The 60,948-nt window shown below is 31.4% G+C and overlaps 3 protein-coding genes across 3 annotated transcripts; 2 read left to right on the forward strand and 1 right to left on the reverse strand.

The window, feature by feature from the left end:
* Window positions 1-32,225: 32,225 nt before the first annotated feature.
* LOC132301136 (uncharacterized) lies at window positions 32,226-39,782 on the reverse strand. The gene is made up of 4 exons (XM_059798415.1): window positions 39,722-39,782; window positions 39,540-39,605; window positions 32,631-33,098; window positions 32,226-32,494 (listed from the first exon to the last, which is right to left on the reverse strand). The coding sequence occupies exons 1-4, from the start codon at window positions 39,780-39,782 to the stop codon at window positions 32,226-32,228; spliced, it is 864 nt and encodes a 287-aa protein (XP_059654398.1).
* A 4,753-nt stretch (window positions 39,783-44,535) lies between these two features.
* LOC132301137 (importin subunit alpha-1a-like) lies at window positions 44,536-47,444 on the forward strand. The gene is made up of 9 exons (XM_059798416.1): window positions 44,536-44,627; window positions 44,991-45,082; window positions 45,175-45,306; window positions 45,470-45,661; window positions 45,999-46,162; window positions 46,284-46,362; window positions 46,630-46,758; window positions 46,877-47,004; window positions 47,096-47,444. The coding sequence occupies exons 1-9, from the start codon at window positions 44,549-44,551 to the stop codon at window positions 47,442-47,444; spliced, it is 1,344 nt and encodes a 447-aa protein (XP_059654399.1). The 5' UTR covers window positions 44,536-44,548.
* A 4,389-nt stretch (window positions 47,445-51,833) lies between these two features.
* Window positions 51,834-58,269, forward strand: LOC132301139 (importin subunit alpha-1a-like). The gene is made up of 10 exons (XM_059798417.1): window positions 51,834-52,031; window positions 53,198-53,294; window positions 53,381-53,472; window positions 53,563-53,694; window positions 53,933-54,118; window positions 54,516-54,679; window positions 54,800-54,878; window positions 57,433-57,558; window positions 57,719-57,846; window positions 57,939-58,269. The coding sequence occupies exons 1-10, from the start codon at window positions 51,834-51,836 to the stop codon at window positions 58,267-58,269; spliced, it is 1,533 nt and encodes a 510-aa protein (XP_059654400.1).
* The last annotated feature ends 2,679 nt before the right edge of the window (window positions 58,270-60,948 follow it).

Consider the following 60,948-nt stretch of genomic DNA (forward strand, 5'->3'; position numbering starts at 1 on the left):
CTAGGATGTCTGACTTATTGTCACTGCAAGAAATAAGAAATAAAAAATAAAAAATTGAAGGACAACCCTCCATTAATGCAGGGATGTTGAAGTTGGGACTTAAAAGTTAACTCCACACAGTTCAGAAAAGTAATTTAAGGAGGTTTTTTTTGCACTTTATCCTACTATAAATTAAAGTGGTGTTTCGCATCTTACATTCACTCAAATCTTGATTTTAGAGAAAAGTAAATTGGAGTTAAGGGGAACACTTTTTTCTTATTTATACTAGGATGTCTGACTTATTGTCACTGCAAGAAATAAGAAATAAAAAATAAAAAATTGAAGGACAACCCTCCATTAATGCAGGGATGTTGAAGTTGGGACTTAAAAGTTAACTCCACACAGTTCAGAAAAGTAACCCCAAAATCAGCCCCGTACGGCAGCTTGATTTTATAAGACTCCCCGCATCCACAGGTAAATGCCCGCGACCGGGCTAGACTGATTTAATAAACAAACTTTGAAAGTCAGTTACATGAACCAGAATTCTAAGAGTTGTTCGTACTTCATGAACAATTATACACATATATATATTTTGATGTTTACAGTAAACATCTATTATATATATTGATCTTTATAGTAATCATGTAATATACTTATTGGTCTCAAAATATTTGTTTATCTTTTTATTTTGAAATGTCTTAAAAAAATGTGTCCTATTTCAAAATTAGATGTACTATAACATTATCAAATTATCTTTTTAATTGTATTTGTATTAATTACGGAACAATATTTTGTCTTTTAAAATGATATATTTGAAACTTTACTCTTATCAATACAATTAAAAATTATTAAAACTTCACTATCATGAAAAATTAGATTCCAACTTCGGAACAAAAAGAGAATAGGTTACTGTCTATGTACAATAACAAAATTTCTTTGGATTATTAAATTAGGTGCCAGCAGGTTTGGAATTGAAATTATTACGCAACTTATAATTACATTGAATGTTTAATTTAAAAAAAGTTTTAAAAAAAATGGTTAAAGTATCATTCTCTAAAAATAATATATATATTAAAATGGTGATATCACATACAATTACAAACTATCATTTGATATCAATTAGCTACGCCTGGATTAATATTCTATTAGAGGTTTTAAACTTTAAGAATGCGGATGCTCCTGGACACTGAGTTTGATACTCTCTCTACTAATTTCTTTCTATTGATTACTATTCTCCATTAGGAGTAGATACATCTACACCGGTAGACACTTGGGACAGATAAATTTGGCTCGTTTTAGAAAAAATAACATATATATATATATAAATTCGGCATGGGTGGCAGCGGTAATAATACTTTATGTAAAGCATGATTAATCTTTTCTTAGTTCCCTCCCATACTTCATCAACTCTTATGATAAATTATGAAATAAATTAAAAAAACGCATGGTATACATGAATAATTCTAAATAAATGTTTATGAAAAGTTTTACTTAATCCTTCATCAATTTATAAGCAAAACTATAGAGGCTTATCATATATTCCTACAAATAGAAATGTGCCAATTAAGTGTATGTTTGGCTTTTAATTTATTTCGGACAACTATCCTTCACATTGATCAAATGAGAAATCGGTCTTAACCCCTGCAAATACCATATGCTAACCTTTGATTAACACATTGTATTCACTCTCAATTGATCAACATCACATGGCCGAATTAAATTTTTTTAAAGGGAAACAATGTAATCCTAAAATTTAGTGGGTATCATTTGTAAAAGACCTCAGAAGGGCAAGGTTGCAAATGAACCAAACCATCTCTAGTAGTAAATTGTTCAGGCTTACAATATATTTATGAAAGCTCTTCTGACAAGCACCTATTTGTGCTTGGGTTAAAGCATTATCCAACTTAGAAATGTATTTCATGAAGTTATGTTTTACTAGCAATTTATTCGTTCACATGACATAATATAATTTTTGCCCTAGAAAAAAACATTTCACCCTATGTTATGGATTTCCAATTTCATCATCTGTAAGGTTTTTTTTCTCACGTAGAATGTCAGGGCTTAAATTTCCATAGAGGCAAAGTCGGGGTGTGAGTCTCAATTAATATCATAAGGATTAGCACCATATTTACAGGCATTTCGGTCAAATGATTCTCCAACAAAAACTTACTATGCCTTTCACATGTCAGTTTCAGCAATAAAATGTTGGAACTTCCTTTGCAGATAACACAAGGATATACTAATTCACGGAAAATTAACCAACCTACTTTTAACTTCACAGTACTGTTGCATTTTCCGAGCTTGAGCCATGGCCGTATTAGAGCTTTCGTTTTTTGTATTCTTGCCAGCTGCGTAACACACATACAATCCGATTGAAATCTTTGTTCTGGTATAGAGCCAAAAAAAAAAAAAAAAAATGTTACTATTTTGACAAATAAGATCACTAACAATACCATAGCGATATGTTCAACAGCATCAGAGAAAGAAATGTAGAACTTATCTGGACTCACCACATCAGGTTTGTCTATCCCCATCCCAAAAGCAATTGTAGGCTTGCACCAGACACAACATGGACCTCTCATGTGTACCATTTCTTTTGAAAGGAAATTCCTCTGGCGAGCTACTACACCGGCATGGTAATAGTCTGTTTTAATTTTACATTTCTCATTCAAAAACTTTGAGACCTCCACGCATTCACTTTTCGAAAGGCAGTGCACAATTCCACACAAATTCTTGAACCGATCATTCAGTAGTTTTCCGAGCTGCTATAGGGGTTCCTTGGTCTTCTCAAGGACAAGAGCATGTGGGATCCTTCAAGCATTTTGCAGATGAGATCGAGGAACAATATGTGTTATATTAAAATTCAGAAAGAAAACTGGGGTTGGTAAAACCTTCATGAAAATTTGGGAAATCCTGTTTTCTACAACCAGTAGCTGGAAGCTGCACAAAGAGCAGCATCATACATCAAAACGGTTTAAAGCTTCAAACAATATAACACATGAAAGGCAACAATCAAGCACTCACAAGGCACCAATATTTGATGGTACTACTTCTTGAGGTCCAATCTCTGCTAAATTTTTAAAGGTTAAAAACACGAATTTAGAGGGTTTCCGAGCCAACTTAGTACGAATTTAGAGGGTTTCCCATTACTAAATTTTCCATTGGTAATGGGATTATGGACTTGGATTCTCTCATGTCCCTTATCCCCTCTTGCTTCATCTTGTGCCCTAGTAAATCAACACTGCATCACAATACAACACCCATGCAACGACAATGTGACACCTATGCAACATATTACATCGTTGCTGCAACGTTATAACAACATTAAATCGAGAATTTAACACCTTTACGTAGTTGTTGCATTGTCAATTTAAAATTTTTGCATTAACAATATAAAGTTGTTGTGTTGCTGATTTAAATGCACATGACCAAAAAGAGAGGATCCTGATCCATGGGATTATAGTCCCAACACGTAAACTTAGAAGCAAACCATAGTATGAGATATTAGACTGAACAGGGCAATATTTGATTTCTCCATATAAATAGGCCTAAATTCACAAAAATTAGTACACAAATGATTTCCTAAATCCTCAAGAAATAAATGCTTTAAGAATTCTACAGCATTTCAACTCCATTTAAAAATTAGAATAATTCTGAAATTTACCACATCATATAAATATGTCATTTTCATTTTAAAAGTCCCAAATGTAAATATTGATACTAAAAATGTTTTGCATATAACTAAACTAGCACTTATGTAAAACAAAACACAGTACTTTTGGAATTCCAAACCGATTTCAAAACACAATCGCATCTCCACTGAAATAAGTCTATACGTATGAATATATACATATGAGAGGGCATATAAATTTATATGTATTCTAGGGTGTTATTTTTTTTTTTGTTAAGGAGTGAACGAATACCGTAAAGATGAAATTTAACCCGAAATCGAGCGCCAAGCTAAGTAACCCAGTTCTCTCTACTTCCAGATCATGATCGTCCATATCTTCTCTCCCATTGAATCGCTCAACCGTTGATGAGCTTCCCGCGCCTTTTATCAGTCATGAAAGCCTGTATTGGAGAGACTGTTTTAAGAGATCTTCATAGCTTGAAGGGCTAGCATGTCTTTCGGGTATGGGTTGGGCCAATAAATACGGGCCTAGGCCAAATTTTATCACCCAGGCCCAATGTATATATATATATGTTCACACTCAGGCCCAGTTTTGTTGACTGAAATTTAAGGAAAATTTTAAGAAAAAGTGATATGAAAAGAAAAAATGGCTTAAAATTCTTGAAAATTGTTGTATGAAAATAGAGATCAATATCTTTTAATTATATTGAAATAATTTCTAATGTTAAATTTTTGAGAACTGATTTAAAAAAATGGAATAAAATATACATTTAGTCATTCCCATCTTCACTATACTAACACGTTTCTTGTATTAATAAAATAAGTAAATAAAAGTGTGGATTGTGTATTTCAATTTATTTTTAAGTCTCATTTAGTGTAGTCCTGAAATTTAATGGCATATTATTGGTAATGTGATTAGGAAATGGTTGAAATACACTCTGTTTGCATGTTATAAAAGTCTTTGGATGTGCGCCTACTTGAGTTAGACTGATTTAACAAACAAACTCTAAAAATCAATTCCTTGTAGTCTGTTTTTTAAAGATCCGTTTGGATTTAGTGATTTGGAGCAATTTGGAAAGAAAAAAAAAAAAGAAAGGATAATGAAAATCGGAGTTGAATAACTCTTAGCGAAAAGAAAAGAAATGATTGGGAGAGATAGCTATCTCTCCAATTCTCTAATATGTTATCCTCATCAGATGAAAAGATTTGGAGGAAGGAAAGGATAGTGAGTAAGTAGTATTTTTATAATCTCGAAACTATCTTCTTATAAAATTTGACTCTCATCTTATAATATTTTATAAAACCGTTATAATAGTAATTTAATTTTACCATTTCATTTCTTTTCTCTACTCTATTTTTTCCAAATAGGTATGCTGTCATTTATTTTATTTTCTTCTCTCTCACAATTTATCCAAACATGAATAAATTTATTGCTATTATTTCTATGCTGTCATTTATTTTATTTTCTCTCACAATTTATCCAAACATGAATAAATTTATTGCTATTATTTCTTTTCTTTTCTTTTATATTTATTAAAAAAAAAATGCGGCTTCGTTTGGATACATAGAGAGAAAAGGAAGGATAACATTAGTTATGAAAAAAAAAAAAAAAAAAAGAAGAAGAAGAAGAAGAAGAAAGGATATCAATAATTTTTATTTATTTTTTGATAAAGAAAAAAGGAAATGATATATAAGATTCCTGTTCGGATAAGACACAGAAAGAAAAAGATAATAACAAAATTACTATCCTATCCTTTTATATTTCTTTGTAGTTTCTTTGACTCCCTTTTCTATATAAATTATGAACAATGCTTACCTCAGGAATTCCCTACTTATACTGATGTCGACCACTCACAACTTGACACTTGTTAAAAAAAAAAAAAAAAAAAAATTAAACATAGATCAATCAGATCTTTTTACGGGTTTTTTTTCTCAGGTCTAAGATTTTATCAGGGTCTGTGCGTTCTCTTTCTATCACAAAGTTAAGAAAATTCCGACAAACCACCACCCCCACCAATCCCTCTGTTTTCCCTTCTCATCACCACCAAGTTTCCTACACTCCTCCTATTTCTTCTTTCCCTTCTCATCACCACCAAGTTTCCTACACTCCTCCTATTTCTTCTTTCCCTTCTCATCACCACCAAGTTCAACCGCAAGAAGAGAGGGGCCAAAATATGTTCTTTTATTCTCCCAAATTTTTCTACAATTCATCTATCAATATTGTTAATTCCTGAGATTTATAGAAACCAGATTAAAAATAGAAAAGAAAACAGTAAACTCCGGGAAGGCTTCACCTCATAAACAGAAAAGACACCACAACCCCTTTGAATGGTGTATAAGGTACAAAGATTTAGGAAACCATCTCCAAGGATTGGCAACAAACCAGTCCAATTTTCGGCGCGGGATTGGCCGCCAACTTCACACAAACTCTGTAATGGGTTTTGGATTTTTGAAAGCACATTTTACACACTGATTTTTCGCAAAGGAAAACTCCATCTTCTACTGTACCAGAGCTCGAGTCATCGTGAAATTTCTCACACAACTCAGTTCTGAATCCATCTCACGCAACGGACCACTTTTTTCTCTGCTCTGAAATAGCCTGATTCAACTCCCTCATCTGTCGCCAACTCCAGAAGGTTAGATCCTCTTTCCCTTTGGACCACCCATAGAAAGATTCAACTGATTCATTTAAATATTTTTTTTTTTGACAAGTGTCAATGTAAGAGTGGTCCACGTCAACATAAGAAAGAGAGGCCTGCTGATGCGGCCTAAGGCAATCTTTTTCCATAAATTATACCATATATATAGACAACCCCTAATATGATTCTATATATTTAGACAACCCCTATGATTCCTTATTCTTATAACCAAACCAAGGACGAAACATGATAAGATTTTGATCTTATCCTGTGAAGCACGAACACTCCTCTCAGGGGTCCCGTACCAGTGTCGGACACTTTCGGACACGGACACATGTGTCCGACACTTTTGTGAAGTGTCCAGAAATTATTTTTTATTATACAATTTATTTTCTCTTACTTCCTCTCTCAGTCTCTCATCTTCTTCAATTATCTATGTACATGAACAAGACATTTTTTTTTTTTAAGTTACATGAACAAGACTTTGTGAAAGACTGAAAGTATATATGTTTATTCATGTACATATTTAGCCCATTATAGTTATGTCTCTTCTGCACATCTTCGTTTGGAATTTGGATCAACTTTATTTTTCATTTATTTTGTGTTGTCTTGTCCATGTTTTTCTTATAACAGAGATGAAATTATTGAAATTGGTCCTGTTATGTTTGTTATTAGAAAAATGTATGTGCAAAGTTCTAGTAGTTATATCTTGAATATATAATTATATATATATATATATATATATATATATATATATTATATTTTATAGGCATATCCCACCGTGTTCGTCTCTTATTTTTTTAAAATTTATCGTATCACCGTATCCGTGCTTCATAGATCTTATCCCTTCTCTTCCCCATTCCCTTCCTATGATGTTCTCCTTATGTCATCTTTTCCACCTCTTTCTCATCTGGTTGATTCAGTCTCTCTCTCCTAGCGAATCTCTTATCCTTTCCTTGAACATGATATATATATATATATATATATATATATATATATATATATATAAAGAACTTACAAGAAATAATAAATTTCAATATCTAATTTTGGAGGCTAATTTTTGTATATTGAAAATGCCACTGCTTTTCTTTGCTGGCGAGAGGTGATTTGGACAGATTATCTCTAAAAATATCCTTCCCAATTAATTCTTTTATCTTCAAAACCTCCCCTCCAAATACCATACTCCTTATCCTTTAATTTATCCCCTAAATCTTTCCATCCAAACAAGATTACAAGAAAGTGAAATATATTACAAATATGCTACTACTACTCAAACCAATTTACTGATTGTATTATTAAACAATTCAAACAAGCCTAAAAGATTATATATATATTTCACTTTCCTTAGTTTCCTCCCATATCTCATAGTCTCTTGTGATAAAATATATTAGAATACTTAATTGATATTAAATAAATGTCTATGAAAATGTTTACTTTACATATCCTTCACTAATTCATAAACAAATCTATCGAGTCTTCCATGACAATATATGTTGACAAAGTTCATTCAAATGATATGGTAACACACATAGGTAAAAAAATTGTGACCACTATTGTCATGCAAGAAATACTCATTTAAACACACTTGATAATAGTTTTAACTTTATAATTGTTAATAAATCCAACTTATGAGGCTAATTCAGACTTCTTGAAACAAACCTTTTCCCAACACATCATATTGACCTACCAATTGATAAACAACACGTGGCCCGAATTAAAATATTTTAAAGGGCAAACAATGTAGTCCTAAAATTTAGTGGGTATGGTTTGTAAATGACCTTAGAAGGGGCAAGGTTGCAAATGAACCAGACCATCTCTAGTAGTAAATTGTTCAGGCTTAGGAAACACGTTCAATTAAAATCTGCTTACAATTTATAAAGTGCCTTTTGAAAAAAACCTATTTATGTTTGGGTTAAAGCAATATCTAATTTGAAATGTATGTCACACTTTTAATAGGTAATGGGATTATGGACTTATATCCTCTCATGTCCCTTATTCCATCTTGTAGTATAATAAATCAGCAGTGCAACACATTATATAACAATGCAATACGTTTGCATCAAAGATGTAATACTTATGCAACATATTACATCGTGTTGTAATGCTACAATATCATTAAATCGAGAATTTAATATTTTTACGTAGTTGTTATATTGTCGATTTAAAGTTGTTGCGTTATCAATTTAAATTTGCACAACCAAAAAGAGAAGATCCTGATCAATGGGATTATAGTCCCAACAAGTAAACTTTGAAGGAAACCATAGCATGAGATATTAGAGTGAACAGAGCAATAATATTTGATTTCTCCAGATAAACAGGCCTAAACTAGCAAAAATTAGTACATAAATGATTTCCCAAGTTTTAAATGAAGAACTAATTTTGGAATTATAGAGCATTTCAATTCCATTGAAAAATTAGAATAATTCTAAAATTTACCACATCATAAAAATATGTTTTTCATTTTCATTTTCAAAAGTTCCATATCAACTAGCACCGCAAATTGAACTAATATAAAACAAATTGAATGCAAAACACGTATAGGGAGGCTCTGTTGTAAGAGATCTTCAGACCTAGAAGGGCTAGTGAGTCTCTCGGGTATGGATTGGCCCAATCAATAATCGGGCCTTGGCCCAGTTTCATCTCCCAGGCCCAATATATATGTTCACACCTAGGCCCAGTTCACCTCAATTTTTTTTTGCTCCCAATATATATTATTGACTGAAACTTTTAAGGAAAATTTTAAAAATAAGTTTCATTTTTTTTCGGGGAAAAGAAAAAGTGATATGAAAAGAAAAAAAACGGCATAGAATTTCTTGAACAAGTGTTATGAGAGATCTTCATCAATAATTATATATATATACGTGTGTGTGTGTGTATATATATATATGGATGTTTACTGTAAAAACATGTATCATATGTGTTTGCCTCTAACTATAAGTTTAATTTTACTACAACATCGAATGGGGTTCAATAACAAATCATTCGTCAGGTTATTGAACTAGGTCGCATGAGTCAATATAGGTAACATTCATAAGAGATAGAAAATGGAGTTACAATGATTTTTTGTCAAATCAGTTAAGGAGTTTGTCTTCTTTTTTTATTTTTTTTCTCCTTATTTATTTATTTTTATTTCTCCTTTTTATGGATATGTGTGGACCACTTTGAGCCCTAGTCCTTTCATTGATGCCAATACTAGGAGGAAGGTAATAATTAAAATTTGTATAACGTATTTTTTTAATTATTTTTTAATTAAAATTTAAGTTTTGACATACATTAGAGTTGATGAAAATGAAACTCTCTTCTGGTGTGTCTTTATAAATAAAAAAAATAGTAACCTCAAAAAAATTGGATGAAAGTATACTATTTCATATAGTATTTTCCCCTAATTTTAAAAATGGTAATATCATATACTGATATATATTACAAATTAGCATTTTATATCAGAATGTTCTGCAAACTAACATTTATTAGGTATTCCAATGTGTACCCTTCAATTCAATAGTTGCACTAAACTATAACTCTGTTGGGAATCAAAATCTTTGGGATTTGGATTTAGAATTGGATTGGAGTCAAAACAGAATTTCATTTTTGTATTTGGAATAAATTGGAATTTTAAAAAAAGAAATGGAAAGGGAATATAATTTTGTACCATTTTACCTTATAAATATATATAAATATATGTATACCACGTCGTATATTTATCAATTTAGATCAAACATATGAAATACATACATATATATACATACATACATATATATATAGAAATAGAACACTAGTCAATGAGAGTGTTTCATAGTGATGGAAACTAGAGAGGTTTAAATAGGATGAGAGAATACTGCAATAACGGAAGAGAGAGTTTTAATGATAATAAGGGAGTTTCAATAATGTTGTGGAAAGACGAGTGATATTTTGGGTAAGTTAAAAATTTTAATTTGCCTTAAAATTTTAATTATTTTAAACAACTGAAATCCTTTTTAAAATTCATTGCTGTCAAATCCAGTATCTTAAAGAATCTGCAAATTACAAGAAAAAGTTATATATAAATAGAAAGAAATATACATAAATATATGTTTATTTATTTGTTTAGATTTATAAAGTAAAAGTATTACTTACATCGTAATTAGTGAGACTCTGTGCACTTAATGGGGAGGTGATGATGCATCTTTTCTTAGTTTCCACCCATACTTCATGAAGAGTTGTGATAAATTATGTAATAAAATAATATAAAAAAACACATTCTATATTTAAATGATTTTAAATAAATGTGTATAAAAAGTTTTAATTCTTCATCATTCCATAAATTCATCAATAAATAAACAAAGCAATCGAGACTTACATGATAATTGTTTCTAAGGTTCATTCAAATAGAATGCAATACATAGGTATAAATATGAGAAAAATTCATCTAAAGACGCTTGATAGTAGCAATTCAACTTTATTGATAATTATCGACAAATTAGGCTATAACTTTATTATATACGCACCTCCAATTTGTTAGGGCAAAAGATCATTTATGTCCATGAAGAAATATAAAAAGTGAAACTTGCAACTAGTTTGACCTTGTCTTGAAAACATTGGGTTGCTTGTAACTTGTAAGCGAGCCAAACACTACTTTATGAGCATTCATGTCACTTCAATTCCTGTTGTCTTGTGGATTTATATTTCTAAGTTTTGATGTGTTTTTAGTTTTAGTAATTGTTGGAATTGGTTGGTAACTTCTGTGGTCCATTTCCTTCCCATTTCTAAATATAAAACTTGTACATTAAAATTGTGCTAATTAATTAATTGTTTTTACATTCTTCATCTCTTCCAAAACTCACATGTGTCATTGAAAAGAAAGGGACGGTAGATGAAAGAAAGGGACGGTAGATGAGAGCAAGTCATTTTAAAGTCCTATTAAGTGTATGTTTGGCTCTCGATTTAGTTCGGGCAACTATCTTTTGATGTTGATCCCGTTCTTCGGTGCCTCAGTAATAAAGGACCAGAACAAATGAAGGAGATAAAGCAAACTAAACAAATATTCTTTAAGTCGGATCCCTTTTTTCAAAATCTTCAACGCCTCAATAAAGATGACTCTTCTTTGGCTTGCATTTTTACTATTTTTTTTATAAGAATATATATATATATATATAAAATACTTTATTTTATATTTATCAAATATATATATATATAATTTTTTATTTTGTATTACTTGGTTTGATCCTAAATAAATATGTAACTGTTACTTAGTTTGCACACACACGGTTCAAATTGAATCATATTTTGAAATCAAATTAGTAATATCAATTTTATAAAAATTAAAACCAAATTAAAATATAAAACGAATGGAACCAAATCCTGAGGAAATGATTAAGTTCACGATTATATGATAGGTATAATTTCACTTACCTCTCTCAAATTTAGGTCTAATTACATACGATATTTCTAACGTTTAAAAAATTACAAATTCCTCTCTCGTGGTTAGCTTTGACATAACACTTCGCCCCTTGCGGTAACGGTCAACACTGGTCAATTGCCTTTTTTTGCTTATGTCATCTTTTAAAACTTGAAATACCACATTTACCCTTAAAATAATGACAAGGATAATTTTAAACAATATATGCACATATGTCCTTGTATTTTTACTTGTACAGTGTGTGTATATATAAACTCTCTCTCCTATTTGGTTCTCTCTCTACAGACCCACCACCACCACCCATTTCTCTCTCTACGGACCCACCACCACTACCCATTTTTAATTGTGTGTATATATATATATAGGTATATACATACAAACTCTCTCCTCTTTCATTCTCTCTCTATGGACCCACCACTTTTTGGTTTGTATCACCTAAACTTTATGTTATATGTTTATGGGTTTATTTATGTGGGTTCATTTTTGCTTCTCCCAAACCAAACCACTTTTTCTTGTAGGAATTTTGATTTTAAAAGGAAATTGATGGATTGAAGTCTCCTCCTGGAAGATGAGTTGTGCACATGTTTGAAATCTAAGACCAAAGCTCAAATAAGGTGTCTAATTTAGTACTATGTTTATTTGACTTCGTTGCACTGTGACTATCCACTCCCGAAAGAAAAAAAAGATGAAAAGCAAAGAGAAAATGGTTCAATGTGACAGAGGATAGATTCTAATAAATTAACTAATAATTGGCAGGATTGGAATCGATGGAGGCTACGGTCGTCGGAATCAATGGAGCCTCTCGCCTCCGACAGAGCAACCTCCTCCTCCTCAGCGCACCATCCACAGTGGAACCTATTCAATCCATATCCATGTTCATGGTCAGGAGTCTACTGCGACCATGCCACCGCCCTCCCCGACGACGACTCATAGGAGAAATACCTGAGAAGGTGGTGGGTAATGGGTGACGGGAATGGTGGGTTGGAGTGGCAGAGGTGTAGTGGAGGTGGTGGGTGGTTGATAAAAAGATGGTGAATAGATGTGCGAGAGAGGAGCGAGATGTTGTAAGCTTGGTGGGTAATTTTGTCATTTTGTTAATTTTTTATTTTATAAAATAAGAGTATTTTAGTCATTTGAAAAGGATTTCATGGAAATTTATTGTCACGCACATTAAGGGGAGGTTTTTGTAATTTTTGAAAGATTAAGAGTACTATTTATAATTAGGCTTAATCTCGAAGGAGGGGTAAGTAAAATTATCTCTTGTATAATATATTATATAAATTTTTGTATGATTCACTCGTAATGCACATAACAAAAAATAATTTTAAAAAATGTTAATAAATTTGTCATCTATATCCCATTGTCATGTTGTCGAGACATCTCATTAGCTTCACGAGGAATGTAATTCTTGGTTCTAAATTCTTGAACAATGCAGATTCTGTAAAGTGAATCTACATGGCTGCTTAAATGTTGACGTGGGGTTCATATTTAATTAAACTGTTCATCTTTAATTAATAAGTTGTTTTTACATTCTCCATTTCTTTCAGGCATTGAAAGGTCTTTTGACACGGTGCTGTGGTGGTGTGCACCAAAACAAAGCTGCTCATGGTCTCAGTATGGGATGCACCAAAACGACATCGTTTAATGCACGGAACCCTCCAAATAAAAAGAAATCCATTTGTGACGGGCACCTACTTGAGCTAAACCCGTTTAATCAATCATTGAGCAAACGTTCTGATAAGTCTTCATGAACTGTACATTATGTGTATCAATTGAATATATATAACAACAGACATGTACAATTTTGAGCATATCAAATGAATTCACTATGCTAACTGCATACACGTTGTGCTATATAGTTCAATGGAGTGTTTAAACCGGTTCCTAACATGAGATGTATGTCACACTTATATGAGCTTCTGTCTCTCCCTAAGCCTAGAATACCAATACAATTAGGGGTGGCAATTGGGTGGTAGGTTTGGGTGAGTTTTGGGCTAGTCATGAATGAGTCAATAGTCCATTATCAATATATTTATAGCGGGTCATAAATGGGTCGAGTGTTAAATAGGTAAGTAGAACTTACACCTAGGTCGATAACGGAGGAGACAGAAAAAAAGGGAGAGAACACAAAGAAAGAAAAAAGAAAAAGAAAAAAAGGAAGAGACCAAAGAGAGAAAGGGAAGAGATGAGAGAAGAGAGAGAAACGGAGGAAAGCGAAAAAAAATTGAAAAAGATAAAAAGAGAAGCAAAGATGTAGAAAATGGAGGAGAAAGAAATAAGGATTTTGTTTTAACGGGTTAAGATGGGTATCCACTCTTAACTTATTATTGACAATTAAATTATACGAATACTCACTTTTTATTCATTATTTTAAATTTGGGTGCCTAAATAATTTAATTTTAATGAACAAATTTGAACAATTTAATAAGTTTGGACGTAAATTGCCAACCCCTAAATACAATGATCAAAAAACCATTATATTTTGTCCAACAAGACTTGCAAGATAATTATCAAAATAAAAAAATCACAACCTAAAGGTAACATGAGAGACGAAAGAACTTTTAGTTTAATGGTGTAACTTTTTCCTCTTTAAAGAAGAGAGGAGGAGTTGGAATCACGATGTAAGCAAAAAAGTGTTTGCTATTCACTTGCCAAATCAAAATATTAAAGAAAGACGTAAGCAAAAAGTGTGTTATTCAGCCAAATCAAAATATTAAAGAAAGCTCAACTGAGACTCTTGTAGCAATATTTTGTTGAATATTGAATCAAATATGCCTTTAGTCATTCCCAACTTCTTCGAAAGAAATAAGTGTAATTGTTTGACATATCAAATTCACGACACAATCTTAAATTAAAATTCAAAATGTGTATCGTGGGATAAATATATTTTGTAATGCAATCTTTTTGCTCGTGGCATAAACTTCTTTTGTAATGCAATTATTTGTTATGTCATCACAATTTGATTTTGCTAGCTAAGGTGATTTTGATCCTTAGTTTTGTTATGAGTTTGTTAAAATCTCACATATCATCTTATCATACTTGTCAATTTTTTATTTAACTTCGAAAAATATTTAAAGGATTGAGTTTGAAATCAAATCCATTTGGGCGTGTATAAAATAACTTGTTATTTTTGTTAAGTTTTAAGAATTTTTTTCTTTGTAAATATTTTACAACAACAAATACTTGAAAACACAAAAAAATATTTTACTATCAAACAAAGAGTTATTTGCTTGATTATCGTCTACGGAGACTATCTTTATATTTGTGGTTACAGAGTAATGAAGAACTTTATATATTCTACAGATCTGTTTTTCACAATATTTAACAGAGTTGGGTATTCGTGAAATCTTCTACATAAGAAACCTGAAATACAAAATCCAGATGTGTAAAAAAATTGTATGATATTTCAACTTGAATCCAAAATATATTATGGTTAAAAAAAATCAAGCAAAATTTTCAACTTTACTGTCCTCCTTTGGCTCCTTTGGCTGCCTCTAACAAAAAATATTTCTGTAAATTACAATCATCTAACAATAGATCCAACGCTATTTGCTTTCGCATTTCCGACGAAACTACCTGCAAGAGCATCCAAATTTCGTTTAGACATTCATATATATATATATATATATATATATATATATATATATATATTGATAATTAATGTTGTATGGATGGTTGAGAGTTTGTATAAACATACCGTAGGCAATTTTATCTCAGCTTGTCCTCGGAAACTTTTCATGTAGTTTATCATAAAAACACCGCAGCTAACACTATAATTCAAATTGATCGGTTCACAATAATTAATAAAGTGACGGGAAAAAATGAAAACTTTAACGAATTGAAAAAAAAGATACAAAAACAGAGTCTTTTCATGCAAAAACTTGGAACATACAAAAGAAATTACATACTGGTCAGTCTGTTTGGGAACCTTAATTTCAACTGTTTTGAAATTTCCCATACGAGAATGAAGTACGGATCCGCCCTCATGAGAACGAGTAAATATAAATTCTAAAAATTCGACCTGTAATTCAAACAAAAATTCCAAGATTTGAGAAGACAATATTTATACTCGAGTTACTTAATTGACTGAAATTTTCATTACCATTATTTTCCCATACGGGCTGTGTTTGAGGACTGCAGCCGAGCCGGAGTCCATATGGTAAATGGTCTTGCGGTCGAGATCGATAACAAAGAGGCTCCAATGTCCATGAATAACAAGCGGAAAGAAAAACTGGAACACATGAATGAAAAAATCAGTGTAAGAAATTTTACACTGTTTTTAGAAAAATATGGAAAGCACACATGCATACCCTTCTATAATGCACAACATGAACCGTTTTAACCATCCGATCGCTTTGGTATGACTCCCACAAGTTCTTAAAAACCTCTTTGCGTTGTTCATCTGATTTTCCGTGCACCACAGCCAGTGCGTACTGCAATGCATACCAAATCAACAATATACCATCGGTAAATTTCACACAATTAATTAAAAATCATACACAACTTACAGGAACATCGTGTGGGATGAACCAATCTCTCCTATGCATCCAACTCTTCCCGATCAAGGATCTGACGATCACATCCACAATCTGACACATAAAAATATTAGATTGTGTTTCATATATTAAATGCATTTATAACCATCCATTGTTAGAACCACACTCACCGGGCATGCAACCCCAGCACTGCTTAACAAATTATTGATTTGACCCCTGGTAAGAGTGTAGTGGTGCAGATTCACTAAAACCTCGCTGAAATTCAAAAGATATAAATATCCGGTGGTAAGTAAAACAATAATTACCTATATATATAGTAGTAGAAATATAAATGTGCATATGGACTTACTCTTGATTTGCGTCCTTAAGGGATACTAAGTTCAAAACACTCGTTTGTAGGTCAGACAAATGTAAATCCTTTTTTAGATCCTTTTTTAAACAAGGATTGTACCAGGATGATTTTCGAGGTGGACCTGGTTTTTTCTGTTGCACAACACTTTTGTATTTTGGCGGAGTCACTGACTCATCAAGAATAATGATCGGACAATCCTTAGATCCAAGCTGTCCAGATACATAATTAATAAATGGTTATTATGCGGCAACAGTACAAACTACTGAAAAAAGCTACCCAAAAAAACACAGTAAGTGGTGTGTTTTCACAGCCCACAAAAAATAGGATCAACATGAATAGAAAAGTTAGGGAGGAACCTTACCGACGCCATTGTTGCACAAGGTTTACGTGAACTTTGAGCAGGAACATGACTGTCCTTATTAGGACAGGATTGCATTGATTCAGCCACCGCCCCAAGAAAATCAAAACCACAGTGCTCCAATGTGATAAATTCTCGTCCATTATCGCCTTCACAAGAATGTGATAACCGATCATAACAATCGCAACTAGACCACCAATATGCTTCATCATGGTTATAGTCAGCCATAAATTCTACTTTCATCAGTTTAGAACTTACATTTTTTTCACTAAATTTAGTTTTACTTTCTCTCAAATTCGCAAACTGTTATGAGTATCAACATCCAACATCAATGGTTCATTCCAATGGGGAATAGTTTCTAGTCTTTTTTCTCTTGTAATTTGTTTAAACATCCACCATTGAGGGATTGACTAAATGATGCCAATAGTTAATATTATGCATAAATTTACATGAAAACAAAGTTTCATCATCTCCATTCTAAAATTCGCAAAAAATAAGTGCACAAAGGATGTACTAAATTCTCAAGAAATGACTGCTTTAAGAATTCAACTCCAATGAAAAAATGAAAATAATTCTGAAAATTACCAATTCGTGAAACTCTTTCATATTCATTTTCAAAAATTCCAAATATATATTACTGATATGAAAATTGTTTTTCATATAACTCAACTACACCCAAATTCACATTCAACCAATCTAAAATAAAATGCAATAGTTTTAAAATTGAAACACACAATCACAATTCCACTAAAACAAGTCCATACATATAAATCTACATTTTTATCCACACCTTTTATAATAATCTAAAAGGAAACATTCCAAACTCACTTTATCTCCTTTTCCAAATATTACAAAACCACTTTATACCTATTTAATTTCCAAAATTAATTAATATTACCACATGAAAGGTACTTAGCAAAAAAAACACCATCAGAGTGCATTTTCAACCTTTGTGACTTTGGCCCTACTCAGCCTAAAAAAAACTTCAAGAATTCAACGTTCGGGATTGTTTAGGATTGCTTTTCTAAATATGCTATGGAGCTTTTAAAACTTTCTTTCTGAGTAGAGATTGAATATTTTAGATTATTATTTTTTTTAAAAAATAATTTAATTATAAAAAGTACTTATTATAATGTGTCATCAAACACCTAACATGCTTTTTACTATAAGCTAGTGTGAATGATGGACAGAGGAAGGGTAAAGCTGGGAAATCAGTGGCTTATTGTTGGGGATTTTAATGAACTAAAATTAGGCCCAATTTTAAGAAATAAATAATATAGCAAACCATGAGTAATAACTATGGGTTTTTTATGAAGCATATGAACCGTTGAAGTTTTTTAAGGCTATGTAAGACAAAGGTTTGAAAATACTGTGATCGGTAGCGTGAAATTAAAATTTTGTGGAATTGGAGAAAATCAACTCACAAAATTAAAAATCTTTCCAATTCCAAGGCTTCAATTCCCCTTCATACTTTAAGAGATCATTAGTATATACATACATACATATATATATATATATATATATATATATATAGGCATATGACGTATATGTATTCTAGGGTTTTAAGAAGAGACGGAATACCGTATAGATGAACAAAATGATCCAAACACATCTTGGAAGATTCATAGTCGAATCCGAAGTCTCTGGCCAAGCCAAGTAACCTTGTTTTCTCTATCTCCAGTTCCATATCATCCATATTTTCTCTCTGATTCATGAATCGCTCACTCGTCGATGAACTTGCCGCGCTTTTACATATATGGAGTAGTCATAAAGAAGTCCTTTTTTAAAGAGATCTTGTGAACCAGATGGGCTTGTGGGCTTGTGGGTATGGGACTTGCCTAGAACTCCAAGTAGAATTAAAAAAGGATTATTACATTGGTGTTAATGATCTATATTTTCTCTAATTAAAGTATCACTTTTTGTACATGCAGGTATCACTTTTTGTATTGTACAAAAAAATGGTAACTCTATGCTTAAAACAAAAGTGGTATCTGATGCTTGTGGGTATGGGACTTGCCTAGAACTCCAAGTAGAATTAAAAAAGGATTATTACATTGGTGTTAATGATCTATATTTTCTCTAATTAAAGTATCACTTTTTGTACATGCAGGTATCACTTTTTGTATTGTACAAAAAAATGGTAACTCTATGCTTAAAACAAAAGTGGTATCTGATGCACAAAAAATGTTATCTCTGTATATAAAAAGTGGTACCTATGTGAGGGTAAACATTGTTTTCCATATTCACATCAGCATTTTAATCAACTTCATACTTTTAAAATTATGAGACTTTAACTCCATTAAATAATAAAGATAAGTTGTTAGCACCGTTTATAAGTAATAATCTCAATTAAAAAACCCTCCAAACTAACAAAACTTATCAAGGCACTCTAAATTCGTAGTCAACCCGTTAAATAGGTTGTGAAATGTCATATTTGACCTTGATATTTAATATTATATAAGGCTACAATTATTATTTTAAAATCACAAAAATACCCCAACGTATTTTTTTAAGATCAAATTTGATATTTCACAACTCATTTAATGAGTCATTTGGGGAAACCTGATAAATTTTGTTAGTTTAGGGTTTTTTTTTAATCCTATTGGAGATTTTATGCACGGTTTTGAAAGTAGATGGAGATATTATGATTTTAACCCCCAAAAAAATTCAATCATTTTAGATGTGAATACCGTCTAGGGGTGCACAAAAAATCAATTGAATCAATAAATCAAACCAGGCCAAACAAAACTGGTAAATTTGGTTTGATTTTTTCATTATTTGGCTCTGGTACGGTTCCAATTAAAGAATGAAATCGTTTATAAACAGTTTGACATACTACAAAGAGCAAATCAAACCAAGCCGAACTATTTATGAATTGTATATATATTTATATATTTTGTATTGTATAAATAATAGAATAATAAGATTAATCTTTTAACCACTCAATTATATATTATAATATATAATAGAAAATTATATAATTTATAATATATATTTTTAATTTTGTATATACAGTAAATTGAATTATAAAAAAGCTTAGAACCGTGAAACCGAATAAAATCAAACCATTTTCTCATGGTTTGGTTCGATTTGTTTCTATTGGTTTCGTGATTCGGTTCGGTTTCAATTTTTATAAAATTGTTACGATCGATTTGGTTTCAAACATAATTTAAAATTGGTCCAATCCAAACCGCGTACACCCTATATACACTTAAGGTATCTAATGACTAATAAATGAAATGTACTTAGCACTATACTTGTTACAAATTTGACCTCAATAGCACATTTTCATTCAAAAAACACAAAAAAACAAACAAGGAGGGAGTATAAAAGCAATATATTAGGTCATGCGGATCAATTTATAAGCCAATAATAATAATAATAATAATAATAATAAATCAATGGGAAAATTGGAATTTTTCTTAACTGAGTACGGAGTATATTTTAGTACATGACATAATTTTAGTAACTTATATTTTAGGTAATTCTAGTAACAAACAAGAAGGACGATTAAGGAAACTACATATTCGGTATGGGTTTCTTATACGTAATATATATATATATATATATACTCGTTAAGCCAAGCTGCTGCAGCATTAACCTGAAAACATGGACAATCTGAATCAGCTCACTCTCACCGCCCTTCCCCACCCCCACCCCAATACCGCCGTGCCCATCAGTGCCAAGCCCCTTTCTGCCGTCCGTCCACGGCCCAACTTCCGGCACAGCTATTTTGAGGTTTTCACCTGTGGATGCGGCAATCCGTATCATATCAAGATGCCCTACGGGGCTAATTTCTGGGTTGCATGTCTAGTTTGTAAGGCTATGGTCGACTTCAACATCCCGCCAAGGTATTGTATTCTTCTAAGGTTTTTTATTTTTTTATTTTTATTTTTATCTTGTTCTGATGATGAAAGTTCAAGTAAATATAAATCACATTTTTAAAATTTTATAAATAAGAACAATACTTAAGTTTTCACTAAAATGATAACATACACGAATTCAGAATAAAATATATATTTTTGCACTATGACAAACATAACAAGTGCCTAATATGTTTATTTTTATTTTCTTTTTCCTATCTTCTTCTCGCTCCACTTCAGCAGCGGCACGCACTCAGAACACCGATTTGGTAACTATTTTCTTTAATCTTCTTTCTCTTCTATTATTATTATTATTATTATTTATAATCCGAATAAAATATATTTGTTTGTTTGTTTTTCAGATGTTTGGTTTTAGTTGTCGCTGTGGCGATGTCTTGAGATTCTATGGCGGTTTCATGGAATTCTATGGCGCCAGCGAATGCAACAAATGCCATTTTTCTAACCAGGTTGATAGGCAGCCTCCTCCAAGAACAAGGTAGTCTAGTGAATAGTTTTTTATTTTATTTTATTTTTCTATCTATTTTCTATTTATAATCGTCTCCTTCTGCTTGCATTGTCAATAAATTTTAGTTTTTAAAGAATTTTAATTTTATATTACACGTTTGGCCCCATATAAATATTTGACAATATTTTCAAGGCTAATAAAATGAATGTCCACGAAAGCTTACAATGGAATTAAAATATTACATTTAGGTGCACACGGTTCGATTAAGTCTTCGGGTTAAATACATTGTGAAATTAAATCAGTCTATTATAAAAATTAAAACAAAATCAAACCGTGATATAATACCTTATTATTCAATTTACCAACCACAGAATCTCTTATAACATGAAATAAACCCTTATAGAATAAACATAGTTTATATTGCTTGCAAAGGGCTATATATTTTTTTAAAGATGATCCTTACACCTCCCATTCCACAAAAAAATTTTGGACCTAAAAGGATTTGAACTTTAGATATGATGTTTCCTAAGGCATCAGGATCAATTTCTTACTTAGTTGGACTTTTTGTGGGGTTAATAAGTGAAAAGACTAAAACACCCACCGTCACTTACACCTGGCCACAAACATTACCTTATTTTTATTTTTTTTTCTCAATTTTTTATTTAATCCAATTAGGTTTTGCTGGTATATGTTGTTCTAAATTTTGTTTTTCATTTCATAATTGGTATGCAGGACTAACTGTGAAGAGACTGCACACAATGTGTCAACAAGGAAGAGGAAGTTGGAGCGACCTGCTGAGGAAGATGAATGAATATTTAGTATAGTTGCTTCATGTTGTTGTTAAAAACAAACTTACCAGGAAGATGAATGAGCTTCTTTTTTAGAATTTTTTTTTTTTAGATTATTTTTTGATTGTAAACGTCAACTATAATCATTCTGTTTAAATATAACTAACCAATGTCCTTTGGCTAACTATACTCATTCTTAGTTTTGTTGTTGTTGTTATTGTGTTTTTTTTTTTAAAAAAAAAAAAAAAAAAAAAAAAAAAAAAATTAAGAAAGTTTATTATAAGGTGTGTTGTTAGCTAGATTAATACAAATTCTTTGATAATTTTGACTTGTTCTTATGTCATGTGATTTTAAACCCCTTTTACGAAAAGGTTGGACCGAATCGAAATAAGAAGAGTTAATTGATAATTCGCTCCAACCTTTTGCAAAGGAAAGTTCCTTTGCAAAAGGTTGTACTGACTTTTGCAACATGATAAAGAAAGACTTCAAAGAAATCTTGCTCAAAGTACTGACTTAAATGAGTTTAGCTTGAGTGAGTGCACGGGGAAGTGGATCCCGATTTGATGCATCCAAATTCTCCATCCGATTCGGTGGCCAGATTCGAGGGTTCAATGGCGACGATTTCCTTGGTGGTGAGGACTTGGGGGCGGAGAGGGCTGGGAATTTGGTGGTGGGTTTGTTAGGGTTAAAAAGATGTTAGGCCAGCTCCTCGTGTGCCTAAGAAATAATCCGATGTCCAAGTGGGAATTGAGGTGAAATTGGGGTGGTTGGTCGATGGTGGTGTGCTGTTGGGTACAAAATATACTTTTCACATCTTTTAGGGGCATGTTTGGATTCAATTTTTTATTGGTACTTAACTTGTACGTAGCATATGGTTTGTCTTTATAACAAATCAGGAGTGTCATTATAATTTATTCTTTTTATTTTTGTAAGTAAAACGTGATAAACAAGAAAATATTTTATGCAGTAGAGGATGTAGTAGCTCTTAATCCGTTATGATTCCTAAAATTACAGAGATTGCTCAATCTACATATACAACCAGCTACACTCTCCTTTTTGACATACTATGTATATATAATACAGATCAACTTAGGAGAAAGAGCACACTTTTGTCCTATAAATTTATATCTTAAATGTCTCGTAATATGTGATACCCCCTAATTTTGGAACACGGATTGATCAAGTCCGCGCACAAAATCAAGGGATATCAAAACAATTTAAGTATTTAACAAGCACAGAATACAAAGATGAATAATAAAGAATAAATAAACCGCTGAAGAAAACTAATAAATAAATATTACTTAATGATTCTCCAACAATTACAATTCGGAAATCCCATAACTCAAGGACCCCTTAAAACATTATCCAATAATCCAATACTATTTAAAAGTACACAAGATGAATAGACGAATGACAGTCTCCCAGCTGCGGATCCTCAACCTCGAGACTGGAACCTCTAATAACCTGAAAAATAAATCGTGGGTTAAACCCTACGAGTAAGTTCACTCTACCAGGCCTCTGAAAACCAATAAGCAGATCATCTCTGATCAAAACCAAACCTAATAAAGTTTTAACTTTAATAAAGCACGATATGCATGTCTATATATAATTATATATACTATACTAATCACATCCACTAATAGGTTTATTAAATTTTCATACCTATTAAATAATTATTAAAATAATATTCATACCTAGACCAATCTACCATTTCAATTTATAAAAACTCCTTTGACCTTAATCCCATCCTAGTCAGTTGTCTAATCATTTAAACAACAAATTATAATAAAAGAAATACTCTATTTAATCCCAACCCGATAATGATTTTAATTGTTTAAATCACATATCCAAAATTCAAGTTTTGAAAAATCATCCACGTCTTCCCCAATATTATTTTATTAATGTAAAATAATACACTAACCAGTAAGTACTAAACTATTCTCATTTAAGAATATCTAACCCTAATCCAATCCATACATACAACAACCATAGATGATATTTTAATCATCTAACACATAACAACGTAATTATGCTTTGGCAAATCAACCATGCCATTGTAAATATTTTTATTCATATATTGACAATTCAACCATGCCTCCATAAGTATATTTATTTATACATTGGCAATTCAACCATGCCTCCGTGTATGTATATTTATACATTGGCAATTCAACCATGCCTCCACAGGTATATTTATTCATACATTTAATTAGCAATTCATCCATGCTTTCCATATATGTATTCTATTCATACAAATATTTAGGTAATATATTTAATCATTTAACAATTCATCCATGCCCACACTTTAACCATGAATTAACTTTAAAATTAACAATACGCTAAATCATACATAGCCATCACATGCATATTATACGCATATCATTAATTTAACAACCAGCCTATTAAGATATGCCAAATAAGAATGATAATATTAATCATCTTAAATGATTTATATATATATATATATACCTACACATATGTTATTTAATGTATATATGTGTTTAACACCTTCTTTAATAATCCTTGATTATTTAAAATCAATATACATACATACATACATATATATATATATATATATATATATATATATATATACACACACTTCCTTCCATAACAAATTATTAATTTATTATATTTACACAAATTAGTGCAACTAAATATGTCAGAAATAGTTTCCTTTAAATACTCCATACCGGTTTAAATAGTTTTCCGACACCGTCTCACTAAAACGTAAATATCTCTTATTAGGATAAGAATCTGATAATGAAATTAGTACCATTGGAAAGAGGACGAAAAATCCTTGAATTTGAGCTCAAGAATGACCCAATTTCGATTTAAGATGACTTAGTTATGACCGTTTTAATTTTATGTCACAAACAGACAAAATAATTGGCTAAGCTCAAACACTACTGTGAGCGCGCCCACACTTAATTAGCTCACTTGAGCTCACACAAACGCACCCACACCAGATTAGTTCACTTGAGCTCACATGTATGCACCCACACCAGATAAATCTTCTGTTGACCAAACTTAATCCATGGTCCAGATTCACATGCGCACTCTTTTATGTACACCGTAATGCACCGAATCATTCCACTTATATTTAAACTATTCCAATGGCCTAGATCAGTGATGTAACCTTTTACTATGCATTCTACCACACTAGATCATACCTCGAATCACCCATCTCCTGATTTATGCGCCGATTCACACAGAGTGCATAGAATTAATTTAAAATTTAATAAAAATAATTCTAAAATAAATTCCAGAATTTAAAAAAATTACAAAACAAATTCTAAAAATATTCTGAAAAGTACAGAAAAATTCCAGAAAATATAAAAACCAAAATTAATCCCCTTAGGTCACAGTTCCACCTATACATTGATTTTAATATATATATCCGACATCTACATATACAAATAAAATCCAATAATCCAAAATTAAAAATATATAATAATTCATACTTTTAAATAATCATATCTAAACACAATTTAATAAAATAAATTAACTTGATGCTTTTAATTAATCCAAATTAATAATTTAATTAGAGCCTTAATACTTAAGATGAAATCCTTATAGGTTCTAAGAGGAAAAATAGAGAAAACTCGCCTGAAGGTTTCGAAACGAAACCGACGCTTCAAGCTTTAATTATCTCTTCCAATTCCGACGTCCTCCTTTTCAGATCCGACATCCTCCTTGTCAGCAGCCCTTCTTCTTCCCCTCTCTCTGTCTATTTTATTTTTCTAACGTGTAAAACCTTTAACCCTAAAACTTTATGTGTATTTTTATACACCTTAAATTCCAAATCCTATTCCAACTAGTATTATGAATTAAAATAATAACCTTTAAATAATTTATATCTATAAACATATATTATATATAAATATATATTCCTTCCATAATTAACTCATTAGTTAATTAAATCATATATACTTATAAATATCAATAAATTTATATCTATATATATATCTTTCCATAACAATTATTAATTAATTATATATATATATAATTATATATATATATATAATTGATATAAAAGTGATCATTTAAATAATTAAATAACCACGGACCTTCATTAATTAACCCAATAAGGTTTCATACAAGCCCAAGACCACATCTTTTGGTCCAACTTTCCTTAAGCCCAATCCAATTAATTTAAATAAATAAGATAATTAATTAAATACAGAAATTAAAATAACTAATTACATGAAGCACATAAACAAACAAGAATTTACAACTAAGTCATATAATACCAATAAAATCAACACACCAATAATTCAATCAATAATCAACCACACAAACAATCAATCATCATACATAATCACGAAATATAACTTAATTAAAATAAGATAATTGATCTAGCACTTAATAAAATAAAATAAATCATTGAAAAATAAAATAAATTAATTAATCCTAATTAATAAATCTTTTAAAATTATCGGGGTATTACATTCTTCCCCCCTAACAAACGGAATTCCGTCCTCGGAATTCACAAATCCATGAAATAAAAACTTTGATTATTTAATTTCAAATTTCATTATTCCTTCTATCCGTGTGGAAATTAACCCATCCACACATATTCATTATTAGCAGACACATCACGTAATTAGCTAATTCCATATTTATATAATTGATAAATATAAGTATACACTAGAGACTCTCACTGGACTAAAGCAGTTTCAACCGGATAGTGGGTATCTCATGTAAAACGCACACAAAGGTGGTTACGAGTCCTCCTTCTACCAGAGCCCACACATCCTTAAACCCAGCTACCCATCTCAATCGGCAATATACGCCTCCATCCTAACCACTGATCCTGAGACTCAAGCTTATATCATGGCTCATATATGTGTGTGTGTATGTATGTATGTATGTATATATATATATATATATATATAATCCATTATATCCACATAAAAGTAAACTATCCAACCATATTATTTCAATGGCATACCATCCAACTATTCCGTTGACCTGACACGAATAAGTAGGACTTAACGCTATGGTTAATCCGTTCCCTTATAAATATATAGGTAGGACTTAACTTCTTTGGTTAATCCGTCCCTGAAATGCCACCGTCCCATACCGGTGTATTAAACCATACAATTCATAAATAAATAGGTAGGACTTAACTATTCCGTTAATCCGTCCCTAAAATACCTCCATATTATTTTATTGGTGCATAAATCCATAAAACCCATACTTCAAAATTAGGGGAAGACTCAACGATTTACCAATACCTTCTAAATCGGTGTCTTACCATTTTCCTGATAAGACTCAATGATTTACCGTTAGGACACACTAACGGACCGAATATAGAATACAATGAATCCTAAACTTAAGCTCTAAGTAAAAGAGTACACAACGCGGAAGTCACACAACAAAAGACACCCTAGGGACACTTGAACCTGGAGTGCTCTGATACCAACTGTGATACCCCCTAATTTTGGAACACGGATTGATCAAGTCCGCGCACAAAATCAAGGGATATCAAAACAATTTAAGTATTTAACAAGCACAGAATACAAAGATGAATAATAAAGAATAAATAAACCGCTGAAGAAAACTAATAAATAAATATTACTTAATGATTCTCCAACAATTACAATTCGGAAATCCCATAACTCAAGGACCCCTTAAAACATTATCCAATAATCCAATACTATTTAAAAGTACACAAGATGAATAGACGAATGACAGTCTCCCAGCTGCGGATCCTCAACCTCGAGACTGGAACCTCTAATAACCTGAAAAATAAATCGTGGGTTAAACCCTACGAGCAAGTTCACTCTACCAGGCCTCTGAAAACCAATAAGCAGATCATCTCTGATCAAAACCAAACCTAATAAAGTTTTAACTTTAATAAAGCACGATATGCATGTCTATATATAATTATATATACTATACTAATCACATCCACTAATAGGTTTATTAAATTTTCATACCTATTAAATAATTATTAAAATAATATTCATACCTAGACCAATCTACCATTTCAATTTATAAAAACTCCTTTGACCTTAATCCCATCCTAGTCAGTTGTCTAATCATTTAAACAACAAATTATAATAAAAGAAATACTCTATTTAATCCCAACCCGATAATGATTTTAATTGTTTAAATCACATATCCAAAATCCAAGTTTTGACAAATCATCCACGTCTTCCCCAATATTATTTTATTAATGTAAAATAATACACTAACCAGTAAGTACTAAACTATTCTCATTTAAGAATATCTAACCCTAATCCAATCCATACATACAACAACCATAGATGATATTTTAATCATCTAACACATAACAACGTAATTATGCTTTGGCAAATCAACCATACCATTGTAAATATTTTTATTTATATATTGGCAATTCAACCATGCTTCCATAAGTATATTTATTTATACATTGGCAATTCAACCATGCCTCCGTGTATGTATATTTATACATTGGCAATTCAACCATGCCTCCACAGGTATATTTATTCATACATTTAATTAGCAATTCATCCATGCTTTCCATATATGTATTATATTCATACAAATATTTAGGTAATATATTTAATCATTTAACAATTCATCCATGCCCACACTTTAACCATGAATTAACTTTAAAATTAACAATACGCTAAATCATACATAGCCATCACATGCATATTATACGCATATCATTAATTTAACAACCAGCCTATTAAGATATGCCAAATAAGAATGATAATATTAATCATCTTAAATGATTTATATATATATATATACCTACACATATGTTATTTAATGTATATATGTGTTTAACACCTTCTTTAATAATCCTTGATTATTTAAAATCAATATACATACATACATACATATATATATATATTCATCCTTTCATACAACTCATAGACAAATTAAACTATATATACCCATATATAAATAATTATATATATATATATATATAATTATTTATATATGGGTATATATATACACTTCCTTCCATAACAAATTATTAATTTATTATATTTACACAAATTAGTGCAACTAAATATGTCAGAAATAGTTTCCTTTAAATACTCCATACCGGTTTAAATAGTTTTCCGACACCGTCTCACTAAAACGTAAATATCTCTTATTAGGATAAGAATCTGATAATGAAATTGGTACCATTGGAAAGAGGACGAAAAATCCTTGAATTTGAGCTCAAGAATGACCCAATTTCGATTTAAGATGACTTAGTTATGACCGTTTTAATTTTATGTCACAAACAGACAAAATAATTGGCTAAGCTCAAACACTACTGTGAGCGCGCCCACACTTAATTAGCTCACTTGAGCTCACACAAACGCACCCACACCAGATTAGTTCACTTGAGCTCACATGTATGCACCCACACCAGATAAATCTTCTGTTGACCAAACTTAATCCATGGTCCAGATTCACATGCGCACTCTTTTATGTACACCGTAATGCACCGAATCATTCCACTTATATTTAAACTATTCCAATGGCCTAGATCAGTGATGTAACCTTTTACTATGTATTCTACCACACTAGATCATACCTCGAATCACCCATCTCCTGATTTATGCGCCGATTCACACAGAGTGCATAGAATTAATTTAAAATTTAATAAAAATAATTCTAAAATAAATTCCAGAATATAAAAAAATTACAAAACAAATTCTAAAAATATTCTGAAAAGTACAGAAAAATTCCAGAAAATATAAAAACCAAAATTAATCCCCTTAGGTCACAGTTCCACCTATACATTGATTTTAATATATATATCCAACATCTACATATACAAATAAAATCCAATAATCCAAAATTAAAAATATATAATAATTCATACTTTTAAATAATCATATCTAAACACAATTTAATAAAATAAATTAACTTGATGCTTTTAATTAATCCAAATTAATAATTTAATTAGAGCCTTAATACTTAAGATGAAATCCTTATAGGTTCTAAGAGGAAAAATAGAGAAAACTCGCCTGAAGGTTTCGAAACGAAACCGACGCTTCAAGCTTTAATTATCTCTTCCAATTCCGACGTCCTCCTTTTCAGATCCGACCTCCTCCTTGTCAGCAGCCCTTCTTCTTCCTCTCTCTCTGTCTATTTTATTTTTCTAACGTGTAAAACCTTTAACCCTAAAGCTTTATGTGTATTTTTATACACCTTAAATTCCAAATCCTATTCCAACTAGTATTATGAATTAAAATAATAACCTTTAAATAATTTATATCTATAAACATATATTATATATAAATATATATTCCTTCCATAATTAACTCATTAGTTAATTAAATCATATATACTTATAAATATCAATAAATATATATCTATATATATATCTTTCCATAACAATTATTAATTAATTATATTTATATATAATTATATATATATATATATATATATATATATATATATAAATATAATTGATATAAAAGTGATCATTTAAATAATTAAATAACCACGGACCTTCATTAATTAACCCAATAAGGTTTCATACAAGCCCAAGACCACATCTTTTGGTCCAACTTTCCTTAAGCCCAATCCAATTAATTTAAATAAATAAGATAATTAATTAAATACAGAAATTAAAATAACTAATTACATGAAGCACATAAACAAACAAGAATTTACAACTAAGTCATATAATACCAATAAAATCAACACACCAATAATTCAATCAATAATCAACCACACAAACAATCAATCATCATACATAATCACGAAATATAACTTAATTAAAATAAGATAATTAATCTAGCACTCAATAAAATAAAATAAATCATTGAAAAATAAAATAAAATAATTAATCCTAATTAATAAATCTTTTAAAATTATCGGGGTATTACATAATAATAAAAAACATGTAATTAATTAGCAACCTAATTAGCATTCCTCATTTTGAAAATACCGAATCAAAAGGCTTTTAAAATCTGATTTAATGCATTCCCTAGGCTAAATCTGACGCAATGCATTCCCTGGGCTTGTGCCAAGCCTAACTACTAGAGATGGTTCGGTTAATTTGCAACCTTACTCTGCTAATGTCATTTACAAACAATGTCCCACTGGACTTTCAATGCCACACACTAGGGTTTTTGGAAGAGTTAGAGAATGTTAAAAACAATTTATTTATTTTTAGTTCTAAAATTTAATTAATAAATAAATTAGAAGAATTGTGAAGTAAATAAAGCACAAATAATCACGCTAATGCTATCAACTCATTAGTGGTACTTTATGAGATACTCTGTATGAGAATACAAGTAGAAGCAGTGGTGTAGCTAGGAATTTCTTTCAGTGGGGGCAATTTTTAATAGCAATAATAGATATATATATATATATACATACATATATATATATATATAATTTGAACCAAAATAATATATGTAAAAATTAAAATATTGATTCATAACATTTCTATTCAGTACATTCACAACTGCCATCGACTATTTTTCATATTCTGAAAGCGTTGAATAATAACATCATTGTCAACAGTACTAAATATGCCTCTCTCAATATACACAACTATCATATCATTCATCCATTGGTCTTCCATTCGATTGCGCAGTCGAGTTTTCAAAATATTCATGGCAAAAAAAGCCCTCTCCACTGTGGCAGTAGCAACCAACAAAATCAATGCCAATTTCAAAAACAAGTAAACTAATGGATAAGCCTTGTCTCTTTTTGTCTTAACCATTCTTCGAACAAGATCACATGTCAATAATATAAGTGTTAAGTTGATCACCAAGTTTCAGGAGGTCTAACGGAGCAAAATCTCTCGGATAAAATTTAGCAAGTCGGATTAGTTTTTCCTTATCAAAAGAAGCGAATGAAGCATCTGGACACAAACACGATGTACAAATAAGCAACTCAGTGTTTGGCTCACTGAAACGACTATTCAGTCTTGAAGTTGCATGTCCAACACAGCATAGAACAATTGTGCACGATAATAATGCAAATTTGTGATTTCATTAGCTTTACGTCGTGATCGCCCTGGAGTTACAAGTGTATCATTCATGTTGGGAACTTCAATACCATGTTTTTAACAAAAAGAAGAAACTTGATCGAGTAAAGAATCCCAACCACTCTCTCTTATCATTTGAAGTTCTTTCTTGCATACTTTAATTAAGGACATAACATTTACAATGTCTTGATTTTTCTTTTGCAGTGCCTTTGACAATTCATTTGTAACTCCCAAAATAGCCCTCATTAAATGGAGAGTAAAGACAAAACTAAATGACTGCATGAGTGTCAATAAAATTTTTGCTTTAGATCTCTATTCAACATATGATCCATCATCTATAATTATCTCAAGCACATCAATAACAGATGAGAACATGGAAATCAAGCTGATTAAAGTATCATAGTGAGAGCCCCAACGTGTATCACTAGCACGCTTCAAAGTAGTATTTTGATTAAGACCCCATCCACTTTCAATTTCACCATTATTGAGTGCTTCAATAACCATGGTAGCTTGTTTTTCATGAAGAATTTTTACGACGTTTACATGAAGGCCCAATAACATTGACCACATTAGCAACATAGCTAAAAAAAGTAGTGATATCAACATGACTTTTTGCAACTTTCACAAGAGCCAACTGTAGTTGATGAGCAAAACAATGGACATAAAAAGCACATTCATTTTCCTTTAAAATTAGTGTTTTAAGACCATTAAATTTGCCTTGCATATTACTAGCTCCATCATATCCTTGCCCGCACAATCTAGTTATACTCAGTCCATGCCTACAAAATAGTTCATCAATTGCCATCTTAAGTGAAAGAGCAGTGGTACTTGTAACATGTCCAACATCTATAAAACGTTCAATTACATCAGCATCCATATCCACATAACGAAATACAATAGCCATTTGTTCCTTTGTTGATATGTCACGAGATTCATCAATCATGATAGAAAATATTTCATCTCCAATATCACTAATAATAACACTAATAGTTTCAATGGCAGCAACATTCACAATATCCTTTTGAATATCAGGTGAGGTTAATTTAAGATTTTCAGAAGCATTCTTTAATGCTACTGATTTAACATCCTCATTATGATTAGCAAGAAACTTTAAAAGCTGGAGGAAATTTCCTTGATTACTTGAATGCTCAGATTCATCATGACCACGAAATGCAAGCCCTTGCTCTAACAAATACCGAATACAAATCAATTGATGCAGTCAAACGCTTTCGATAATCAATTCGAGTCTGGTTTGATTGCTTGAAAAGTATTGTTTGAATGTGTTGATTTTTGATTCTTTAAAGCTTCATATTAATTCCAAGCTTGGTTGTGGGCACTATTTGGCCCTCCAACATGAATTTGAAGTCTGTTTTTCTTCTTCCAATTTGAAAATCTTTCACTAACAAAAGAGTCACCACCTGATTGTTCTCCTATATTATGCTTAAAAAGATAGCAATATAAACAAAATAATGCATATTTTGAAATACTGTATTCTAACCAATTAGAATAATCATTAAACCAATCAGGATTAAATCGTCTTAACACTGATGCTTGTCCAAATTTCTTTTGTGAAAATTTATGTTTCCGAGGTTGACAAGGACCATTTAGTATATATGCTCTGCGAATTTGGTCTTGAATATTGGGATTGTAATCTGTAATCCTAATTCGTAACCCGATCTGAAGGAAGATTTGGTAAAGTTAATTTCCATACGACTTTTTTTTTGGGTTGTCATCATTTATTTCTTGAGGTTGATCTGAAGGAAGATTTGGTAAGTCAATTTCCATATGACTTTTTTTTTGGGTTGTCATCATTTCTTTCTTGAGGTTGAGGGGATGATAAGTCTTGTATTCTTTTGTAATATCTTTTCAAATTATTCATTGCTGTTTCAAAAATAAGTTCATTCAAATAATGAAATAAATATACTAAAAAAACAATCATATTCAATGAATGAAGAATAAGATATGAAAAAAAAAAAAAAAAACATAGTTACTTAAATATAACTATTCTAATATATTATATATCACATATGTAAAAATAAATAAAATTAAATTACATGATAATTGATAACCAATTTCATTCCAAAAAATTTCATGATAAGAATTAAGAAACATTCTTAATAACTACCATGTCTGTCAATCGACTCATAATAAAAATTCATTCATATTAAAAATAAAATAAAAAGCAAAGATATGAAGATAACTAATCTTATAAGTTAAAACCATTTAAGCCAATCAATCACAAAATTTGATAGAGTAAGTGAATATGTGATTTCATTGATTTGGGCTGCAAGCCTGCAAATAAAAAAAAAATTCTTAAGTCATATATATAGAATAATAATTAGTAACACAATTATACAAATTAAATTTTGAAAGAATAAGCCCTAAAATAATTTTGATAGAAATAACTAATAATTTTTCTAATTAAAGTTATAATATCAAATAATAATTGTAAATTTAGATGATAAAAAAAAAATAGTATGACTTACTGAGATTCTGTTTACTAGTAAAGTGGTATGGTTACTCCGCTTGCTTTTTTTGGATTGTGCATTTGTGAAATGTTGAAGACTCGCAGAAAGAAAAATATTGAAGACTGAAAAATTGAAAATGCGATGGAAACAACGCATTTGCTTGTGGTAAAGTCAAAAAAAATATCTTTATTTTTTTGGAAAAAGTAGGAAATAATATAATATTTTGAGAAAGTCAAAAAAAAATATCATATTGTTTGGGAAAGTAGAATATAATATTTTGGGAAAATGAAAAAAAAATTATATTTTGTGGGAAAGTGTAAAACCGTGAACGAGTTTTGATTATATATATATATGTGTGCACTGTTAAATTTTAGTATACATATATAAAAATCTTCCTATAAAAAAAATAATAATAATAATAAAAAAAATTAAAAGTTCAGTGGGGGCAGTTGCCCCCACTTGTCCCTCTGTGGCCACGCCACTGAGTAGAAGGTGGGAGTACCATGTATCTTGGCAAGGTAAAAATAAAAATGTTCAATTTTATTATTATTATTATTATTATTTATTATTATTTATTATTTATTTTTTTCTAGTTGGTACTCACACGCACATGACTCCATCGAGGTTTGAACCCCTTACATTCTTTTGAGAAGCAGGGGTATAGTACCGGGGAACGGATCTTCTCCAAGAAAAGTTCTCTCCAAGTATCTACATGTATTAATCTTACGACTATTAATGCGCCACATCAATAACTTATTTGACTCAATACATTAAAAGTTACTGCACTTTCTTAAAATATCTAAGTAGATTAAATTACAAGTTTACCCACATTAAAAAAAAAAAAATTATCTTTCTCCTATCTTCCTTCCCTCTCCTATATATATATATATATATATATATATATATATATATATATATATATATATATATATATCTACAGATTATATATTTAAGAGTTTGAACAGTTTTGTTGATTGCCATCACCAAGCATTAGAATTATTAATTGATTCTGTTGGGGTTGAAATTCGCCCCGGCTTGGTATGACACCGTTTCCTGCAAAACAAAGATGGCTAAGTCAAACACCGGTGTGGTGTCGGCCATTGACCCTCCTACGATCAAGTTAGTGGGGGTTTCTAGAGAAAGAATTTCTATCGTAATCGTTCTAATAGGAGTTTTTTTTTTTTTTTTTTTTTTTTTTTTTTTTTTTTTGTACTTTATTCCAGAGTCGTCTTCATATTTATGGTCACTTCCTTATCCTTGATAAGGGAATATCATCATTCTTATCCAATAAAAATCTTATCCTTGATAACGAAATGTCATCATTTTTATCCAATGGAAATCTTATCATTGATAACGAAATATCATCATTCGAAAGTCGAAGAGGTCTGGCGGCTGGTGAACACTTAGTTGCCACTATCGTTACGTCAATGTATATTAGGTTTATTTTTCCTTATCAGTTGCCCCCTATTTCCGGGTATGTTTCGGACCAAGGAAATAGTGACTAATATGTATATATACTTTCTTATATTTTATTTATTTCCTTTTTATTACAAGCCCCCTTCCAAATTTTAGTAGGACTTTTTCACTAGAATTTCATTGTTACTCAAAAAGGATTTTCCTATAAATAAATAAATATTTATTTACCTCCCTTCTTTTTTTCTTTTGTTGTTGTCTAAAATCCTTTAAGCTGGATCATGACTCTGAGTTTCTTGTGGATCGTTGTAGTTATTATTGTTTTTACTTGGATTTTTCCAAACCTCAATTTACGAGATACGTAGTTGGGTCCAGTCGTCTATGTCGGGTTGTTGGTGTAATTCCAAAATGGTACTGTTTTCACGATATCCACAATCACATCATGTCTGTGCATGAAGATAACTTGAATGTTGAATCCCAATCTCAAGATTCAAATTCTGAAAGTGTTGAAGAACTTGATCCTGGTTATGCTGGCGAATCTGGTGTTGATTACCCCTCAAAACCAAGGACTGCTTTTTCCAAGCAACTCCCACGTGAAAGAAAATCCTTAATTAAGGATGAGAATTTACATAATTTTAGACTGAAATATTTCATTCCTTCATCTATTCACCTTCACAGCCCCAAACCAGAGGATAGATGTTCTTCTGTTCGTTTCGGTGAGGTATGCTTTTTCGAGTCGACTTTTACTGCTGGTTTGCGTTTTCCGATTCATCCATTTGTAGAAGATTTATTTTCCCATCTAAAGATAGCTCATTCTCAAATTGCCACACCTTTCCCAAACAATTCTCCATGAATTAGGGGCAATTTGAGAATGAGCTATTTTTAGATGGGAAAGTAAATCTTCTCCAAATGGATGAATCGGAAAACGCAAACCAGCAGTAAAAGTCGACTCGAAAAAGTATGCCTCACCCAAACGAACAAAAGAACATCTATCCTTTGGTTTGGGTTTGTGAAGGTGAATAGATGAAGAATGGAATATTTCAATCTCCAATTATGTAAATTCTCATCCTTAATTAAGGATTCTCCTTCACGTGGGGGTTGCTTGGAAAAAGCAGTCCTTGGTTTTGAGGGGTAATCAACACCAGATTTGCCAGCATAATCAAGATCAAGTTCTCAACACTTTCAGAATTTGAATTTTGAGATTGGGAATCAACATTCAAGTTAGACATGATAAGATTGTGGATATCGTGAAAATAATGAAACCACTTTGGAATTACACCAACAACCCGACAGAGACGACTGGACCCAACTACGTATCTCGTAAATTAAGGTTTGGAAGAATCCAAGTAAAAACAATAATAACTACAACGATTCATAAGAAACTCAGAGTCATGATCCAGCTTAAAGGATTTTAGATAACAAGAAAAGAAAAAAAAGGGAGGTATATATATATATATATATAGGAAAATCCTTTTTAAGTAACAATGAAATTCTCGTGAAAGAGTCTTACTAAAATTTGGAAGGGGGCTTGTAATAAAAAGGAAATAAATAAAATATAAGAAAGTATATATACATATTAGTCACTATCTCCTTCGTTCAAAACATACTCGAAAATAGGGGACAACTGATAGGGAAAAATAAACGTAACCTACCTTGACCTAACGATAGAGGCAACTAAGTGTTGACCAGCCACCAGACCTCTGCGACTTTCGAACGATGATATTTCATTATCAAGGATAAGATTTCCATTGGATAAGAATGATGATATTCCTTTATCAAAGATAAGGGAAGTGACGATAAATATGAAGACGACAAGGTACCCAAAAAAAAAACTCCTATTAGAACGATTACGATAGAAATTCTTTCTCTAAAAACCCCCACTAACTTAATCGTCGGAGAGTCAACGGCCGGCACCACACCGGTGTTTGACTTAGCCATCTTTGTTTTGCAGGAAACGGTGTCGTACCAGACTGCGGTGAATTTCAACCCCAACAGATTCGAAGGCTTCAAGTTTGAACAGTTTTGTTGATTGGAGGTTTAAAGCATTTGTTCACCACTTTTCAACGGGTTCTTGTGAACCTAATTTGATGCGACACACAACTCTCTGGAACGACATAGAAAGAAAGAAAGAAAGAAAGAAAGAGGAGGTTTGAGAGAGAGAGTTTTCAATGGTGGATCAAGAAAAGGAGCAAATTGGGTTTGTTGTTCAAGCCGTGATTGCGAGCTGCGTGCAATATCATCAGCGAAACTAACTGATCCGGGTTTTGGGGTTGTTGAAGGGAATGAGGAGAAGAGAGAAAAAAAAAATAAATAAAAATAAAAAATAAAAAATTGTGTGGGTAAACTTGTAATTTAACATAGTTAGATATTTTAAGAAAGTGCCGTAACTTTTAGTGTATTCAGTGAGTCAAATAATTTATTAATGTGACACCCTAGTAGTTATGGGATTAATACTTGTAGATGCTTAGAGAGAATTTTTCTTAGAGAGGATATGTTCCCCTAGTACCGTTAAGCCACTTGCATGTTAATTATAAAAATGATCAATCAAATTACAATAATGCCATAAGACTACAACGGGATTGAAGTGATATGAAAGTTAAAATATTATTTAATAATTGAATAAGAGTGATATGAAAGTTAAAATATTATTTAATAATTGAATAAGGCGGTGTTTGCACCCTTAGGGTTCGTTTGGTTAGCATGAAGTAAAAAGAATATTTCTTGCAAAAAACACAGGGAAATTTTACTTTCCCGTAAAAGTGATGTCTTATTATGCCCATGCCACTTTCTCCACAAACTTCATTAATAAGTCAGTTTCCTTCTATTGTAAATTACTTATATGTTAATATAATATTAATTTAATTATATGTGTGCATAAAATTAAAATGTTATTATATTTTTTTCCAATCATAATTAATAATGATTTAGAGTGATATATATATATATATATATATATATATATATATATATATATATATATATTTATGAGCCGAGTGTAGGGTGAAAAACTAAGATTAGTGTCTCTACGTATATAATTTACAATTTAATTCATACATGGACTTCTCTCAACTTTAGGACTCTAAGAAAATTAGATGTAGCAAACTAATTTAGTTTTAATTCTACATATACTAGATACATCATCAAACTCATTTAGTTGAAACACTATATTTCGTTTAGATTCAAATTTTTTAACTAAAAGGATAGATTTGATAATTACAATCACTTTTTTTTCACTTTCATGTTTTCCAAACTCACAAAATAATATTTTCTTACAACTTTTTTGAAAAAATTTCTTGCTAACCAAATGCGCGATAGAAACTTAATTTCCTTTTCCTTTCTTTCACTTTCACTTTCCATTATAATTTCCGTCTAACCAAACGAACTCCTAGGGAAAAGTTCTTGGATAGAAGCGAAGCCCACCCAAAAAGAAAAATAATAAAATAAAATTTTACTATATCTAATTATAGCCAAATTAAAAATATATATATTATTATTATTAATTCATCCAAAAAAAAATATTAACTCACCGTTGACAATTCCACAATTTACTTTTGATAGAAGGTATGTATGTACTTTCTTATAGACGATAAAAATCTTATACTAGGATGCAGAACCGTCGTCAGCGGCGGCGATCTTCCACTGTAAAAAAAAAAAAAAAAGAAAAAAAAGAAAAGGTAATCAACAATAAAATAAAACAAGACGGAAAAACAAAATTGCATAACCTCGATCTGTCCTAGAAACATACCTTTCAAAGTAGTAGGCACCCCACAAACATCACACCTAAAAACAAACAACTCATTCGGCATCTTGACTTTAATCAAATTCCCGCATTCACAGTCGAAACTCCAAATCTAAAATAAATTGATTCTATGTATTCATAAATAAAAAATAAATAAATAAATAAAATTGGATTAGGGTTGTGTGTACCGTAAAGGGCACGGTCGGCCGCCGCTGGGGCGGCAGTTAGTGCCGGATTCAGATTCTCCATTATTGGAGTTCAATTAACTATGCAATGGCTTTTGCCTTTTGCCTTTTGCATTATATATGTGTATATGAGGATTCTTACAGCAACCTGATTGGATTGGATGAACAACTTGGGCCCACCACACATACAAAATACTCCTTCTGTGTATCTTTTGGAAACTGTTCCTTCACTCGGTTTTGTTCTATTTAATACGGGTGTTGTACATTCTTATATACGGTAGACTTGGTCAGTGTTCCATTTAATACGGGTGCTACACATTCTATTGTATTTCGTTTTTTTGTTTTTTGTCGCCCCATGTGATGGATTTTTAATCATCAACCTCAATCTAGGTTTTTTGTAAATAATAAAAAATTAAAATTAAAAATAAAAATAAAAATTTTACATAATAAAAAAATATATTTTTTAAAAAAATATTTTGCATCTAGACAAACAGAGCTTAAATTTAACTCCTTCTTTCCTTTTTTTCCTTCTAATTCTATTATATTTCTAACTCTTCCTCCAATTTATCATTAAAAAATACATTATTTATATTTTTAATAATAAATTTACATTTTTCCTAATTCTATAATTTTCTAACTCTATCAAAAAAAATTTCTTATAATTCTAATATCTTTCCAACCGCAAATATATATATATATATATATATATATATATATATAATTTTTATTTTTATAATGCATAACACAGGCTCTTCCTAAGTAATAAAATATATATATATATATATATATATTTACCTTTTTTTCTTCTAATTCAGTTCCTGTGAACAACGATTGATTATTTTCCAAAAATCTGACTTTATTGTATCTAAACAGTTCTCTTTTTTTCTGCATGATTGTTATTCCGGTAATCATAGATGGGAGCCAAACAAAATCAACGACAAAGGTGCAAACTAACTAATTACTGTATAATCTATGGGATGGGAAAAGCAAAAACTCATGTCGCGTTAAAAAGATTATGTGACTTAAATTTTACCTTGGCGCAACTTTTCTCATTTTACACTTGTGACTTCTAAAGTCACAATAGAACCACCTCATTATTAGCTCCAAAGCCTGTTCTCAAGTGACTCATTAAAAACCAGACCAAAATTCAAGGACATTCCCAATTTTCCCGCGCGCAAATATTTTTCCTATTACAAAGTCCAAAAGTTTCAAAGCAGCAAGTTTTAGAATCAGTTTATATTTCTCATCTAAACTGAAATATTTACAAACAAGGAACAAGGCAAATGCAAAGAAGAAAATTTTAACCTAGCACTGAGGGAAAATACAAGTTGGTCCTTACATAGAGTTGATAATAAATGATAATTTCTCTATCAGATCAAAAATATAATACAGGTAAACTATTGTTACTGTCAACGCAATTTCACGGCTTTACTAGGCTTCCCCTTCCGTCCTGTTCTTGGAACGTTTTCACAGTCACCGAGTACCAATGAGATGGGTTTGGATTCTGTGAAAGGAGAGAGAGTCCCGAGTCCAAGGTAGTGGTCGAATTAGGGAGTCTGAGTGGTCCACCGCCCCTGCCGCCGCCACTTTCTTTTCTGCAGTGTGTGGGACGTGAATAAAAGAAAGGTTAGGTTGGGGGTTTGGTTATATTGAGATTATAACAAACTTGGAAGGGCAGCTTCGTCTTTTTACATTTTCAAATTACAACATAATTCAGAGGAGTTTCTTGTAATTTAAGAGGATTAGTTGTAAAACCCCTATAGTTCAGGGTTTTTTTTTTTTTTTTTTTTTTTTTTTTTTTTTTTTTTGCATTTAACCCTTTATTAAATGAATTAATCAACTAATCAATGTAGAAGAACGAGAATGAGGCACTTACCAAAAAATTAAAAAAAAAAAATTTGAGGCATTAAGTTTTGTTAACTGAAAATGAATTCATTGGAATTGAATCCCTTACCAGTAAATTTTAAAATAAACTTTTATGTATTATTTGAAATTTAGTTTTGATTCACACAAACAAATTTGAAAAACTAATAAAACCAATATTCAAGGTGCTTTTTAAATTAAAAAAAAAAATCCTGAAATGTTCAAGTTGCTTTGAATTGTTTAAAAATACGCAAATTTGATAACTTCGGATTGGCTTTCAATTGTTGAAGAACATACAATTGAATATTTTACAAATTTTCAATTATTAACTTTGGATTTATTAGTTAACTACACTTTAAAATGCATAAGACCTTTTATTTATCAACTTAAAATAGGAAATTTATGTCAAATTGTTTTATTAGACTTTTAAGTGCTAAAATTGCTTTTTGTTGACTGAGGGACATTGCTAAACGGCCACAATTTTTAACATGATTAAATTATGCACGGGCAAAATAAGAAAAATTTGTGATCTGATCCGATTCAATGATTCCATAGATTATTTATAAATTAAAACACATTCATTTGGAGTCTATCAAATATCCAACTCGACAACTTTATTTGTTAAGAGGTATAATTTTCATTGAGAATTTTAATATAAAAAATAGATAAGCAAAATAAGTTATAACGGAGAGGAAAATTAAAAAGACAGACCAATAAAAATGAAAAAATATATATATATATAGTTTTTGACTATTTGTAAAAAAATAATAATATTTTTGAGGACTTTAATATTTCGACTTAAAACCGACATAGGTAAAAAAATAATATATTATATATTATAGTAGATCCTACAGGATAATTATTGGGTCAAATTGACCGCATTTCATATCTAATTTGTTAATTTAATGAGTTATCATATTAATATATTTATTTTATATCCAACTTTGTTGAATCAGTTACGGAGAAAAAGTGATCCATTAACAAGTTTAATTATGAGTTTTTAATATCATGTGTTTGTGGTACTTTTCAAAATTTCTAAATCATTCACAATTTTTTTCCCGAGGCGAAGGGTTCTATATATATATATATATTTAGCTCTATTTAGGATATTTTTTAAAAAATAATAATTTAACGAGTTAATCATTGAGTAGGTGATCAATCATTATTATTTAGTGCAAACTTGGATTATTGTAGAATTTTTCCATGAAAACCCTGACATTGTCGTATTTTATTTCAATTAATAATATATAATTGTATGATAACATTAAAAATTAGAGGATTTAATTGTAATTATGAATAGTTGAGAAGCGTATTTGCAACAAATCAAACAGGGGTGTTTAGCGCACTTTCTGCATATTGACAAGTTACATTTAAAATCTATTTACTGCTTGTATTAAACTACATTAATTAATTTAAATAAAGTTCGAAAATTATACCCTTTTGAGATAACAAAAATTTACCAAAGTTAAAAAATTGCACTTTTTTGAAATAAGGAAAATTCACTACTTTAATAACGTTAAGTCATTCTCTCTCCCTAATCTTTTTCTGAAAAAGATTGCTCCCTCTCTCTCTCTCCTCTCTCTCATTTTCACGACTGGGAAAATATTTCACTGAAGGTTCTTTCCCACGATTTTTGGTGCCTAGAAGCTTTGGTTCACTCTCTTCTTCTGAAATCTAAATTGCAAAATTTCTCTCTTTTTTCACTCTCTCTTCCTTTTCATTCTTTTTTTTTGAAATCTAAATTGCAAAATTCCTCTCTTTTTAAAAAAAAAAAAAAAAAAAAAATTTAAACTGCAAAATCGCTCTGGTTCACTCTCTTTTTCTAAAATCTAAATTGCAAAATTCTTCTCTTTTTCTGAAATTTAAATTACAAAATTCTACTCTTTTTTGAAATTTAAAATGCAAAATTCATTATAGAGGTTTTTAAGCAAGAGGAGAGAGAGGGAGGTTCTTTTCCAAAAAAGATGAGGGAGAGAGAACAACTTTAAAGTTGTTAAAGTATGAATTTTCCTTATTTGAAAGTGGTGCACTTTTCAAACTTTGGTAAATTTTCCTTATGTCAAAATAGTGCAGTTTTCAAACATTCCTAAATTTTCCTTATGTGCAGTTTTCAAACTTTCTTTAAATTTATTGACATGGTTTAATATAAGTACTAAATAGATTTTAAACGTAACGTGTGTAGAGAAGATTTAACTTAGAGGATCAAGTCCCTTGGAGAAGAAGCCAATCAATACCGTTAATTCAATTCCGAAGTTCAAAATGGCTCTGCGAAACGAGGAGATGGTACGTAACAATATGATTAGGATTTAAGAGGCTTTGCTTTTGATAATGAATTAGGTTAATTTAGAGTCTATGCTGTTGGATCAATTATTCTGGTTTATATTTTGTCAAATTTAGGGTTTGTTGGGTTGTTACTTAGCCTGTTTGGAAAACATGGACGAATGTTCTTCAATTTGTGATTTCTCTGTGATTGTGAATGGTAATTTTTCTTGCAGTTGGAACAGGAACTGAAAATTCAGAAAATTGTATAAAAATGATTTCAGTTACAAATTAAAAAGCCCTTTTCGGAGAAATGAAAATCAGAAAATTGTGCAAAAATCAGTTTGTTTAGAGTATGTGCTGTTGAATCAGTTTTACCTACTGATGTTTGTGATCCCGAGGTTCAGTATGCACGTTATTACTGTTATTCAGTTAATTATGAATCCTTAGGGCCATTGATATATGATAATACTATGTATATCATTTTAAGAATATGTTAAGTAACTTCATATAAGCAATTGCACCAATTTTTGTTTTTTTTGCTAACTCTTGGTTATTGTGGTTGATATTTTGTCATATTGAGGGTTTGTTGAGTTAATTGTTGCTGGGCCTGTTTGGGAAAATTGGGTGTTCTTTTTTCTTTTCAATTTGTGATTTTCCTGTCACCGTGAATGGTAATTTTTGTTGCAGTTGGAACAGCTACCTGCAATGGTTGAGGGTGTTTGGTCCAATGAGGTCCACCTGCAGCTCGAGATGACTACCCAATTCCGGAATTTGCTATCAACAGGTGACAAGTGGTCCTTATTATTATTTTTTTTTATAAGTAATAATGAATTAAAAAAGGCTTTCCTTTTGAACGTGTCCCTTAAACATTAGTGAAACCGGAAGCTAAGACTCCAAAAAATCCAAAAAATTAATTAAATCATCAGAAGAGGAGCAAGAACTCCTCTTCACATAACTAAAGAGAGAATCAATAATAAAAAGTTTTAGCGTCGTCATAAACGACTCATTCCCTTCGAATATTCTACTATTTCTCTCCTTCCGGATACACCACCAGACGCAATGTAGGACAATTGGTCCTTATTATATGTTCATTCACATATTTTATGGTTAGGAGATGCATGAATTTTAACGTTAGTTTTTTTATCAGGTGTTTGTCCTCCGATTGAAGACGTAGTGAAATGTGGTGTTGTTCCACGTTTTGTTGAGTTTCTTGCAAGGGAGGACTCCCCACAACTTCAGGTCTGGCATGTTTTTTTCCGTTATCTAACCTTTCTTTTTAAGTCTCTGTATTGATGCAATATTATGTTTTCAATCTTCACTGTTTTCTATAGTTTGTTGCGGCTTGGTGCCTCACAAACATTGCTGCTTGGACATCTGAGAATATCAAGGTAGTAATATTTCATGGGGCCATCCCAATTTTTGTAAAACTTCTTGGCTCTTCTGACCATGATGTTCGCGAGAAGGTACATAATTGTTAGAAATCATAGACTATTGCTCATCTAATCATCTAATATTTTTGTAATTATTATAATTGATATACTTTTAGTTAATGCAGCAAGATAGTTTTACATTTGCAAAACATATAAATAATGGGTGTGTGGTTCCTCCTCCATTTTGGACGTGTAGGCTGTATGTTTCTTGGGAAATGTTGCAGATAATTCCCCAAAATGTCGCGACTTTGTATTTCACCATGATGGATTGCTTCCTTTGCTGGCACAAACACAATTAACTGAGCATGGCAATCTTTCTATAATGAGAAGTGCTACCTGGGCACTTTCGAATCTATGTGGAGGCAAGCCGCAACCGCCTCTTGATCAGGTTGGTCTTTCTGACCTGCTGTTTCCGCTTCTATCTCAAGTTTTATAGATAGAAAACAATTTAGCTTTGTTGAATCGTGTTTAGATGTCTGCTTCTGCTTTTATGGCTGTGTTTCTTTTATTTTGGCACAATCAATTGAATATAAGTATTATTTTCAGAAGATAAGACCGAATCTAAGTTTTTTGAATCATGCTTAGAGAACATCCTGTTAATTTCACCAACTATGATTTACTGAGTATTTCAAAAATCAAAATCAGTCTCTGCCTTAATGGTTGTTTTTACTACAAATGTATCATTCATAGACTTCTTGTTTTCATCTTTAAATTTTATTGAACAGACAAAACTAGCCCTTTCAGCTCTTCTGCGTCTTCTTCACTCGAATGATGATGAAGTGTTGATTGATGCATGTTGGGCTCTCTCACATCTTTCGGATGGCACAAATGATGAAATTCAAGCTGTTATTGAAGCGGGAGTGTGCCCCCGGCTTGTTGCGCTTTTAATGTGAGAATTTTATTTAGTTTTATATGGTTTTTGGGTACTTCTTGTTGGTGCGTTTTATGTCTTTCCTATTATATTTTTGTGCATCCTAAGATTGATATTTTCTTTATTTTGGAATTCTCAGTCACCCATCTCCTTTAGTGGTCTCTCCTGCTCTTCGTACAGTTGGAAACATTGTCACTGGAGATGATACGCAAACAGAGGTGCAGGATTTTTAATCATACATGTATCAATCTATTGGAATTTTGTTTTGTTTTTTTTCATAAAAAATCATGTGATGTTATGTTTTCATGCTTTATATGTCATGATTTATGAGAATAACATATTTCTCAAACACGAACAAGCCAGTTGCTCTAATTCTAGTTTTTCTTAATTTTATTTGATTTTTTTTATAAAAAAAATATATTTCATTTTCATGGTATGTGGAGTTTCTATCCAATCTAATTGAGTATCCTTGCAATGGCCTCTAGTGTATCATCAACCATCAAGTACTACCCCGTCTTCTAATTCTGTTGACAAGTAATTACAAGAAGAGCATTAAGAAGAAAGCTTGTTTAGCCATCTCAAACATCACAGCCGGCAACAAGGAGCAGATTCAGGTATGCAACAGATGTATGAATCTCTTTTTTACGTGTCATCTTGTTGGCTGTGGCATTGGTCGGCTTATGTAATCGAAACTGGTTGTCCATGAGAAAGTGATTATTTCATGCACTGCAGGCTGTGATTGAGGCTAATATTATTGGTCCTCTGGTCCGTCTGCTTCAATATGCGGAGTTCGATCTCAAATTGGAGGCTGCACGGGCAATCTTGAATGCTAGCTTCGGTTGCACTCACCAACAAATAAAGTATGATATTCATATAAAGATTTGTTCACTGTTCTTAATGGTATTATTGCATATTTCAATACGAAGGTTTAATTTTACTTGTTGGTGACAGGTACCTAGCGAGTCAAGGGTGTATCAAGCAATTGTGTGGTCTCCTTGCTTGTCCAGACCCGAGGATTGGGACTGTCTTGAAGGCTGGAGAAGATGAGAAGAATTTGGATCGTACCGGAGGTGTTAATCTCTCTGTTCAAATGATCAATGATGTTGCTGAGGTGGTGGAAAACATTAAGAACCTTCGAATTCGTGATGAATGGGTGATTTATGAGAAGGCATCAAAGATTCTTGAAACATATCGGTTGAAGAAAGACTTAATGCCGCCAGGTGATGCTTCTCAACCATGTTTTGGTTCTGAGTGTGTAGATCATAAATCTGCAACAGTTCTGAGAAGCCATTTGCATTGACGTCCCGTTACATATGGCGGGATAATAGTTGGGTTTATGTCTGGTGTCATAAGGGCGAGCCTTGGTGACCGGAGGTCACCGGTTTGAAACAAGGAAACAACATCTCCTTTATACTCTCTTATTGGAATTATGATTTGTATTTTGTAGGGTTCCACAGAACGGATGTTGCGAAAATCTCTATCCTGCCCACATTTTAGTTACAAGGAGCTTTAGAATTTCCTTTTTGTAAGCATTTGCTATGAGAGTTTACGAGGATCTTGAAAATGTCTCTTTAGGCTCGCGTTTTGTTTTTTTTTTTTCCGGTTACTAGAATATTTTCTATAACTATAAACAACGGAGGATCATCATCATCTATTCCAGTAACCATTTGCTTTGGTTACTGGAATTTATGTATGTGTGTGTGTGTGTGTTTTTTAGCCTCTACTGTTATAAATCTCCCTAAAGTGAGGTGGCTTTAATCCCACTGCCAGTCTCCTTTTATTTTGCTGCCCTCGGGAACTTTCTTAGCTTTGGCTTTCTGCTTTCCCTTTCCTACCTAGTTTTTCTTTTCTTTTATATCTTCACTGTAAATATTAAAATTAATTGTAAAAAGTATGTGTAGATTACAATTTCAAATATATTTCAGGGCTATATTTGTTTATTATTCCTATTGTTGTGAAATTTTAGTTTAAAATTTATGGCACTTTTGTGATTTATGAAATTGGTTCAAGTTTTATTTATTAATTTTGCTTAGGTAAGTAGTCTTCACGCATATGTTTCACAAATAGTTCATTAGGGTTTGAATTCTCACCTCACACCGACCTTTGAAGGAAGAGAGGTTATACTAATAGGTCATTGGTAATTGGTTCTTTTTATACCGGGATAGGGAAAAAAAAAATATTATCATTGTCGTCATCATTCTTGCCTTTATTCAATATAAAGGATGTGGCGGCTAAAATGTCACAGCCGAGACTGGCTCCTTGAGGCAGGATGGCCAGGAATTTGCCAGGAGTGGGTTCGGTGGGAACGATAAGGAGATGGTTCATAGGTCCACAGCCGCGAATAGATGGATCATGGTAGGATTGAAGGTGGTTGTAAGATTGGTCGCCATTGTTTTGCTGCAAAGGTTCTCAACAATACAAGTAATTTGCACGGTGAAAGTCTTTTTTTTTTTCCTTTTTTTTTTTTTTATAACAAAAAAAAAATTCTTTTACAAGTAGAAACTATTATTGGTTACTTTTTCAGTTTTTTGTAATTCCTTTTTAATAGAGTTATTTTCATTAAATAGATAACATTTTGCATGAAGGGTGAATTCTTTTTTATTTTTACCTATAATAAATTTAAACGACTATTCAATATACGATGACAAATGGATGGTCTATATAAAGCATTATGTGATTCCCACATAAATATATCAATTCGTGCCCTTTTAATTATTATTTAGCTGCAAAATATATATATATATATATATATATATATATATATATATATATATATATATATTCACTATTTAGCCCGTCTAAGTTTTAAAAATGTTTAATAATGTTAATGAATCGTAATACTTGTTAAAAAAAAAAAAGAAAAAAAGAAAAAAAGAAAAAAAGTAAGGATAAACTTTGTAACACCCAATTACTCCAGTGTCTAAAATTCAAGTTGCTTTGAATTGTTGAAAAATAAACTATTGAGAATTTGACAAATTTTCATTTGTTAACTTGGACTGTGCTTTCAATTGTTGAAGAATATGTAATTGAAAATTTTTTTTAAAAAAATTCAATTTACTAGTATATACACTTACAAAATGCATAAAACAATTTATTTTTTAACTCAAAATAGGAAATTTATGTAAAATTATTTTATTAGACTTTTAAGTGCTAATATTGATTTTTATTTAGTTCTCCATTTGAGTTTTGCATAGTTATGATTTCTTTGAATAATTTTCGAATCCTTGTCCATAAATATAGATTCACAGTGTAAAAAAAAAAAAAAATCAATAATCACGAGAATAAATATAGATTCTATAACTCAAGAGAAAGGAAGAAAAATTACTCAAAATAATAGTTAACAAAAAAATTAAAAAGGAAAGAAAAATGAAGGGAAAAAAATTGAAGTTTGATTAAAAAAAAAGGAAATTTTGACTTTTTTTGAAGGAAATTAAATGAATTTAAAAGTAAAAAAAAAAAAAAAATACAAAATACAAAATTTAAGAGATAATTTTAGAAAATAAAAATTTTAGGGGAGGCATGATTTTTTTTTTTTTTTTTTTTGCATATATACATGTAAAAATATATAAATTTAGTATATATATTAGTAAGCCGAAAAAAAAAAAAAAACAAACCGTGGTCGACACAAACTAATCTACTAGGGTCAATTTTTATCTACAATTGAATGTTTATCATTATATATATGGTGAAAAATGGTATTTAGTTTATTATTGAAATTGTGAAGTTGGCCCAAAAAGGAGCGATGGAGGGTTTAAGGAGGGTGATTGATTTTTTGAAGACGTTTGGCCAAGAGGATGATGATTCAAAGGTGTTCGACACACAAAAAAGACTCAAGCATGAAGAGTCATACGAAATCCAGGTATGAGAATACTTAAAATTATTAGTTTGCAATTCTTAAAAAGTCCGGAATTTATGTTCTCCTAGAGACACATATGTAGCATGACTTTTAAAGTGAAAGGTTGAGAATTTAAGGAGTATGTGAGTTGGGATCATATTTTTTTGATTTATTTAAAAAAAAAAAAAATTATGTTAAGTTTGATAGCATTTAATTAGTTTATGTTTCAACTACTCATTTATGGATGATTAATTGTGATCTTTCAATTGTTTTTGTGCTACTATTAAATCGAAGAACATGGAGTCTCTAAGAAATTTTTATATTAAATAACTATTTTAATATTATTTTATAACTAATATATTATATATTAAGATATTAATTTTATAATTAATATGCTCCTTACAATAGTATCCATCTCAAACGCATTTATCTTAAACTTGTTCTCAATTTGCTATGAATGAATTTATTTTTGGTTGATTATTAATAACCCACAAATTGCCAATTGAATTGCTCTCTAACATAACTTTTGAATACTATTGGATTCCTTTGTGGTTGGTATAATTTCTCCTCTCAAGGAAAGGTTTTGAATTCCGTTTGATGTTGTTTTAATTTTTAAAGGAAAAAAAAAAGAAATCAAAAAAGAAAAAATATCTCAAATGAGATGCTTTGAAAAAGTTGTCGAAATTAAGGAATGTTGGATTAGAAGTTACGTGAGTGTGATTGGATTTGCAAAATTTGTATAATTAACTTTTCTTTGTAGTTTCGTGCAAATAAAATAAAAAATAAAAATAAAAAAACTTTTCTTTAGTGTCAACGAGTTTAAATTGTGATTTTTGAGCCACGGTAATTCAATATTTTTGTTACCATATGCTTTGTGGTTTTTCACAACTTGGACATGCTTTTTGTTACTTGCAGCAAGCCGAGGAAGACAGTCTGGAAGATGAGGAGTATGTCGTTGTTGAAATAGAAGAAATTCTGGTACCTTAATATGTTAAATGACAATTATATCTATTATATTTTTTATATTTATCATTATGAACAAAAATATTTTTTTCAAATATATATATATTTTTTTAAGGACATGACACCATCTCAGTACGGAAGAGTCGTAACTAGAACCACATGAGATATCAATATTATTTTTAAAATTAAAAGAGAAATCTCTATTATTTAGACACTCGTCAGAGAAGATGGGTCTAATTTATTAGATTAGTGAATGTTGGTTTAATGATGTGTTGTTTCTCATAATTTGTTGGTTAATTGATGTGTTAGTTTCTTATGATATGTTAATTTTCTTGCATTCAATTTTTTTTATTGTTATTGCTATTGTTGTAAAATTTTAGCTTAAAATTTATTGGATCGAATTGTTGGATTAATTTTTTTATTATTATTGTCCATCTTAAATCGAAATCATAAGCTTGGAAGCCAAGTGTTATTATTCTTTAGAAAATTAGAGATATAAAAGCTGTGATTTATTTATTAAGTTGAGAAAGACACACTTATAATTTAATATGGTTTTTAAGGTTGCAGATTGATTAAAAAAATAATTCGTGTTCCATTTCTCAGAAAAAAAAAATTTCATTCATTTATTAATATGTAAAATTATACAAATATTATTGTAAATAACATTTATTAAGATAAATGAAATTTTTGACAACTTGAGATGATCATACTAAATTCAAAACCAGTGTCATAAATCGTAAACAACTCCTGATTGTTGTCTATATTTATACTCATGTCAGTTTTTGTTTGAGTCGTTTCAAATCAAAACCCCAAAACCCTTCGTTGCAAGTTCGCTCGCTCTCTCTCTTCTCTTTCTCTCTCTAGAATCTGGACTCTGGTTACAGTTCAACAATGTCGCTGAGACTGGAAAAGAAAACCGAGGATCGGCGCAACAAGTACAAGGTCGCCGTCGACGCCGAGGAAGGTCGTCGTCGGAGAGAAGACGACATGGTGGAGATTCGAAAGAACCGAAGAGAAGAGAGATTGCAGAAGAAGCGACGGGAGGGGCTTCAAGCCAATTCACAGCCGTTCATTGCCGCAGTGGAAACTGTCTCCGCCATGTAGAAGATGGTAACAGTATTGAATTCATCTTTTTAGCCTTCAAAAACCGAATTCTGTGGGACTAGTTAAATTTTTTCTTACATATCTATATATATACAAGTTCTGGTTAGAATTTGAGAGATTTAGAGTCTACACTGTTGAATCAGTTGTACTAATTGGCATTTGTGGTCAAAAGGTTCAGCATTCACGCTGATTAGAATTTGATCAGTTGTCCTGATTGGTAATTGTGATCACGAGGTTCAGTATACACTCTATATATATATATATAAAATTCAACAGCATATACTCTAAGCCTCTCAAATTCTGATCAGAATATATATATATATATATATATATATATATATATATATATATATATATTCTGATCAGAATAGAATTTGAGAGGCTTAGAGTATATGCTGTTGAATCAGTTGTTCTGATTGGTATTTGTGATCACGAGGTTCAGTATTCACACAATATATATATTTGTGTGTGTGTATATGTATATATTCTGATTAGAATTTGAGAGATTTAGAGTCTATGCTGTTTAATCAGTTGTAATGATTGGTATTTATATAAGATCACGAGGTTCGGTATTCACGATATTACTATTGCTCAGCTAATTTTGAATCATTAGTTACTTGTTATATGCGACTACTAAGTATATTAATTAAAGAAAATGTTAAACAACTTAATATAAGCAATTGCGTCAAATTTTGATGCTCTCTCTGTGTGATTGCTTTGGTTGATATAAATATATAAATGTATATATATAGGTATAGGTTTTACTTTTGATAATGAATTAGGTTTTGAGTCTATGCTGTTGAATCAATTGTACTGATTGATATTTGTGAATTGGGATCTGGAGGTTCATTATGCACGCTATTACTGTTATTCGTCTAATTTTGAATCTTTACTGTCAGTGTTATATGTGACTACTAAGTATATCACTTAAATAGTTTGTCAAATAACTTAATATAAGCAATTGCGACAAATTTTAATCCTCTCTCTCTCTCTCTCTCTCTCTCTCCCTCTACCTCTTTCAATTAATTATTGTGTCATATTGAGGGTTTGTTGAGTTAATTGTTGCTGTAACTTAGCCTGTTTGGAAATATTCGGTGTTTCTCTTCAACTTGTGAATTACCTGTCATTGTAAATGGTTATTTTTGTTGCAGTTGGAACAACTACCTGCAATGGTTTCAGGTGTTTTTTCCAATGATTTCGATCTGCAGCTCCAGATGACTACTCAATTCAGGAAATTGTTATCAATAGGTGATAAATGGTCCTTATAAAGTGCATTACGTTCTTTTGCGTGTTTTATGGTTAGGAGATGAATCTTAACAGTAGTGTTTTATCAGAATGCTGTTCCCTAATTGAAGAAGTTATTAAATCTGGTGTTGTGCCACGTTTTGTTAAGTTTCTTATGAGGAATGACTTCCCTCAGCTTCAGGTCTGGCATCATATAATCCGTTATCCTACCTTTCTTTTTATGTTTGTATAGATGTGATTGTATGTTTACAATCTATACTGTTTTCTATAGTTTGAGGCAGCTTGTTCCCTTGCAAACATTGCTTCTGGCACATCCGAGAATACGAAGGTGGTAATTGATCACGGGGCCATCCCACTATTTGTAAAACTTCTAGGCTCTCCTAGGGATGAAATTCGTGAGCAGGTACGTAATTGTGAGAGAAGATAGCCTCTTGCTTATCTAATCATCTAATATAGTGTGTGTGTGTGTATATATATATATATAAATATTATAATTGCTACTATCTTCTTCTCTCATCACCGTTGGTTTATTTTCTTGCTTTTTGGTAATGCATCGAATTATAATCAAATTTAACTGTAAGATAGTTTTCCTTTTGCAATATAAATAATGTATGTGGTTCCTTCTCCATGTGGACATGTAGGTTGTATGGGCCTTGGGAAATGTTGCTGGTGATTCCCCAATGTGTCGTGACCTTGTCCTTGGCCATGGTGCATTGCTTCCATTGCTGGCACAAATTAATGAGCATGCCGAGCTTTCTATGCTGAGAAATGCTACCTGTACGCTTTCAAATCTTTGTAGGGGCAAACCACAGCCTGCCTTTTATCAGGTTGTTCTCGCTGACCTGCTGTTTCCACTTCTATCTTGTGTTTTTGGTACTTACATGTCAGATCATGATAGACAGTGGCTTGCTCTGTGGTTCATCCAATTAAGCAACTTTTATAGTTTACAGAATAAATTTTGTATGGGAGTAGTTTTTGGAAAACTTATAATTTGATGTAACTACATTACTCTGCTTAATTAATAAAGCCTTTTCTCAATTATTTGGTTGGCTGCATTAATCTTGTTTTGCCACTCTGCTGTGACGCCTTAATCTTAATTAAACCACATGCTATTATATATTTTCTAACTATTTTTACTTCACATGTATCATTCATAGACAGCTTTCTGACATTATGATTTTAAATATGAAATTTCTTGCTTCTGTCTTTAAAAATATTGCACAGACAAAACCTGCACTTCTAGCTCTTCAGCGTCTTATTCACTCAGATGATGAACAAGTGTTGAGTGAAGCATGCTGGGCTCTCTCATATCTTTTGGATGGTACAAATGATATAATTCAAGCTGTTATTGATGCGGGGATGTGCCCCCGGCTAGTTGAGCTTTTGCAGTAAGAATTTTATTTAGTTTTATATTGTTTTTGGGTACTTTTGTTTGTGGATTTTCCTGTCTCTCCTGCTAGTTGTTATGCATCCTAAGACTGATATTTTCTTTATTTGGGAATTTTCAGTCATCCTTCTCCCTCGGTGATCGTTCCTGCTCTTCATGCAGTTGGAAACATTGTCACTGGAAATGATATGCAAACTCAGGTGCATGACATCTGGAACATGTTATCTTTTTATCATATATTTATCAATTTCTTTTTCATTTTAAGTTTATATTTTGGGGTTAATTTAAAGAATGGGGTTTTGTTTGTTTTTGTCATTAAAAATCATGTGCTTATCTTTTCATGCTTAAGGTTATATCTCATGATTTATGAGAATAACATATAGTCAAACATGATTTTATGGAACATAACCAGGGCATTCTTGTGGTAGCATGTACTTTTGAGTCATAATTCTTTTATTGGCTCCTTTTAATTGCATCCTCCAATACTGCTTCTGCATCTGACAACTGAAGCGCAGACAAAACTAAAGCTTGACGGATACTTTAATTTTGTCAAGTTATTGCTTCATGGCTAAACTAATTAGCTTTAACTATTGCTTCAGTGGCTCTAATTTACATTTGGGTGATTGGTTGATACTGATTGAGGTGTTGAATAGCACCATTTATTATAGCTCAATCAACAGTTTGGTGTTGTTGAGTCATTGCTTTTATATTGGATAGTTAGGCCTACTGTAAGAAGAAAATATATATCACGCGCTGAAAAAATCCCCATTGAGGATGGGTTGGGTGTGTGAGAAGGATTCTAATTCATATCTCTTGTAAGGATCTTTAATATTTTTACTTTATGTGATCCTTTTATGATTACTTTTGGTGGTTTTTTTTTTTTTTTGGCACTCTCATTCCATTATAAATTTTGAAATTCACTTGAATTTTCTGTTATCGTGATTCATTGCTATGTTGTAACATTTTTGGACCAAATGATGTGCACGATTATTGCTTGATGTTTAAAGCACAAAAATACATGTTTAAACTACTTCATTATTTTGAGGGAATTTGATAAAGGGTATCATTGTGAATTGATATGTTACATAGACCCTTCAATAGTAGGTGAACTACCCGTGGTCGGACATGGGTATGGGTGTGTGTTCGACACTTTTCGTTGGACATGTACCTAAAAACGATGTCTAGTAATTAAATTTTATTAGATTATTGCTTCAAAATGAGTGAAATGCCAATATTGCACAACCATGCATGTTACATAAAGACCTTATTTTACCTCAAAAAAATAAAATAAGATTATTAAAAATATAAATATTTAGCAGTTTCCATGTGCCTTTTTGTTTGGGTATTTGACACATCCAATGCGGATATATATCTGCACCCGACACAGTACCCGAGTTCATGTAACATTGGTAGATTGTTGAAATGGTTGAATTGTAGGCTTAGTATATAAAGTGGTAGGCTTCAGAGATGGGAAATTGCTGAAGTTTTTATTGAAAGGTGCTAAGATGCTGAAGTTTCATAAATTACGTGCATTGGGGGAAAGAGGTTTGTGAGGTTGTGGAACTTAAAAGTTCTTGAGGTTGGTTTCCGTGTTGAAAATTTTGAAATAGTGATGGTTTGTGAGACCTTTACTCGAGGCTTTGATATGCCAGTAGAAAAGGTGCTTTAGGGGGGTTGCTTAGGTCTTAGTCTTACAGGGTATTGTTTTTGCACTTAACTAACTTTTTGAATTTCCCTTGATCCTTATTTGAAATTCTGTTAGTTAGTTGTGAGAATTGATATTTGAATTCTCTTTTAGACCCTTTTATTGTCAATTTCCTTTACTCACGGATTTTTACGTGAAGAACCCAAACTGTAAAAAATCACGGGACCTAGTTTAGACTTGCACAAACCAACATTTGGTGATTTGCTAGGCTGGTTTTTTATTTTTTATTTTTGAATTCTGATAGTTATTTTTATATTTGTAATATTGCCTTATTAAAATCCTATTAATTATAAGTTGCTAGGCTGTAATTTTTTTATTTTTATAATTGTTTATAATTGTTTATTTTTACCCAACTGTAAAAAATCTCAATCAGGATTTGCAAAATTGTACAATCTAAAATTATTAAATGACTCTGATCATATTAAAAGAGCAAAGGGATATGATCATATACTGTAGAATCTCCATGTGATCAGAGTTCATATAATTAGCATTTCATAATTAAGTGTTGGTTGTTATGTCATATTGAATTAGTATTTGGTTGATTGTGTAAAAACTTGAAAGATTATCTTGATTTCTTTTTGTTGAAAAGCAACTTTGGTATCTGGATTTTCGTAAGAGAAAGAAATGAGAACATAAAGTTTTGAACTTGAATTCCTATGCACAACCTTACAGCTTTTATGTTGCAATGTCGGGATATATGCCTTTTGAGCTACATTCTCATTTTATTTGAGTCACATTCCATATGTTTGGAATAAAAATTCTATATATTTTATGTCTTAGGCTTGTTCTGGGTCTATTTTAAGATTTCTTTGTCTATACATATAGTTGCCCTTTTTCCTATTTATTTTATAAGATTTACAATCTTCAATCCAATTCTACAATTTCATCCCATGTTTCCTTCCATTGATCTAACATAGGATGCTAATCTAAGAACCTTAGTTGATTCTATGATTCTACTTTTTTCGTTGATCAATTCCAGTGAATTATTCATTTTTATGATTGGTGAAGTTTCCATCCAAGCTAATTGATTTTTCTTGTAATTCCTCCAGCTTATCATCAACCATCAAGCACTACCCTGTCTTCTGAATCTGTTGACAAGTAATTACATGACCATTAAGAAGGAAGCTTGTTGGACCATCTCAAACATCACTGCTGGCAACATGAAGCAGATTCAGGTAAGCAACAGATTTATGAATCTCTTTTAAGCGTCATCTCTTTGGCCAAATTTTTGGCATTGATTTGTTTATATAATTGAAACTGGTTGTTTATAAGAAACTGTTTTATTTTGTTATTCATGTTATGTACGGTTTATGCATGATTTTTTAAATTCTGCAGGCTGTGATTGAGGCTAATATTATTGGTCCTCTGATCCATCTCCTTCAAAATGAGGAGTTTGATATCAAGAAGGAAGCTGCATGGGCAATCTCGAATGCTACCACTGGTTCCACTCACGAACAAAGAAAGTATGATATTCACGTCCAGATTTTGTTTACTGTTATTAATGGTATTATTGCATATTTCAATACAAAGGTTTAATTCTATTTGTTGGTGACAGGTACCTAGCGAGTCAAGGGTGTATCAAGCCATTGTGCGATCTTCTTGCTTGTTCTGACCCGAGGATTGTGTCTGTCTGTTTGGATGCGCTTGAAAACATCTTGAAGGTTGGAGAAGATGAGAAGAATCAGGATCGTACTAGAGGTGTTAATCTCTATGTTGAAATGATTGAACACAACGAGGGGTTGGAAAAAATTGAGTATCTTCAAAGTCATGACAACAGTGAGATTTATAAGAAGGCAGTAATGATTCTTGAAACATATTGGGAGGACGAAGAAGATGAGTTTGAGACAATGCTGCCATTTCCTTCCAGCCGCTTCAAGTTCAACTGAAGGTATGTATGCTCTAGGTACCTCAGATATCACTTTTCGATAGTACCGGTTTACACAATTTATCTGGGAAATTGCTGCGTGTTAGGTCATTGAAGAGGTTGCTGAACTGGCTCGGGTTTCTTTGAGTTGCTGAGGTAAATGATCAGGATTTAGTCTTTTGTAGGGTTCCACAGTGTAAATGGTTGAGTCTTTTTAATTGCTATTGTCCTTGTGGTCATTAGTAGAATTCCCTTTATTCTAACCGTGGCTGGGTTAATTTCCGGAAAAACTTTATCCTGCCCAGCTTTTAGTTACGAGGATCTTGAGAATTTTGCATTTGCTCTGAGAGAGTATCATTTTCTTTTTCTTGTAAATGTCTCGCTAGTGTCCGATTTTTCTTTTCTTTTTGGTTATAGGGAATATTGTTTATAACTGTAAACAAAATATAGCTATCAAAATCCTTATTGAAATAAAAGGAATGACGAGTCTTATACATACATTTTGTGTGTCCTTGCTGATAATTTTGATTGATTGGTAATATCAATGGTGAAATGGATATGTTCGAAAGTCGCTCTTTTGAATTTTCTGAATTTGTTAGTTTGAGAACAAAGTTTGCTTAAGATTATTGACATTCTCTGCTTCATCTCTATACTCCAACGTCCTTGGTTAACGCCGTGAAGTAGTAGATAACGGGTGGAGAGAGGACACAACACGAAGAGCTTGAGCATTCATCGGCATATAGTTTTGCTGAATGATAATTTGATAGAGGAATAGAATGACCGTTACTAGTGTACATGTATACTGAAAAAAGGAGGAGGTAAACGGTGATGCTAGGATTTTTTCAAATTTTGGGAACACCAAATCGGAGAGTTTGGAATCCGAGGAAATTTAATTAAATTTTTGATCTAAATTTCTTCCCATTTTAATCTGAATCACTAGCCAGATTAATACAAATTCTTTGATAATTTTGACTTGTTCTTATGTCTTGTGATTTTAAATCCCTTTCACGAAAAGATTGGACCGAATCGAAATTAGGATAGTTAATTAACTACACAAGAAACTCCATTAGCATAATGTATTTTTAATCACTGTACCAACCAATTATAAGCTTCCCAACATAAAAAGGAAGGGTTATTGAAAACAGCCTGATTCCCACACGTGTAGACCCCAATCCATGCCCCTATCGGTACAAAGTATACTTTTTCGCATCTTTTAGGGCATGTTTGGACTCAATTTCTTATTGGGTGTCATTGTTTTTAAAAAAAAAAAACTCAACTGGTATATGATTTGTCTTTTTAGTAAGTTGGGAGTATCATTGTAATTTATGCTTTTTATTTTTGTAAGTAAAACGTGATAAACAAGTAAACAAAAAAATATTTTATGCAATAGAGGAGGCTATTAGCTCGTAATTGGTTAGGATTCCTAAAATTACATAGATGGGCTAATAGCTCTTAATTGTTAGGATTCCTAAAATTACACAGATTGCTCAATCTATATATAAAATCAGCTACTTTCCTTTTTGACATATAATACCGATCAACTTAGAGAAGGGCACTTTTATCTTATAAATTTATATATTAAATGTTCCATAATGGTAAGAGATATGCTATTAATTAGCGTGTAATTCATTGAGAGTGGACATTGCACATCTGTAATTAGCATTCCTCATTTTGAAAATACCTAGTCAAATGGCTTTTAAGACGTCCAAGCAGATTTAAATGTAATGCATTCCCTAGGCTTGTGCCAAGCCTAACTACCAGAGATGGTTCGGTTAATTTGCAACCTTACTATGCTAATGTCATTTACAAACAATAACATGTTTGAACTACCACTGTGTCAATTTTGACAACAATAACATGTTTGGTGCGGCCTCATTTTATTTTACACAGTGCTAAAACACTTCGTGAATCGTAACCCAAAATCGAAACACTAAAAATTTGTTTTTCCATATTTTGACAACGGTTAATGGTCCAAAACCATAAGAGCTGCTTATTTTTTTTCAAAACACTCCTATAATAAAAACACTACAAAACGTATACCAAACGGACCCTTAATGGTACTTTCTGAGGTATGAGAATACAAGTAGAAGGTGAGAGTACAAGTTGTGTGCCATGTAAATGCGTTTTCTTGCCATGGTATAAATAAAAATGATCAAACAAATTACAATAATACCATAAGACAACAACAGGAATTGAAGGCTGAAGCTTGATTGGAATTTGTCGGCGTTCATGAAACAGCTGCCGGAGCCACCTGATCGCTCGATCTAGGGCTTATGACGTCTCTCTTTTACACCGGATGTGGGTATGCCAAAGACAAGGGATAGTCTGAACCCTTCTAGACCAATATTGTCTTTGTTTGCTATATTGGGCCATATTATTCGTCTTGTTATTTTTGGGTTGTAATTGGTTATGCGAGTGGGCCGTCCATGATTTATGGGTCAATCACTCTTACGATGCACTTATGTAAATATTCTACTTTATATAATAGGGTAATTTACACTGACATTTCCTATGATTTGCTATAATTACAGGCAATACCTTTTCTGTTCCGAAAATTACGCGAACCTCCCCTACTTTTGAAAATATCCTACACGGACCTCCCTTATGTGTGACGGACTGTTAAATACACCAACAGAGTTGTCAAAATTACTGAATTACCCTCTCTTTGGCATCTGAAATTACAAAACTACCCATTTGAAAC

Source organism: Cornus florida, unplaced genomic scaffold, assembly GCF_030987335.1.
Source record: "Cornus florida cultivar Cherokee Brave unplaced genomic scaffold, ASM3098733v1 CherokeeBrave_3.0.0_Hap2_Chr03, whole genome shotgun sequence".
NCBI lineage: Eukaryota > Viridiplantae > Streptophyta > Magnoliopsida > Cornales > Cornaceae > Cornus > Cornus florida.

Coding starts and splice junctions, on each gene's coding strand:
- LOC132301136 (XM_059798415.1), bottom strand. CDS start 39,782: ATGGAGAATCTGAATCCGGCACTAACTGCCGCCCCAGCGGCGGCCGAC. Junction 33,099..39,539: donor GGTGCCTACTACTTTGAAAG/GTATGTTTCTAG, acceptor GGTATTTGTTAG/AGCAAGGGCTTGCATTTCGT. Junction 32,495..32,630: donor TGGAGCTAGTAATATGCAAG/GCAAATTTAATG, acceptor TACTTTTTTTAG/CTATGTTGCTAATGTGGTCA.
- LOC132301137 (XM_059798416.1), top strand. CDS start 44,549: ATGGTTGAGGGTGTTTGGTCCAATGAGGTCCACCTGCAGCTCGAGATG. Junction 44,628..44,990: donor CCGGAATTTGCTATCAACAG/GTGACAAGTGGT, acceptor TTTTTTTATCAG/GTGTTTGTCCTCCGATTGAA. Junction 45,662..45,998: donor CGCAACCGCCTCTTGATCAG/GTTGGTCTTTCT, acceptor TTTATTGAACAG/ACAAAACTAGCCCTTTCAGC.
- LOC132301139 (XM_059798417.1), top strand. CDS start 51,834: ATGTCGCTGAGACTGGAAAAGAAAACCGAGGATCGGCGCAACAAGTAC. Junction 53,473..53,562: donor ATGACTTCCCTCAGCTTCAG/GTCTGGCATCAT, acceptor TGTTTTCTATAG/TTTGAGGCAGCTTGTTCCCT. Junction 53,695..53,932: donor GGGATGAAATTCGTGAGCAG/GTACGTAATTGT, acceptor GTGGACATGTAG/GTTGTATGGGCCTTGGGAAA.